At 54.9% G+C, this 54,235-nt stretch overlaps 1 pseudogene; it reads left to right on the top strand.

Annotated features, from left to right (window-relative positions):
* Nucleotides 1-9,929: 9,929 nt before the first annotated feature.
* Nucleotides 9,930-32,356, top strand: LOC140404799 (T-complex protein 1 subunit theta pseudogene; annotated as a pseudogene).
* Nucleotides 32,357-54,235: the final 21,879 nt, after the last annotated feature.

Below are 54,235 nucleotides of genomic sequence, written 5' to 3'. Positions count from 1 at the left end.
GAGGAGGTTACAGAGATAGGGAGGGTTGTAGGGGTGGAGGAGGTTACAGAGATAGGGAGGGTGTGGGGGCTGGAGGAGGTTACAGAGATAGGGAGGGGTGTAGGGGCTGGAGGAGGTTACAGAGATAGGGAGGGGTGTTGGAGCTGGAGGATGTTACAGAGATAGGGAGGGGTGTAGGGACTGGAGGAGGTTACAGAGATAGGGAGGGGTGTAGGGGCTGGAGGATGTTACAGAGATGGGGAGGGTGTGTAGGGGCTGGAGGAGGTTACAGCGATAGGGACGGTGTAGGGGCTGGAGGAGGTTACAGAGATAGGGAGGGTTGTAGGGACTGGAGGGGGTTACAGAGATAGGGAGGGTGTAGGGGCTGGAGGAGGTTACAGAGATAGGGAGGGGTGTAGGGGCTGGAGGAGGTTACAGAGATAGGGAGGGTTGTAGGGACTGGAGGGGGTTACAGAGATAGGGAGGGTTGTAGGGGTGGAGGAGGTTACAGAGATAGGGAGGGTGTAGGGGCTGGAGGAGGTTACAGAGATAGGGAGGGTGTAGGGGCTGGAGGAGGTTACAGAGATAGGGAGGGGTGTAGGGGCTGGAGGAGGTTACAGAGATAGGGAGGGTTGTAGGGACTGGAGGGGGTTACAGAGATAGGGAGGGTTGTAGGGGTGGAGGAGGTTACAGAGATAGGGAGGGTGTAGGGGCTGGAGGAGGTTACAGAGATAGGGAGGGTGTAGGGGCTGGAGGAGGTTACAGAGATAGGGAGGGGTGTAGGGGTGGAGGAGGTTACAGAGATAGGGAGGGTTGTAGGGACTGGAGGGGGTTACAGAGATAGGGAGGGTTGTAGGGGTGGAGGAGGTTACAGAGACAGGGAGGGGTGTAGGGGCTGGAGGAGGTTACAGACATAGGGAGGTTTGTAAGGGCTGGAGGAGGTTACAGAGATAGGGAGGGTTGTAGGGGCTGGAGGAGGTTACAGACATAGGGAGGGTTGTAGGGGCTGGAGGAGGTTACAGAGATAGGGAGGGTTGTAGGGGCTGGAGGAGGTTACAGAGATAGGGAGGGGTGTGGGGGCTGGAGGAGGTTACAGAGATAGGGAGGGGTGTGGGGGCTGGAGGAGGTTACTGAGATAGGGAGGGGGTGTAGGGACTGGAGAAAGTTACAGAGATAGGGAGGGGTGTAGGGGCTGGAGGAGGTTACAGAGATAGGGAGGGGGTGTAGGGACTGGAGAAAGTTACAGAGATAGGGAGGGGTGTAGGGGCTGGAGGAGGTTACAGAGATAGGGAGGGGGTGTAGGGACTGGAGAAAGTTACAGAGATAGGGAGGGGTGTGGGGGCTGGAGGAGGTTACAGAGATAGGGAGGGGTGTCGGGGCTGGAGGAGGTTACAGAGATAGGGAGGGTGTAGGGACTGGAGAAAGTTACAGAGATAGGGAGGGGTGTAGGGGCTGGAGGAGGTTACAGAGATAGGGAGGGTTGTAGGGGCTGGAGGAGGTTACAGAGATAGGGAGGGTTGTAGGGGCTGGAGGAGGTTACAGAGATAGGGAGGGTTGTAGGGGCTGGAGGAGGTTACAGAGATAGGGAGGGGTGTGGGGGCTGGAGGAGGTTACAGAGATAGGGAGGGGTGTGGGGGCTGGAGGAGGTTACTGAGATAGGGAGGGGGTGTAGGGACTGGAGAAAGTTACAGAGATAGGGAGGGGTGTAGGGGCTGGAGGAGGTTACAGAGATAGGGAGGGGGTGTAGGGACTGGAGAAAGTTACAGAGATAGGGAGGGGTGTAGGGGCTGGAGGAGGTTACAGAGATAGGGAGGGGGTGTAGGGACTGGAGAAAGTTACAGAGATAGGGAGGGGTGTAGGGGCTGGAGGAGGTTACAGAGATAGGGAGGGTGTAGGGGCTGGAGGAGGTTACAGAGATAGGGAGGGTGTAGGGGCTGGAGGAGGTTACAGAGATAGGGAGGGGTGTAGGGGTGGAGGAGGTTACAGAGATAGGGAGGGTGTGGGGGCTGGAGGAGGTTACAGAGATAGGGAGGGGTGTAGGGGCTGGAGGAGGTTACAGAGATTGGGAGGCGTGTTGGGGCTGGAGGATGTTACAGAGATAGGGAGGGGTGTAGGGGCTGGAGGAGGTTACAGAGATAGGGAGGGTTGTAGGGGCTGGAGGAGGTTACAGAGATAGGGAGGGGGTGTAGGGGCCGGAGGAGGTTACAGAGATAGGGAGGGTTGTAGGGGTGGAGGAGGTTACAGAGATAGGGAGGGTGTGGGGGCTGGAGGAGGTTACAGAGATAGGGAGGGGTGTAGGGGCTGGAGGAGGTTACAGAGATAGGGAGGGGTGTTGGAGCTGGAGGATGTTACAGAGATAGGGAGGGGTGTAGGGACTGGAGGAGGTTACAGAGATAGGGAGGGGTGTAGGGGCTGGAGGATGTTACAGAGATGGGGAGGGTGTGTAGGGGCTGGAGGAGGTTACAGCGATAGGGACGGTGTAGGGGCTGGAGGAGGTTACAGAGATAGGGAGGGTTGTAGGGACTGGAGGGGGTTACAGAGATAGGGAGGGTGTAGTGGCTGGAGGAGGTTACAGAGATAGGGAGGGGTGTAGGGGCTGGAGGAGGTTACAGAGATAGGGAGGGTTGTAGGGACTGGAGGGGGTTACAGAGATAGGGAGGGTTGTAGGGGTGGAGGAGGTTACAGAGATAGGGAGGGTGTAGGGGCTGGAGGAGGTTACAGAGATAGGGAGGGTGTAGGGGCTGGAGGAGGTTACAGAGATAGGGAGGGGTGTAGGGGCTGGAGGAGGTTACAGAGATAGGGAGGGTTGTAGGGACTGGAGGGGGTTACAGAGATAGGGAGGGTTGTAGGGGTGGAGGAGGTTACAGAGATAGGGAGGGTGTAGGGGCTGGAGGAGGTTACAGAGATAGGGAGGGTGTAGGGGCTGGAGGAGGTTACAGAGATAGGGAGGGGTGTAGGGGCTGGAGGAGGTTACAGAGATAGGGAGGGTTGTAGGGACTGGAGGGGGTTACAGAGATAGGGAGGGTTGTAGGGGTGGAGGAGGTTACAGAGACAGGGAGGGGTGTAGGGGCTGGAGGAGGTTACAGACATAGGGAGGTTTGTAAGGGCTGGAGGAGGTTACAGAGATAGGGAGGGTTGTAGGGGCTGGAGGAGGTTACAGACATAGGGAGGGTTGTAGGGGCTGGAGGAGGTTACAGAGATAGGGAGGGTTGTAGGGGCTGGAGGAGGTTACAGAGATAGGGAGGGTTGTAGGGGCTGGAGGAGGTTACAGAGATAGGGAGGGGTGTGGGGGCTGGAGGAGGTTACAGAGATAGGGAGGGGTGTGGGGGCTGGAGGAGGTTACTGAGATAGGGAGGGGGTGTAGGGACTGGAGAAAGTTACAGAGATAGGGAGGGGTGTAGGGGCTGGAGGAGGTTACAGAGATAGGGAGGGGGTGTAGGGACTGGAGAAAGTTACAGAGATAGGGAGGGGTGTAGGGGCTGGAGGAGGTTACAGAGATAGGGAGGGGGTGTAGGGACTGGAGAAAGTTACAGAGATAGGGAGGGGTGTAGGGGCTGGAGGAGGTTACAGAGATAGGGAGGGGTGTCGGGGCTGGAGGAGGTTACAGAGATAGGGAGGGTGTAGGGACTGGAGAAAGTTACAGAGATAGGGAGGGGTGTAGGGGCTGGAGGAGGTTACAGAGATAGGGAGGGGTGTAGGGTCTGGAGGAGGTTACAGAGATAGGGAGGGGTGTAGGGGCTGGAGGAGGTTACCGAGACACGGAGGGTTGTAGGGGCTGGAGGAGGTTACAGAGATAGGGAGGGGGTGTAGGGGCTGGGGGAGGTTACGAGATAGGGAGAGGTGTAGGGTCTGGAGGAGGTTACAGAGATAGGGAGGGTTGTAGGGGCTGGAGGAGGTTACAGAGATAGGGAGGGGTGTAGGGGCTGGAGGAGGTTACAGAGATAGGGAGGGGTGTAGGGTCTGGAGGAGGTTACAGAGATAGGGAGGGTTGTAGGGGCTGGAGGAGGTTACAGAGATAGGGAGGGGTGTAGGAGCTGGAGGAGGTTACAGAGATAGGGAGGGGTGTAGGGTCTGGAGGAGGTTACAGAGATAGGGAGGGTTGTAGGGGCTGGAGGAGGTTACAGAGATAGGGAGGGGTGTAGGGGCTGGAGGAGGTTACAGAGATAGGGAGGGGTGTAGGGGCTGGAGGAGGTTACAGAGATAGGGAGGGTTGTAGGGGCTGGAGAGGGTTACAGAGATAGGGAGGGGTGTAGGGGCTGGAGGAGGTTACAGAGATAGGGAGGGGTGTAGGGGCTGGAGGAGGTTGCAGAGATAGGGAGGGTTGTAGGGGCTGGAGAGGGTTACAGAGATAGGGAGGGGTGTAGGGGCTGGAGGAGGTTACAGAGATAGGGAGGGTTGGAGGGGCTGGAGGAGGTTACAGAGATAGGGAGGGTTGTAGGGGCTGGAAGAGGTTACAGAGATAGGGAGGGGTGTAGGGACTGGAGGAGGTTACAGAGATAGGGAGGGGTGTAGGGGTGGAGGAGGTTACAGAGATAGGGAGGGGTGTAGGGACTGGAGGAGGTTACAGAGATAGGGAGGGTTGGAGGGGCTGGAGGAGGTTACAGAGATAGGGAGGGTTGTAGGGGCTGGAAGAGGTTACAGAGATAGGGAGGGGTGTAGGGACTGGAGGAGGTTACAGAGATAGGGAGGGGTGTAGGGGTGGAGGAGGTTACAGAGATAGGGAGGGGTGTAGGGACTGGAGGAGGTTACAGAGATAGGGAGGGGTGTAGGGACTGGAGGAGGTTACAGAGATAGGCAGGGGTGTAGGGGCTGGAGGAGGTTACAGAGATAGGGAGGGGTGTAGGGGCTGGAGGAGGTTACAGAGATGGGGAGGGGTGTAGGGGCTGGAGGAGGTTACAGAGATAGGGAGGGGTGTAGGGACTGGAGGAGGTTACAGAGATAGGGAGGGGTGTAGGGGCTGGGGAGGTTACAGAGATAGGGAGGGTGTAGGGACTGGAGGAGGTTACAGAGATAGGGAGGGTGTAGGGACTGGAGGAGGTTACAGAGATAGGGAGGGTTGTAGGGACTGGAGGAGGTTACAGAGATAGGGAGGGTGTAGGGACTGGAGGAGGTTACAGAGATAGGGAGGGTGTAGGGGCTGGAGGAGGTTACAGAGATAGGGAGGGTGGAGGGACTGGAGGAGGTTACAGAGATAGGGAGGGTGTAGGGGCTGGAGGAGGTTATAGAGATAGGGAGGGGTGTAGGGGCTGGAGGAGGTTACAGAGATAGGGAGGGGTGTAGGGGCTGGAGGAGGTTACAGAGATAGGGAGAGTTGTAGGGGCTGGAGGAGGTTACAGAGATAGGGAGGGGTGTAGGGGCTGGAGGAGGTTACAGAGATAGGGAGGGTCGTAGGGGCTGGAGAAAGTTACAGAGATAGGGAGGGGTGTAGGGGCTGGAGGAGGTTACAGAGATAGGGAGGGGTGTAGGGTCTGGAGGAGGTTACAGAGATAGGGAGGGTTGTAGGGGCTGGAGGAGGTTACAGAGATAGGGAGGGGTGTAGGGGCTGGAGGAGGTTACAGAGATAGGGAGGGTCGTAGGGGCTGGAGAAAGTTACAGAGATAGGGAGGGGTGTAGGGGCTGGAGGAGGTTACAGATATAGGGAGGGGTGTAGGGGCTGGAGGAGGTTACAGAGATAGGGAGGGGGTGTAGGGGCTGGAGGAGGTTACAGAGATAGGGAGGGTTGTAGAGGCTGGAGGATGTTACAGAGATAGGGAGGGTTGTAGGGACTGGAGGAGGTTACAGAGATAGGGAGGGTTGTAGGGACTGGGAGGTTACAGAGATAGGGAGGGGTGTAGGGGCTGGAGGAGGTTACAGAGATAGGGAGGGTTGTAGGTGCTGGAGGAGGTTACAGAGATAGGGAGGGGTGTAGGGGCTGGAGGAGGTTACAGAGATAGGGATGGTCGTAGGGGCTGGAGAAAGTTACAGAGATAGGGAGGGGTGTAGGGGCTGGAGGAGGTTACAGAGATAGGGAGGGGTGTAGGGTCTGGAGGAGGTTACAGAGATAGGGAGGGTTGTAGGGGCTGGAGGAGGTTACAGAGATAGGGAGGGGTGTAGGGGCTGGAGGAGGTTACAGAGATAGGGAGGGGTGTAGGGGCTGGAGGAGGTTACAGAGATAGGGAGGGTTGTAGGGGCTGGAGAGGGTTACAGAGATAGGGAGGGGTGTAGGGGCTGTAGGAGGTTACAGAGATAGGGAGGGGTGTAGGGGCTGGAGGAGGTTACAGAGATAGGGAGGGGTGTAGGGGCTGGAGGAGGTTATAGAGATAGGGAGGGGTGTAGGGTATGGAGGAGGTTACAGAGATAGGGTGGGGTGTAGGGGCTGGAGGAGGTTATAGAGATAGGGAGGGGTGTAGGGTATGGAGGAGGTTACAGAGATAGGGAGGGTTGTAGGGGCTGGAGGAGGTTACAGAGATAGGGAGGGGTGTAGGGGCTGGAGGAGGTTACAGAGATAGGGAGGGTTGTAGGGGCTGGAGAGGGTTACAGAGATAGGGAGGGGTGTAGGGGCTGGAGGAGGTTACAGAGATAGGGAGGGGTGTAGGGGCTGAAGGAGGTTAGAGAGATAGGGAGGGGTGTAGGGGCTGGAGGAGGTTACAGAGATAGGGAGGGTTGTGGGGGCTGGAGGAGGTTACAGAGATAGGGAGGGTTGTAGGGGCTGGAGGAGGTTTTGGAAATGGAGGGAGGCGAAGCAATGGAAGATTTTGCAACCACCAACGATTAGAATATCTAAAACCCCGGCGTAGTCAGACCAGGAATGCAGCTGTGCCAGCGGGTGAAGTGTCACCATGACTGGGTGTTTCTCGCCGGGTGGGCCAGTTTTCGTGGAGCTTACAGGGGGTGAGAACGGGAGATGAGCTCTTAGTCTGGAGGATGAAGGGATAACGCTGCCCGACAATGAGGTAGAGGCTGTGTTTGCCCCGGTTATCGATGTGAATCCGGAGTTTATAGACCTTGAGAGCACAGGGATTACAAAATCCCTGGGTTGCGTCTCTGTTCAATCATCGGAGACAATGATTGGATCAGTGCTGTTACATTCGGTGTTCTCTCTGAAACCTCAAAGACATTGAGCACTTTTAATGACAAGACATTTGTTCGGGTTGAATTTGAATTTATGATGGCAGTACATGAGGCTGGAAGGGTGGGGTAGCAGTGCACAGTGGTGTTGTCACTGAAGCAGGTAAGTCAGACGCCCAGGCAGAACGTTCTGTGGACCCCGGTTCAAATCCTACCTGGGCGCATGTTGAAATTTCAATGCAATAAGAATCTGGAATTATTATCGATTGTCGTAAAAACCCGCCTGATTCACTGATGTCCAAATGCAGCAAGACACGCGGGAACAGACTCAAAAACAGCTTCTTCCCCGCTCTTGCCAGACTCCAAATGACTCTCTTACAGACTCTTATTAACACTGTACCCCTGTCTTCTTTATCCGATGCCGGTGTTTATGTAGTTAGATTATGTACCTTGTGTTGCCCTATTATGTATTTTCTTTTATTTCCATTTCATGTACTTAATGATCTGTTGAGCTGCTCGCAGAAAAATACTTTTCACTGTACCTCGGTACACGTGACAATAAACAAATCCAATCCAATATCCAGGCTTGGGCAAGTTACATACGCGCCCCACAAGTGCCAGGCAATGACCATCTCCTACAAGAGAGGATCTACCCACCGCCCCTTGACATTCAATGGTGTTACCATCGCTGAATCCCCCACTATCAACATCCGGGGGGTTACCATTGATCAGAAACTGAACTGGACCCGGCCACATTAATACTGTGGCTACCAGGGCAGGTCAGAGGCTGGGAATCCTGCGGAGGGTAACTCACCTCCTGACTCCCTACAGCCTGTCCGCCATCGACAAGGCACAAGTCAGGAGTGTGATGGAATACTCTCCACCTGCCTGGATGAGCGCAGCCCCAACAACACTCAAGAAGCTCGATACCATCCAGGACAAAGCAGCCCCGCTTGATTGCTCCCCCCTTCCACAAACATTCACTCCCTCCCCCACCGACGCACAGCGGCCGCCGTGTGTACCGTCTACAAGATGCGTCGCGAGAGCTCACCAAGGTGCTGCGAAGCACTTTGGGACAGTGATGCTGTGACCGGATTCTGCTGGGCACAGTCGGATTGGAAGGTGGCTGCTGGCATTGGGGAGGGAAAGGGTGGGGGGGGGACGAGTGCCTGGCTCCTGGCACCATGCCCAGTGGCTGGGTAATTAGTGGTCCATCTGCCACCATGCAGCACGAGCTGACGGCATAATACTGATTAATTCAATTATCACAGCCTTCACCCGCCCCGTCACTGTCTCCCTCGCCCGGTTTCAATGTTAACCTGTCATTTTTATTAATGGGACCTGTGCAGTGTCACCTCCACAACTCTGCTGCCCTTGCAATCCGAAGACAACATAGCAAAGACGATAGAGCTTGGCGCTCCTTTGAATCTCACACTGGGCAAATACCCTGTTCAGCTGTTACCCCTGACACTCCAAGCATCCCCCCCCCCCCCCGCCTCACCCCGACCCTTCACCCTCAGGGAGGCATAGCCTTGATGTGTGAATACATTTCCACTGACCGCCCCATATATGCACAGGCAAGTGTCACATTCTCCCCGTGGGAGCGAGTCCCCCATTCTCCCCACTCCCCGTGGGAGCGAGTCCCACATTCTCCCCGTGGGAGCGAGTCCCACATTCTCCCCACTCCCCGTGGGAGGGAGTCCCACATTCCCCCCACTCCCCGTGGGAGCGAGTCCCACATTCTCCCCACTCCCCGTGGGAGTGAGTCCCACATTCTCCCCACTCCCCGTGGGAGCGAGTCCCACATTCTCCCCACTCCCCGTGGGAGCGAGTCCCACATTCTCCCCACTCCCCGTGGGAGCGAGTCCCACATTCTCCCCACTCCCCGTGGGAGCGAGTCCCACATTCTCCCCACTCCCCGTGGGAGCGAGCCCCACATTCTCCCCACTCCCCGTGGGAGCGAGTCCCACATTCCCCCCACTCCCCGTGGGAGTGAGTCCCACATTCTCCCCACTCCCCGTGGGAGCGAGTCCCACATTCCCCCCACTCCCCGTGGGAGCGAGTCCCACATTCCCCCCACTCCCCGTGGGAGCGAGTCCCACATTCTCCCCACTCCCCGTGGGAGCGAGTCCCACATTCTCCCCACTCCCCGTGGGGAGCGAGTCCCACATTCTCCCCACTCCCCGTGGGAGCGAGTCCCACATTCTCCCCACTCCCCGTGGGAGCGAGTCCCACATTCTCCCCACTCCCCGTGGGAGCGAGTCCCACATTCTCCCCACTCCCCGTGGGAGCGAGTCCCACATTCTCCCCACTCCCCGTGGGAGCGAGTCCCACATTCTCCCCACTCCCCGTGGGAGTGAGTCCCACATTCCCCCCACTCCCTGTGGGAGCAAGTCCCACATTCTCCCCACTCCCCGTGGGAGCGAGTCCCACATTCTCCCCCACTCCCCGTGGGAGCGAGTCCCACATTCTCCCCCACTCCCCGTGGGAGCGAGTCCCACATTCTCCCCACTCCCCGTGGGAGCGAGTCCCACATTCTCCCCACTCCCCGTGGGAGCGAGTCCCACATTCTCCCCACTCCCCGTGGGAGCGAGTCCCACATTCTCCCCACTCTCTGAATGGAGCAATTTCTCCTGAATTCCCTCTCAGGATTGCTCGGAGGGGGGAGGCGGCGACCGTTTCTCCTGACGGCCCTGGTCTCGCCTGCAAGTTGGAACATTTTCTCCACCTGCGCCCCTATCGAACCCTTCGCTGACCTGCGTCACTGGGTCAATGTTCCGTCGGCCTCTGCGTTTGGACATTAGAACCAGCAGCGGCGAGACAATCACCTCCACGACATCACAAAGCAAGTTTGCTTTCAAATTCAAACAAGGCTCCAACAAAGTAACCGAAACATGTAAGGATGCTCCATGGATTCAAAATTCTCACCAAGGTAGCTGCTCCACACACACAGCAGCCCAAAACGCAAAGAAACCACTGGTCCTGGTGTACTTCAATATCCAATAAAATCTTCCCAAGCCAAGGTGAGCAAGGCAGACTTAACGCTTAAGAAGGAGAATATGACGGGGTAATTGTTTGCGAGCGAGAAAAGGGGAAACCTCTTCACTCGAGAACCTTTGGGATTCTCTCCCCGGGGGTCGTCATGGAGTCAGACAGCACGGAAAAGGCCCCTCGGCCCATCGACTCGGTGCCGGTCAGAAACAACAACCGAATTATTCTAATCCCCCAGCACTGGGCCCAGAACCATGTCTGCCCTGGCATCGCGATTAGATATCTTCTCCAATGTTCTGAGGGTCTCTGCCTCCACCCCCCTTTCAGGCAGCGAGTTCCAGACCCCCCCCCTCTGGGTTTTTCCTCACATGCCTCTATACCACCTGCCCCTTCCCTTAAATCTGTGCCCCTAGGGCAGCACGGTGGCACAGTGGGTTAGCACTGCTGCCTCACGGCGCCGAGGTCCCGGGTTCGATCCCGGCCCCGGGCCACTGTCCGTGTGGAGTTTGCACATTCTCCCCCGTGCCTGCGTGGGTCTCGCCCCCACGACCCCAAGATGTGCCGGGTAGGAGGATTGGCCGCGCCAAATTGCCCCTTAATTGGAAAAAATGAATTGGGTACTCTAAATTCATTTTAAAAATGGAAAAACGTCCTGCCTCCTTACCTTAAATCTCTGCGCCCTGGTCATTGATCCCTCTACCAAGGGGAAAGGTTTCTCCCTGTCTACTCTATCTGTGCCCCTCATAATTTTATACATCTCAATCACGTCCCCTCTCAGTCTCCTCTGCTCTGAGTAAAACCACACCAGTCTATCCAATCTCTCTTCATAACTAAAACTCTCCAGCCCAGGCAATGTCCTGAGGGTCTGGTTTAGCTCAGTGGGCTAGACAGCTGGTTTGTGACGCAGAACAAGGCCAGCAGCTGGGGTTCAATTCCCGTACCAGCTGAGAATTCTGAATACTCCGGGTGCTCCGGTTTCCTCCCACAAGTTCCAAAAGACGTGCTGCTGGGGGAACTGGACATTCTGAATTCTCCCTCTGTGTGCCCGAACAGGCGCCGGAATGTGGCGACTAGGGGATTTTCACAGTAACTTCATTGCAGTGTTAATGTAAGCCTGCTTGTGACAATAAAGGTTATTTTAAATCTCCTCCACACCCTTTCCTGTGCTATGACATCCACATAGAACATACAGTGCAGAAGGAGGCCATTCGGCCCATCGAGTCTGCACCGACCCACTTAAGCCCCCACCTCAACCCGACCCCTGCAACCCAATCTCTTTGCACACTAAGGGGCAATTTAGCACAGCCAACCCACCTAACCTGCACGTCTTTGGACTGTGGGAGGAAACCGGAGCACCCGGAGGAAACCCACGCAGACACGGGGAGGATGTGCAGACTCCGCACAGACAGTGACCCAAGCCGGAATCGAACCTGGGACCCTGGAGCTGCGAAGCCACGGTGCTAACCACTGTGCTACCGTGCTGCCCACATGTAACGTGGATTCCAGAAACACTCCAGAGCGAGTTGTGATTGGAACGGAGAAGATCTTCAGAGGCTCAGGGCAATCGAGGCTGGAGGTTTCATCACCCGACGAACCGAAGTCACATGACGAATATGCGAAGCAAATGACGGGGATAAAACCCACCACACTTGCAAGGTCCCAGAACTTCTTCGCCGGGGTTGGTCCATCAGTTTCCCAGAGATTGGCCGTCAACACCTGGGGTTCCCAGAGCAACCCGGGAGAGTTGGGAACGCCGAGACGGGAAGAGGGATTGAAACAGGTGTTTGTCATGATCGCCAGTGAATGGAGGAGGACGTGTCACAAGCCACGTGGCGTCACCTGTCCCCATATCGTTCGATCATATCTTCCCACAGCGAACCCTTTGTGTAACAGCAATTCTTAATCCATGAATAATTCGGTTGAATTGTTATTAAATGATTAATGATAATTGCCTGTCTGTGTCCTTGTCAATGCTCACGGAGCTTCCCACTTATCACAGACTGCAGGTCTGTTTCGCTTTCAATAATTACCCAATCAACAATCTCGTTAGTCCCTGAGTCTGGAACTGGTCTCCGGGAATCACTGACCTGTCCTGGGAATGTTTGATGGGGACAGTGTAGAGGGAGCTTTACTCTGTATCTAACCCCGTGCTGTACCTGTCCTGGGAGGGTTTGATGGGGACAGTGTAGAGGGAGCTTTACTCTGTATCTAACCCCGTGCTGTACCTGTCCTGGAGTGTTTGATGCGGACAGTGTAGAGGGAGGTTTACTCTGTATCTAACCCCATGCTGTACCTGTCCTGGGAGTGTTTGATGGGGACAGTGTAGAGGGAGCTTTACTCTGTATCTAACCCCGTGCTGTACCTGTCCTGGGAGTGTTTGACGGGGACAGTGTAGAGGGAGCTTTACTCTGCATCGAACCCCGTGCTGTACCTGTCCTGGGAGTGTTTGATGGGGACAGTGTAGAGGGAGCTTTACTCTGTATCTAACCCCGTGCTGTACCTGTCCTGGGAGTGTTTGATGGGGACAGTGTAGAGGGTGCTTTACTCTGTATCTAACCCCGTGCTGTACCTGTCCTGGGAGTGTTTGATGGGGACAGTGTAGAGGGAGCTTTACTCTGTATCTAACCCCGTGCTGTACCTGTCCTGGGAGTGTTTGATGGGGACAGTGTAGAGGGAGCTTTACTCTGTATCTCACCCCGTGCTGTACCTGTCCTTGGAGTGTTTGATGGGGACAGTGTAGAGGGAGCTTTCCTCTGTATCTAACCCCGTGCTGTACCTGTCCTGGGAGTGTTTGATGGGGACAGTGTCGAGGGAGCTTTCCTCTGTATCTAGCCCCATGTGTACCTGTCCTGGGAGTGTTTGATGGGGACAGTGTAGAGGGAGCTTTACTCTGTATCGAACCCCCACTGTACCTGTCCTGGGAGTGTTTGATGGGGACAGTGTGGAGGGAGCTTTACTCTGTATCTAACCCCGTGCTGTATCTGTCCTGGGACTGTTTGATGGGGACAGTGTAGAGGGAGCTTTACTCTGTATCTAACCCCGTGCTGTACCTGTCCTGGGAGTGTTTGATGGGTCAGTGTAGAGGGAGTTTTACTCTGTATCTAACCCCGTGCTGTACCTGTCCTGGGAGTGTTTGATGGGGACAGTGTCGAGGGAGCTTTCCTCTGTATCTATCCCCATGTGTACCTGTCCTGGGAGTGTTTGATGGGGACAGTGTAGAGGGAGCTATACTCTGTATCTAACCCCATGCTGTACCTGACCTGGGAGTGTTTGATGGAGACAGTATAGAGGGAGCCTTACTCTGTATCTAACCCCGTGCTGTACCTGTCCTGGGAGGGTTTGATGGGGACAGTGTAGAGGGAGCTTTACTCTGTATCTAACCCCGTGCTGTACCTGTCCTGGAGTGTTTGATGGGGACAGTGTAGAGGGAGGTTTACTCTGTATCTAACCCCATGCTGTACCTGTCCTGGGAGTGTTTGATGGGGACAGTGTAGAGGGAGCTTTACTCTGTATCTAACCCCGTGCTGTACCTGTCCTGGGAGTGTTTGACGGGGACAGTGTAGAGGGAGCTTTACTCTGCATCGAACCCCGTGCTGTACCTGTCCTGGGAGTGTTTGATGGGGACAGTGTAGAGGGAGCTTTACTCTGTATCTAAACCCGTGCTGTACCTGTCCTGGGAGTGTTTGATGGGGACAGTGTAGAGGGTGCTTTACTCTGTATCTAACCCCGTGCTGTACCTGTCCTGGGAGTGTTTGATGGGGACAGTGTAGAGGGAGCTTTACTCTGTATCTAACCCCGTGCTGTACCTGTCCTGGGAGTGTTTGATGGGGACAGTGTAGAGGGAGCTTTACTCTGTATCTCACCCCGTGCTGTACCTGTCCTGGGAGTGTTTGATGGGGACAGTGTAGAGGGAGCTTTCCTCTGTATCTAACCCCGTGCTGTACCTGTCCTGGGAGTGTTTGATGGGGACAGTGTCGAGGGAGCTTTCCTCTGTATCTAGCCCCATGTGTACCTGTCCTGGGAGTGTTTGATGGGGACAGTGTAGAGGGAGCTTTACTCTGTATCGAACCCCCACTGTACCTGTCCTGGGAGTGTTTGATGGGGACAGTGTGGAGGGAGCTTTACTCTGTATCTAACCCCGTGCTGTACCTGTCCTGGGACTGTTTGATGGGGACAGTGTAGAGGGAGCTTTACTCTGTATCTAACCCCGTGCTGTACCTGTCCTGGGAGTGTTTGATGGGTCAGTGTAGAGGGAGTTTTACTCTGTATCTAACCCCGTGCTGTACCTGTCCTGGGAGTGTTTGATGGGGACAGTGTCGAGGGAGCTTTCCTCTGTATCTAACCCCATGTGTACCTGTCCTGGGAGTGTTTGATGGGGACAGTGTAGAGGGAGCTATACTCTGTATCTAACCCCATGCTGTACCTGACCTGGGAGTGTTTGATGGGGACAGTATAGAGGGAGCCTTACTCTGTATCTAACCCCGTACTGTACCTGTCCTAGGAGTGTTTGATGGGGAGAGTGTAGAGGGAGCTTTACTCTGTATCTAACCCCGTGCTGTACCTGTCCTGGGAGTGTTTGATGGGGACAGTGTAGAAGGAGCTTTACTCTGTATCTAACCCCGTGCTGTACCTGTCCTGGGAGTGTTTGCTGGGACAGTGTCGAGGGAGCTTTACTCTGTATCGAACCCCGTGCTGTACCTGTCCTGGGATTGTTTGATGGGGACAGTGTAGAGGGAGCTTTACTCTGTATCTAACCCCGTGCTGTACCTGTCCTGGGAGTGTTTGATGGGGACAGTGTAGAGGGAGCTTTACTCTGTATCTAACCCCGTGCTGTACCTGCCCTGGGAGTGTTTGATGGGGACAGTGTAGAGGGAGCTTTACTCTGTATCTAACCCCGTGCTATACCTGTCCTGGGAGTGTTTGATGCGGACAGTGTAGAGGGAGCTTTACTCTGTTTCTAACCCCGTGGTGCACGTGTCCTGGGAGTGTTTGATGGGGACAGTGTAGAAGGAGCTTTACTCTGTATCGAATCCCGTGCTGTACCTGTCCTGGGAGTGTTTGATGGGGACAGTGTCGAGGGAGCTTTCCTCTGTATCTAACCGCATGTGTACCTGTCCTGGGAGTGTTTGATGGGGACAGTGTAGAGGGAGCTATACTCTGTATCTAACCCCATGCTGTATCTGACCTGGAGTGTTTGATGGGGACAGTATAGAGGGAGCCTTACTCTGTATCTAACCCCGTACTGTACCTGTCCTGGGAGTGTTTGATGGGGAGAGTGTAGAGGGAGCTTTACTCTGTATCTAACCCCGTGCTGTACCTGTCCTGGGAGTGTTTGCTGGGACAGTGTTGAGGGAGCTTTACTCTGTATCGAACCCCGTGCTGCACCTGTCCTGGGAGTGTTTGATGGGGAGAGTGTAGAGGGAGCTTTACTCTGTATCTAACCCCGTGCTGTACCTGTCCTGGGAGTGTTTGCTGGGACAGTGTCGAGGGAGCTTTACTCTGTATCGAACCCCGTGCTGTACCTGTCCTGGGATTGTTTGATGGGGACAGTGTAGAGGGAGCTTTACTCTGTATCTCACCCCGTGCTGTACCTGTCCTGGGAGTGTTTGATGGGGACAGTGTAGAGGGAGCTTTACTCTGTATCTAACCCCGTGCTGTACCTGTCCTGGGAGTGTTTGATGGGGACAGTGTAGAGGGAGCTTTACTCTGTATATAACCCCGTGCTGTACCTGTCCTGGGAGTGTTTGATGGGGACAGTGTAGAGGGAGCTTTACTCTGTATCTAACCCCGTGCTGTACCTGTCCTGGGAGTGTTTGATGGGGACAGTGTAGAGGGAGCTTTACTCTGTATCTAACCCCGTGCTGTACCTGTCCTGGGAGTGTTTGATGGGGACAGTGTAGAGGGTGCTTTACCCTGTATCTAACCCCGTGCTGTACCTGTCCTGGGAGTGTTTGATGGGGACAGTGTAGAGGGAGCTTTACTCTGTATCTAACCCCGTGCTGTACCTGTCCTGGGAGTGTTTGATGGGGACAGTGTAGAGGGAGCTTTACTCTGTATCTCACCCCGTGCTGTACCTGTCCTGGGAGTGTTTGATGGGGACAGTGTAGAGGGAGCTTTCCTCTGTATCTAACCCCGTGCTGTACCTGTCCTGGGAGTGTTTGATGGGGACAGTGTCGAGGGAGCTTTCCTCTGTATCTAGCCCCATGTGTACCTGTCCTGGGAGTGTTTGATGGGGACAGTGTAGAGGGAGCTTTACTCTGTATCGAACCCCCACTGTACCTGTCCTGGGAGTGTTTGATGGGGACAGTGTGGAGGGAGCTTTACTCTGTATCTAACCCCGTGCTGTACCTGTCCTGGGACTGTTTGATGGGGACAGTGTAGAGGGAGCTTTACTCTGTATCTAACCCCGTGCTGTACCTGTCCTGGGAGTGTTTGATGGGTCAGTGTAGAGGGAGTTTTACTCTGTATCTAACCCCGTGCTGTACCTGTCCTGGGAGTGTTTGATGGGGACAGTGTCGAGGGAGCTTTCCTCTGTATCTAACCCCATGTGTACCTGTCCTGGGAGTGTTTGATGGGGACAGTGTAGAGGGAGCTATACTCTGTATCTAACCCCATGCTGTACCTGACCTGGGAGTGTTTGATGGGGACAGTATAGAGGGAGCCTTACTCTGTATCTAACCCCGTACTGTACCTGTCCTAGGAGTGTTTGATGGGGAGAGTGTAGAGGGAGCTTTACTCTGTATCTAACCCCGTGCTGTACCTGTCCTGGGAGTGTTTGATGGGGACAGTGTAGAAGGAGCTTTACTCTGTATCTAACCCCGTGCTGTACCTGTCCTGGGAGTGTTTGATGGGGACAGTGTAGAAGGAGCTTTACTCTGTATCTAACCCCGTGCTGTACCTGTCCTGGGAGTGTTTGCTGGGACAGTGTAGAGGGAGCTTTACTCTGTATCGAACCCCGTGCTGTACCTGTCCTGGGATTGTTTGATGGGGACAGTGTAGAGGGAGCTTTACTCTGTATCTAACCCCGTGCTGTACCTGTCCTGGGAGTGTTTGATGGGGACAGTGTAGAGGGAGCTTTACTCTGTATCTAACCCCGTGCTGTACCTGCCCTGGGAGTGTTTGATGGGGACAGTGTAGAGGGAGCTTTACTCTGTATCTAACCCCGTGCTATACCTGTCCTGGGAGTGTTTGATGCGGACAGTGTAGAGGGAGCTTTACTCTGTTTCTAACCCCGTGGTGCACGTGTCCTGGGAGTGTTTGATGGGGACAGTGTAGAAGGAGCTTTACTCTGTATCGAATCCCGTGCTGTACCTGTCCTGGGAGTGTTTGATGGGGACAGTGTCGAGGGAGCTTTCCTCTGTATCTAACCGCATGTGTACCTGTCCTGGGAGTGTTTGATGGGGACAGTGTAGAGGGAGCTATACTCTGTATCTAACCCCATGCTGTATCTGACCTGGGAGTGTTTGATGGGGACAGTATAGAGGGAGCCTTACTCTGTATCTAACCCCGTACTGTACCTGTCCTGGGAGTGTTTGATGGGGAGAGTGTAGAGGGAGCTTTACTCTGTATCTAACCCCGTGCTGTACCTGTCCTGGGAGTGTTTGCTGGGACAGTGTAGAGGGAGCTTTACTCTGTATCGAACCCCGTGCTGCACCTGTCCTGGGAGTGTTTGATGGGGACAGTGTAGAGGGAGCTTTACTCTATATCTAACCCCGTGCTGTACCTGTCCTGGGAGTGTTTGATGGGGACAGTGTAGAGGGAGCTTTACTCTGTATCTCACCCCGTGCTGTACCTGTCCTGGGAGTGTTTGATGGGGACAGTGTAGAGGGAGCTTTCCTCTGTATCTAACCCCGTGCTGTACCTGTCCTGGGAGTGTTTGATGGGGACAGTGTCGAGGGAGCTTTCCTCTGTATCTAGCCCCATGTGTACCTGTCCTGGGAGTGTTTGATGGGGACAGTGTAGAGGGAGCTTTACTCTGTATCGAACCCCCACTGTACCTGTCCTGGGAGTGTTTGATGGGGACAGTGTGGAGGGAGCTTTACTCTGTATCTAACCCCGTGCTGTACCTGTCCTGGGACTGTTTGATGGGGACAGTGTAGAGGGAGCTTTACTCTGTATCTAACCCCGTGCTGTACCTGTCCTGGGAGTGTTTGATGGGTCAGTGTAGAGGGAGTTTTACTCTGTATCTAACCCCGTGCTGTACCTGTCCTGGGAGTGTTTGATGGGGACAGTGTCGAGGGAGCTTTCCTCTGTATCTAACCCCATGTGTACCTGTCCTGGGAGTGTTTGATGGGGACAGTGTAGAGGGAGCTATACTCTGTATCTAACCCCATGCTGTACCTGACCTGGGAGTGTTTGATGGGGACAGTATAGAGGGAGCCTTACTCTGTATCTAACCCCGTACTGTACCTGTCCTAGGAGTGGTTGATGGGGAGAGTGTAGAGGGAGCTTTACTCTGTATCTAACCCCGTGCTGTACCTGTCCTGGGAGTGTTTGATGGGGACAGTGTAGAAGGAGCTTTACTCTGTATCTAACCCCGTGCTGTACCTGTCCTGGGAGTGTTTGCTGGGACAGTGTCGAGGGAGCTTTACTCTGTATCGAACCCCGTGCTGTACCTGTCCTGGGATTGTTTGATGGGGACAGTGTAGAGGGAGCTTTACTCTGTATCTAACCCCGTGCTGTACCTGTCCTGGGAGTGTTTGATGGGGACAGTGTAGAGGGAGCTTTACTCTGTATCTAACCCCGTGCTGTACCTGCCCTGGGAGTGTTTGATGGGGACAGTGTAGAGGGAGCTTTACTCTGTATCTAACCCCGTGCTATACCTGTCCTGGGAGTGTTTGATGCGGACAGTGTAGAGGGAGCTTTACTCTGTTTCTAACCCCGTGGTGCACGTGTCCTGGGAGTGTTTGATGGGGACAGTGTAGAAGGAGCTTTACTCTGTATCGAATCCCGTGCTGTACCTGTCCTGGGAGTGTTTGATGGGGACAGTGTCGAGGGAGCTTTCCTCTGTATCTAACCGCATGTGTACCTGTCCTGGGAGTGTTTGATGGGGACAGTGTAGAGGGAGCTATACTCTGTATCTAACCCCATGCTGTATCTGACCTGGGAGTGTTTGATGGGGACAGTATAGAGGGAGCCTTACTCTGTATCTAACCCCGTACTGTACCTGTCCTGGGAGTGTTTGATGGGGAGAGTGTAGAGGGAGCTTTACTCTGTATCTAACCCCGTGCTGTACCTGTCCTGGGAGTGTTTGCTGGGACAGTGTTGAGGGAGCTTTACTCTGTATCGAACCCCGTGCTGCACCTGTCCTGGGAGTGTTTGATGGGGAGAGTGTAGAGGGAGCTTTACTCTGTATCTAACCCCGTGCTGTACCTGTCCTGGGAGTGTTTGCTGGGACAGTGTCGAGGGAGCTTTACTCTGTATCGAACCCCGTGCTGTACCTGTCCTGGGATTGTTTGATGGGGACAGTGTAGAGGGAGCTTTACTCTGTATCTCACCCCGTGCTGTACCTGTCCTGGGAGTGTTTGATGGGGACAGTGTAGAGGGAGCTTTACTCTGTATCTAACCCCGTGCTGTACCTGTCCTGGGAGTGTTTGATGGGGACAGTGTAGAGGGAGCTTTACTCTGTATATAACCCCGTGCTGTACCTGTCCTGGGAGTGTTTGATGGGGACAGTGTAGAGGGAGCTTTACTCTGTATCTAACCCCGTGCTGTACCTGTCCTGGGAGTGTTTGATGGGGACAGTGTCGAGGGAGCTTTACTCTGTATCTAACCCCGTGCTGTACCTGTCCTGGGAGTGTTTGATGGGGACAGTGTAGAGGGAGCTTTACTCTGTATCTAACCCCGTGCTGTACCTGCCCTGGGAGTGTTTGATGGGGACAGTGTAGAGGGAGCTTTACTCTGTCTCTAACCCCGTGCTGTACCTGTCCTGGGAGTGTTTGATGGGGACAGTGTCGAGGGAGCTTTCCTCTGTATCTAACCCCATGCTGTACCTGACCTGGTAGTGTTTGATGGGGACAGTATAGAGGGAGCCTTACTCTGTATCTAACCCCGTACTGTACCTGTCCTGGGAGTGTTTGATGGGGACAGTGTAGAAGGAGCTTTACTCTGTATCTAACCCCGTGCTGTACCTGTCCTGGGAGTGTTTGCTGGGACAGTGTCGAGGGAGCTTTACTCTGTATCGAACCCCGTGCTGCACCTGTCCTGGGAGTGTTTGATGGGGAGAGTATAGAGGGAGCTTTACTCTGTATCTAACCCCGTGCTGTACCTGTCCTGGGAGTGTTTGCTGGGACAGTGTCGAGGGAGCTTTACTCTGTATCGAACCCCGTGCTGTACCTGTCCTGGGATTGTTTGATGGGGACAGTGTAGAGGGAGCTTTACTCTGTATCTCACCCCGTGCTGTACCTGTCCTGGGAGTGTTTGATGGGGACAGTGTAGAGGGAGCTTTACTCTGTATCTAACCCCGTGCTGTACCTGTCCTGGGAGTGTTTGATGGGGACAGTGTAGAGGGAGCTTTACTCTGTATATAACCCCGTGCTGTACCTGTCCTGGGAGTGTTTGATGGGGACAGTGTAGAGGGAGCTTTACTCTGTATCTAACCCCGTGCTTTACCTGTCCTGGGAGTGTTTGATGGGGACAGTGTCGAGGGAGCTTTACTCTGTATCTAACCCCGTGCTGTACCTGACCTGGGAGTGTTTGATGGGGACAGTGTAGAGGGAGCTTTACTCTGTATCTAACCCCATGCTGTACCTGCCCTGGGAGTGTTTGATGGGGACAGTGTCGAGGGAGCTTTCCTCTGTATCTAACCCCATGTGTACCTGTCCTGGGAGTGTTTGATGGGGACAGTATAGAGGGAGCCTTACTCTGTATCTAACCCCGTACTGTACCTGTCCTGGGAGTGTTTGATGGGGAGAGTGTAGAGGGAGCTTTACTCTGTTTCTAACCCCGTGCTGTACCTGTCCTGGGAGTGTTTGATGGGAACAGTGTAGAGGGAGCTTTACTCTGTATCTAACACCGTGCTGTACCTGTCCTGGGAGTGTTTGCTGGGACAGTGTCGAGGGAGCTTTACTCTGTATCGAACCCCGTGTGTACCTGTCCTGGGATTGTTTGATGGGGACAGTGTAGAGGGAGCTTTACTCTGTATCTAACCCCGTGCTGTACCTGTCCTGGGAGTGTTTGATGGGGACAGTGTAGAGGGAGCTTTACTCTGTATCTAACCCCGTGCTGTACCTGCCCTGGGAGTGTTTGATGGGGACAGTGTAGAGGGAGCTTTACTCTGTATCTAACCCCGTGCTATACCTGTCCTGGGAGTGTTTGATGCGGACAGTGTAGAGGGAGCTTTACTCTGTTTCTAACCCCGTGGTGCACGTGTCCTGGGAGTGTTTGATGGGGACAGTGTAGAAGGAGCTTTACTCTGTATCGAATCCCGTGCTGTACCTGTCCTGGGAGTGTTTGATGGGGACAGTGTCGAGGGAGCTTTCCTCTGTATCTAACCGCATGTGTACCTGTCCTGGGAGTGTTTGATGGGGACAGTGTAGAGGGAGCTATACTCTGTATCTAACCCCATGCTGTATCTGACCTGGGAGTGTTTGATGGGGACAGTATAGAGGGAGCCTTACTCTGTATCTAACCCCGTACTGTACCTGTCCTGGGAGTGTTTGATGGGGAGAGTGTAGAGGGAGCTTTACTCTGTATCTAACCCCGTGCTGTACCTGTCCTGGGAGTGTTTGCTGGGACAGTGTTGAGGGAGCTTTACTCTGTATCGAACCCCGTGCTGCACCTGTCCTGGGAGTGTTTGATGGGGAGAGTGTAGAGGGAGCTTTACTCTGTATCTAACCCCGTGCTGCACCTGTCCTGGGAGTGTTTGATGGGGACAGTGTCGAGGGAGCTTTCCTCTGTATCTAGCCCCATGTGTACCTGTCCTGGGAGTGTTTGATGGGGACAGTGTAGAGGGAGCTTTACTCTGTATCGAACCCCCACTGTACCTGTCCTGGGAGTGTTTGATGGGGACAGTGTGGAGGGAGCTTTACTCTGTATCTAACCCCGTGCTGTACCTGTCCTGGGACTGTTTGATGGGGACAGTGTAGAGGGAGCTTTACTCTGTATCTAACCCCGTGCTGTACCTGTCCTGGGAGTGTTTGATGGGTCAGTGTAGAGGGAGTTTTACTCTGTATCTAACCCCGTGCTGTACCTGTCCTGGGAGTGTTTGATGGGGACAGTGTCGAGGGAGCTTTCCTCTGTATCTAACCCCATGTGTACCTGTCCTGGGAGTGTTTGATGGGGACAGTGTAGAGGGAGCTATACTCTGTATCTAACCCCATGCTGTACCTGACCTGGGAGTGTTTGATGGGGACAGTATAGAGGGAGCCTTACTCTGTATCTAACCCCGTACTGTACCTGTCCTAGGAGTGGTTGATGGGGAGAGTGTAGAGGGAGCTTTACTCTGTATCTAACCCCGTGCTGTACCTGTCCTGGGAGTGTTTGATGGGGACAGTGTAGAAGGAGCTTTACTCTGTATCTAACCCCGTGCTGTACCTGTCCTGGGAGTGTTTGCTGGGACAGTGTCGAGGGAGCTTTACTCTGTATCGAACCCCGTGCTGTACCTGTCCTGGGATTGTTTGATGGGGACAGTGTAGAGGGAGCTTTACTCTGTATCTAACCCCGTGCTGTACCTGTCCTGGGAGTGTTTGATGGGGACAGTGTAGAGGGAGCTTTACTCTGTATCTAACCCCGTGCTGTACCTGCCCTGGGAGTGTTTGATGGGGACAGTGTAGAGGGAGCTTTACTCTGTATCTAACCCCGTGCTATACCTGTCCTGGGAGTGTTTGATGCGGACAGTGTAGAGGGAGCTTTACTCTGTTTCTAACCCCGTGGTGCACGTGTCCTGGGAGTGTTTGATGGGGACAGTGTAGAAGGAGCTTTACTCTGTATCGAATCCCGTGCTGTACCTGTCCTGGGAGTGTTTGATGGGGACAGTGTCGAGGGAGCTTTCCTCTGTATCTAACCGCATGTGTACCTGTCCTGGGAGTGTTTGATGGGGACAGTGTAGAGGGAGCTATACTCTGTATCTAACCCCATGCTGTATCTGACCTGGGAGTGTTTGATGGGGACAGTATAGAGGGAGCCTTACTCTGTATCTAACCCCGTACTGTACCTGTCCTGGGAGTGTTTGATGGGGAGAGTGTAGAGGGAGCTTTACTCTGTATCTAACCCCGTGCTGTACCTGTCCTGGGAGTGTTTGCTGGGACAGTGTTGAGGGAGCTTTACTCTGTATCGAACCCCGTGCTGCACCTGTCCTGGGAGTGTTTGATGGGGAGAGTGTAGAGGGAGCTTTACTCTGTATCTAACCCCGTGCTGTACCTGTCCTGGGAGTGTTTGCTGGGACAGTGTCGAGGGAGCTTTACTCTGTATCGAACCCCGTGCTGTACCTGTCCTGGGATTGTTTGATGGGGACAGTGTAGAGGGAGCTTTACTCTGTATCTCACCCCGTGCTGTACCTGTCCTGGGAGTGTTTGATGGGGACAGTGTAGAGGGAGCTTTACTCTGTATCTAACCCCGTGCTGTACCTGTCCTGGGAGTGTTTGATGGGGACAGTGTAGAGGGAGCTTTACTCTGTATATAACCCCGTGCTGTACCTGTCCTGGGAGTGTTTGATGGGGACAGTGTAGAGGGAGCTTTACTCTGTATCTAACCCCGTGCTGTACCTGTCCTGGGAGTGTTTGATGGGGACAGTGTCGAGGGAGCTTTACTCTGTATCTAACCCCGTGCTGTACCTGTCCTGGGAGTGTTTGATGGGGACAGTGTAGAGGGAGCTTTACTCTGTATCTAACCCCGTGCTGTACCTGCCCTGGGAGTGTTTGATGGGGACAGTGTAGAGGGAGCTTTACTCTGTCTCTAACCCCGTGCTGTACCTGTCCTGGGAGTGTTTGATGGGGACAGTGTCGAGGGAGCTTTCCTCTGTATCTAACCCCATGCTGTACCTGACCTGGTAGTGTTTGATGGGGACAGTATAGAGGGAGCCTTACTCTGTGTCTAACCCCGTACTGTACCTGTCCTGGGAGTGTTTGATGGGGACAGTGTAGAAGGAGCTTTACTCTGTATCTAACCCCGTGCTGTACCTGTCCTGGGAGTGTTTGCTGGGACAGTGTCGAGGGAGCTTTACTCTGTATCGAACCCCGTGCTGCACCTGTCCTGGGAGTGTTTGATGGGGAGAGTATAGAGGGAGCTTTACTCTGTATCTAACCCCGTGCTGTACCTGTCCTGGGAGTGTTTGCTGGGACAGTGTCGAGGGAGCTTTACTCTGTATCGAACCCCGTGCTGTACCTGTCCTGGGATTGTTTGATGGGGACAGTGTAGAGGGAGCTTTACTCTGTATCTCACCCCGTGCTGTACCTGTCCTGGGAGTGTTTGATGGGGACAGTGTAGAGGGAGCTTTACTCTGTATCTAACCCCGTGCTGTACCTGTCCTGGGAGTGTTTGATGGGGACAGTGTAGAGGGAGCTTTACTCTGTATATAACCCCGTGCTGTACCTGTCCTGGGAGTGTTTGATGGGGACAGTGTAGAGGGAGCTTTACTCTGTATCTAACCCCGTGCTTTACCTGTCCTGGGAGTGTTTGATGGGGACAGTGTCGAGGGAGCTTTACTCTGTATCTAACCCCGTGCTGTACCTGACCTGGGAGTGTTTGATGGGGACAGTGTAGAGGGAGCTTTACTCTGTATCTAACCCCATGCTGTACCTGCCCTGGGAGTGTTTGATGGGGACAGTGTCGAGGGAGCTTTCCTCTGTATCTAACCCCATGTGTACCTGTCCTGGGAGTGTTTGATGGGGACAGTATAGAGGGAGCCTTACTCTGTATCTAACCCCGTACTGTACCTGTCCTGGGAGTGTTTGATGGGGAGAGTGTAGAGGGAGCTTTACTCTGTTTCTAACCCCGTGCTGTACCTGTCCTGGGAGTGTTTGATGGGAACAGTGTAGAGGGAGCTTTACTCTGTATCTAACACCGTGCTGTACCTGTCCTGGGAGTGTTTGCTGGGACAGTGTCGAGGGAGCTTTACTCTGTATCGAACCCCGTGTGTACCTGTCCTGGGATTGTTTGATGGGGACAGTGTAGAGGGAGCTTTACTCTGTATCTAACCCCGTGCTGTACCTGTCCTGGGAGTGTTTGATGGGGACAGTGTAGAGGGAGCTTTACTCTGTATCTAACCCCGTGCTGTACCTGCCCTGGGAGTGTTTGATGGGGACAGTGTAGAGGGAGCTTTACTCTGTATCTAACCCCGTGCTATACCTGTCCTGGGAGTGTTTGATGCGGACAGTGTAGAGGGAGCTTTACTCTGTTTCTAACCCCGTGGTGCACGTGTCCTGGGAGTGTTTGATGGGGACAGTGTAGAAGGAGCTTTACTCTGTATCGAATCCCGTGCTGTACCTGTCCTGGGAGTGTTTGATGGGGACAGTGTCGAGGGAGCTTTCCTCTGTATCTAACCGCATGTGTACCTGTCCTGGGAGTGTTTGATGGGGACAGTGTAGAGGGAGCTATACTCTGTATCTAACCCCATGCTGTATCTGACCTGGGAGTGTTTGATGGGGCCAGTATAGAGGGAGCCTTACTCTGTATCTAACCCCGTACTGTACCTGTCCTGGGAGTGTTTGATGGGGAGAGTGTAGAGGGAGCTTTACTCTGTATCTAACCCCGTGCTGTACCTGTCCTGGGAGTGTTTGCTGGGACAGTGTTGAGGGAGCTTTACTCTGTATCGAACCCCGTGCTGCACCTGTCCTGGGAGTGTTTGATGGGGAGAGTGTAGAGGGAGCTTTACTCTGTATCTAACCCCGTGCTGCACCTGTCCTGGGAGTGTTTGCTGGGACAGTGTCGAGGGAGCTTTACTCTGTATCGAACCCCGTGCTGTACCTGTCCTGGGATTGTTTGATGGGGACAGTGTAGAGGGAGCTTTACTCTGTATATAACCCCGTGCTGTACCTGTCCTGGGAGTGTTTGATGGGGACAGTGTAGAGGGAGCTTTACTCTGTATCTAACCCCGTGCTGTACCTGTCCTGGGAGTGTTTGATGGGGACAGTGTCGAGGGAGCTTTACTCTGTATCTAACCCCGTGCTGTACCTGTCCTGGGAGTGTTTGATGGGGACAGTGTAGAGGGAGCTTTACTCTGTATCTAACCCCGTGCTGTACCTGCCCTGGGAGTGTTTGATGGGGACAGTGTAGAGGGAGCTTTACTCTGTCTCTAACCCCGTGCTGTACCTGTCCTGGGAGTGTTTGATGGGGACAGTGTCGAGGGAGCTTTCCTCTGTATCTAACCCCATGCTGTACCTGACCTGGTAGTGTTTGATGGGGACAGTATAGAGGGAGCCTTACTCTGTATCTAACCCCGTACTGTACCTGTCCGGGGAGTGTTTGATGGGGACAGTGTAGAAGGAGCTTTACTCTGTATCTAACCCCGTGCTGTACCTGTCCTGGGAGTGTTTGCTGGGACAGTGTCGAGGGAGCTTTACTCTGTATCGAACCCCGTGCTGCACCTGTCCTGGGAGTGTTTGATGGGGAGAGTGTAGAGGGAGCTTTACTCTGTATCTAACCCCGTGCTGTACCTGTCCTGGGAGTGTTTGCTGGGACAGTGTTGAGGGAGCTTTACTCTGTATCGAACCCCGTGCTGTACCTGTCCTGGGATTGTTTGATGGGGACAGTGTAGAGGGAGCTTTACTCTGTATCTCACCCCGTGCTGTACCTGTCCTGGGAGTGTTTGCTGGGACAGTGTCGAGGGAGCTTTACTCTGTATCGAATCCCGTGCTGTACCTGTCCTGGGAGTGTTTGATGGGGACAGTGTCGAGGGAGCTTTCCTCTGTATCTAACCGCATGTGTACCTGTCCTGGGAGTGTTTGATGGGGACAGTGTAGAGGGAGCTATACTCTGTATCTAACCCCATGCTGTATCTGACCTGGGAGTGTTTGATGGGGACAGTATAGAGGGAGCCTTACTCTGTATCTAACCCCGTACTGTACCTGTCCTGGGAGTGTTTGATGGGGAGAGTGTAGAGGGAGCTTTACTCTGTATCTAACCCCGTGCTGTACCTGTCCTGGAAGTGTTTGATGGGGAGAGTGTAGAGGGAGCTTTACTCTGTTTCTAACCCCGTGCTGTACCTGTCCTGGGAGTGTTTGATGGGAACAGTGTAGAGGGAGCTTTACTCTGTATCTAACACCGTGCTGTACCTGTCCTGGGAGTGTTTGCTGGGACAGTGTCGAGGGAGCTTTACTCTGTATCGAACCCCGTGTGTACCTGTCCTGGGATTGTTTGATGGGGACAGTGTAGAGGGAGCTTTACTCTGTATCTAACCCCGTGCTGTACCTGTCCTGGGAGTGTTTGATGGGGACAGTGTAGAGGGAGCTTTACTCTGTATCTAACCCCGTGCTGTACCTGCCCTGGGAGTGTTTGATGGGGACAGTGTAGAGGGAGCTTTACTCTGTATCTAACCCCGTGCTATACCTGTCCTGGGAGTGTTTGATGCGGACAGTGTAGAGGGAGCTTTACTCTGTTTCTAACCCCGTGGTGCACGTGTCCTGGGAGTGTGTGATGGGGACAGTGTAGAAGGAGCTTTACTCTGTATCGAATCCCGTGCTGTACCTGTCCTGGGAGTGTTTGATGGGGACAGTGTCGAGGGAGCTTTCCTCTGTATCTAACCGCATGTGTACCTGTCCTGGGAGTGTTTGATGGGGACAGTGTAGAGGGAGCTATACTCTGTATCTAACCCCATGCTGTATCTGACCTGGGAGTGTTTGATGGGGACAGTATAGAGGGAGCCTTACTCTGTATCTAACCCCGTACTGTACCTGTCCTGGGAGTGTTTGATGGGGAGAGTGTAGAGGGAGCTTTACTCTGTATCTAACCCCGTGCTGTACCTGTCCTGGGAGTGTTTGCTGGGACAGTGTTGAGGGAGCTTTACTCTGTATCGAACCCCGTGCTGCACCTGTCCTGGGAGTGTTTGATGGGGAGAGTGTAGAGGGAGCTTTACTCTGTATCTAACCCCGTGCTGCACCTGTCCTGGGAGTGTTTGCTGGGACAGTGTCGAGGGAGCTTTACTCTGTATCGAACCCCGTGCTGTACCTGTCCTGGGATTGTTTGATGGGGACAGTGTAGAGGGAGCTTTACTCTGTATCTCACCCCGTGCTGTACCTGTCCTGGGAGTGTTTGATGGGGACAGTGTAGAGGGAGCTTTACTCTGTATCTAACCCCGTGCTGTACCTGTCCTGGGAGTGTTTGATGGGGACAGTGTAGAGGGAGCTTTACTCTGTATATAACCCCGTGCTGTACCTGTCCTGGGAGTGTTTGATGGGGACAGTGTAGAGGGAGCTTTACTCTGTATCTAACCCCGTGCTGTACCTGTCCTGGGAGTGTTTGATGGGGACAGTGTCGAGGGAGCTTTACTCTGTATCTAACCCCGTGCTGTACCTGTCCTGGGAGTGTTTGATGGGGACAGTGTAGAGGGAGCTTTACTCTGTATCTAACCCCGTGCTGTACCTGCCCTGGGAGTGTTTGATGGGGACAGTGTAGAGGGAGCTTTACTCTGTCTCTAACCCCGTGCTGTACCTGTCCTGGGAGTGTTTGATGGGGACAGTGTCGAGGGAGCTTTCCTCTGTATCTAACCCCATGCTGTACCTGACCTGGTAGTGTTTGATGGGGACAGTATAGAGGGAGTCTTACTCTGTATCTAACCCCGTACTGTACCTGTCCTGGGAGTGTTTGATGGGGACAGTGTAGAAGGAGCTTTACTCTGTATCTAACCCCGTGCTGTACCTGTCCTGGGAGTGTTTGCTGGGACAGTGTCGAGGGAGCTTTACTCTGTATCGAACCCCGTGCTGCACCTGTCCTGGGAGTGTTTGATGGGGAGAGTGTAGAGGGAGCTTTACTCTGTATCTAACCCCGTGCTGTACCTGTCCTGGGAGTGTTTGCTGGGACAGTGTCGAGGGAGCTTTAATCTGTATCGAACCCCGTGCTGTACCTGTCCTGGGATTGTTTGATGGGGACAGTGTAGAGGGAGCTTTACTCTGTATCTCACCCCGTGCTGTACCTGTCCTGGGAGTGTTTGATGGGGACAGTGTAGAGGGAGCTTTACTCTGTATCTAACCCCGTGCTGTACCTGTCCTGGGAGTGTTTGATGGGGACAGTGTAGAGGGAGCTTTACTCTGTATATAACCCCGTGCTGTACCTGTCCTGGGAGTGTTTGATGGGGACAGTGTAGAGGGAGCTTTACTCTGTATCTAACCCCTTGCTTTACCTGTCCTGGGAGTGTTTGATGGGGACAGTGTCGAGGGAGCTTTACTCTGTATCTAACCCCGTGCTGTACCTGACCTGGGAGTGTTTGATGGGGACAGTGTAGAGGGAGCTTTACTCTGTATCTAACCCCATGCTGTACCTGCCCTGGGAGTGTTTGATGGGGACAGTGTCGAGGGAGCTTTCCTCTGTATCTAACCCCATGTGTACCTGTCCTGGGAGTGTTTGATGGGGACAGTGTAGAGGGAGCTATACTCTGTATCTAACCCCATGCTGTACCTGACCTGGGAGTGTTTGATGGGGACTGTATAGAGGGAGCCTTACTCTGTATCTAACCCCGTACTGTACCTGTCCTGGGAGTGTTTGATGGGGAGAGTGTAGAGGGAGCTTTACTCTGTATCTAACCCCGTGCTGTACCTGTCCTGGGAGTGTTTGATGGGAACAGTGTAGAGGGAGCTTTACTCTGTATCTAACACCGTGCTGTACCTGTCCTGGGAGTGTTTGCTGGGACAGTGTCGAGGGAGCTTTACTCTGTATCGAACCCCGTGTGTACCTGTCCTGGGAGTCTTTGATGGGGACAGTGTAGAGGGAGCTATACTCCGTATCTAACCCCATGCTGTACCTGTCCTGGGAGTGTTTGATGGGGACAGTATAGAGGGAGCCTTATTCTGTATCTAACCCCGTACTGTACCTGTCCTGGGAGTGTTTGATGGGGAGAGTGTAGAGGGAGCTTTACTCTGTATCTAACCCCGTGCTGTACCTGTCCTGGGAGTGTTTGATGGGGACAGTGTAGAAGGAGCTTTACTCTGTATCTAACCCCGTGCTGTACCTGTCCTGGGAGTGTTTGCTGGGACAGTGTCGAGGGAGCTTTACTCTGTATCTAACCCCGTGCTGTACCTGTCCTGGGAGTGTTTGATGGGGACAGTGTAGAGGGAGCTTTACTCTGTATCGAACCCCGTGCTGTACCTGTCCTGGGAGTGTTTGATGGGGACAGTGTCGAGGGAGCTTTCCTCTGTATCTAACCCCGTGCTGTACCTGTCCTGGGAGTGTTTGATGGGGACAGTGTAGAGGGAGCTTTACTCTGTATCGAACCCCGTGCTGTACCTGTCCTGGGAGTGTTTGATGGGGACAGTGTCGAGGGAGCTTTCCTCTGTATCTAACCCCGTGCTGTACCTGTCCTGGGAGTGTTTGATGGGGACAGTGTAGAGGGAGCTATACTCCGTATCTAACCCCGTGGTGCAGTGCTGTATGAGGGACAGAGCGAGCTGGGGAGAGGCAGATTGAGGAACAGAGAGAATGACTCCAATTTGACTGTTGATTCTTTGTCCCTGAACAGGTGATGGCGAGCCATGTCCCCAAGGCGCCTGGCTACCTGCAGATGTTGACCAGCGGAGCACGGTATTTCAGTGGATTGGAGGAGGTAGTGTTTCGCAACATCGCAGCCTGCAAGGAGCTGGCACAGTCGCTTCGCGCCACGTACGGGCCGAGTGGCCTCAACAAGCTGGTGATCAATCACCTGCAGAAGATCCTGGTGACGGGGGACAGCACCACGGTGCTGCGCGAGTTCCAGATCGAGCACCCGGCCGCCAACATGATGGTGCTGGCCATGAAGACGCAGGAGGAGGAGGTGGGCGACGGGCGGACGCTGGTGCTCATCCTGGCGGGCTCGCTGCTGGAGAGGGCGGGGGGCCTGCTGCAGAGCGGCCTGTCCGTGCCCGAGGTGATCAGGGGCTTCCGCAAGGGCTGCCGGCGCGCCCTGGAGGTGCTGGAGACCCTCTGCTGTGCCGCCCTGGAGAACCCGTGGGACCTGAAGGAGGTGGGCCCGGCGCTGCGGACCCCCATCATGAGCAAACAGTGCGGCTATGAGGACTTCCTGTGCAGGCTGGTCGCCGGGAGCTGTGTCTCCGTCATGTCCGACTCCGGGGTCTTCGATGCTGACCTGGTCCGGGTCTGCAAGCTGCTGGGCGCCGGGGTGACCGACTCCCTGGCGCTGGGGGGCATGGCCTTCAAGAAGGAGACCGAAAGTCTGGTCACCGCGGTGAGGGACGCCCGCGTGGTCATCTACAGCTGCCCTTTCGAGCTGTCCAAGACCGAAACCAAGGGCACCGTCCTCATGCAGGGGGCAGCGGACATGCTGGGATTCGGAGACGGCGAGGAGAGGCTGATGGAGGCCCAGGTCCGCGAGTTGGTGGAGGCCGGGGTGAAGGTGCTGGTGGTGGGTGGCAAGGTGGGCGACCTGGCCCTGCACTATGCCGACAAGCACCAGCTGATGGTGGTGAGGCTACACTCGCGCTACGACCTCATGAGGCTGGGCAAGACGGTGGAGGCCACGCCCCTGCTGAAGCTGGGAGTCCCGGCCCCCGAGGAGGTGGGCCACTGCGACCACGTGTACCTGAAGGAGATTGGCGACACCCAGGTGGTGATCTTCGAGCAGGAGAAGAAGGCCTGCGCCGTCTCCACCATCCTGCTTCGAGGCTCCACCCAGAGCCTGCAGGACAACGTCGAGGAGGCCATCCAGGACGGGATCAACACCTACAAGACGCTGAGCCAGGACAGGCGCATGCTCCCAGGGGCCGGGGCCACGGAGATAGAATTGGCCGTCCAGGTGGCCTCCTACGGGGCCACATGCCCGGGGCTGGACCAATACGCCATCCAGGAGTTCGCCCGCTCCTTTGAGTCTGTGGCCACGGCGCTGGTGCAGAACACCGGCAACCAGGAGCGCCAGGTCATCGCCAAACTCTACGCCATTCACCAGGAGGGGGGCCGCAACATGGGCTTCGACATCGAGGCGGGGGGGTCGGGGGTGCTGGACGCGGCACAGGCTGGAATCTGGGACCCCTTCCTGGTCAAGCAGTCGGCCATCAAGCTGGCGACCAACGCGGCCATCACGGTGCTGAGCGTCGACCAAATCATCATGGCCAAGAAATCGGGGGGGCCCAAACCCCGTGGCGACAACCCCAACTGGGATGAGCCGTCCGACCAGATCGACTGAGAGGGACCCGCCTCGCGGAGATCCAACATCAACAAACAGACCCTCTGAACAAATAAAACTATCTCTGTCTCCACCGCCTTTCTCTCTCACTCGATTCACTTCATTTCGCAGAGTTGGACGTCCCACACACAGAGCAGAGCAGGCTTGTTTTCCCTGGAGTACAGAAGACTGAGGGGGGGATCTAATCGAGGGGTTGGAGATGGTTAAAGGATTCGATCGGGTCGAGAGAGGGAAGCGATTCCCTCTGGTGGAGTGAGAAGGTTCAGAGGCAGCAAACCCGGGCCCAGGATCCGAGTGGTGAGGTCAGGAAGGCCAGTCAACCCATCCAGACTGGCCCACCATTAAATAGATCGTGGATAACCTAATACACCCAAATACGATTCCAGAACCTTTAATCCCGTTGCCCAGCACAAATTTCTACACTACCCCCATCGAACTCTCCCAGGACAGGTACAGCACGGGGTTAGATACAGAGTAAAGCTCCCTCTATACTGTCCCCATCAAACACTCCCAGGACAGGTACAGCACGGGGTTAGATACAGAGTAAAGCTCCCTCTACACTGCCCCAATCAAACACTCCCAGGACAGGTACAGCACGGGGTTAGATACAGAGTAAAGCTCCCTCTACACTGTCCCCATCAAACACTCCCAGGACAGGTACAGCACGGGGTTACATACAGAGTAAAGCTCCCTCGACATTGTCCCCATCAAACACTCCCAGATCAGGTACAGCACGGGGTTAGATACAGAGTAAAGCTCCCTCTACACTGTCCCCATCAAACACTCCCAGGACAGGTACAGCACGGAGTTAGATACAGAGTAAAGCTCCCTCTACACTGTCCCCATCAAACACTCCCAGGACAGGTACAGCACGGGGTTAGATACAGAGTAAAGCTCCCTCGACACTGTCCCCATCAAACACTCCCAGGACAGGTACAGCACGGGGTGAGATACAGAGTAAAGCTCTCTCTACACTGTCCCCATCAAACACTCCCAGGACAGGTACAGCACGGGGTTAGATACAGAGTAAAGCTCCCTCTACACTGTCCCCATCAAACACTCCCAGGACAGGTACAGCACGGGGTTAGATACAGAGTAAAGCTCCCTCGACACTGTCCCCATCAAACACTCCCAGGAAAGGTACAGCACGGGGTTCGTACAGAGTAAAGCTCCCTCTACGCTGTCCCCATCAAACACTCCAAGGACAGGTACAACACGGGGTGAGATACAGAGTAAAGCTCCCTCTACACTGTCCCCATCAACACTCCCAGGACAGGTACAGCACGGGGTTCGATACAGAGTAAAGCTCCCTCTACGCTGTCCCCATCAAACACTCCAAGGACAGGTACAACACGGGGTGAGATACAGAGTAAAGCTCCCTCTACACTGTCCCCATCAAACACTCCCAGGACAGGTACAGCACGGGGTTAGAGACAGAGTAAAGCTCCCTCTACACTGTCCCCATCAAACACTCCCAGGACAGGTACAGCACGGGGTTAGATACAGAGTAAAGCTCCCTCTACACTGTCCCCATCAAACACTCCCAGGACAGGTACAGCACGGGGTTAGAGACAGAGTAAAGCTCCCTCTACACTGTCCCCATCAGACACTCCCAGGACAGGTACAGCACGGGGTTAGAGACAGAGTAAAGCTCCCTCTACACTGTCCCCATCAAACACTCCCAGGACAGGTACAGCACGGGGTTAGAGACAGAGTAAAGCTCCCTCTACACTGTCCCCATCAGACACTCCCAGGACAGGTACAGCACGGAGTTAGATACAGAGTAAAGCTCCCTCTACACTGTCCCCATCAAACACTCCCAGGACAGGTACAGCACGGGGTTAGATACAGAGTAAAGCTCCCTCGACACTGTCCCCATCAAACACTCCCAGGACAGGTACAGCACGGGGTTCGATACAGAGTAAAGCTCCCTCTACGCTGTCCCCATCAAACACTCCAAGGACAGGTACAACACGGGGTGAGATACAGAGTAAAGCTCCCTCTACACTGTCCCCATCAAACACTCCCAGGACAGGTACAGCACGGGGTGAGAGACAGAGTAAAGCTCCCTCTCCACTGTCCCCATCAAACACTCCCAGGACAGGTACAGCACGGGGTTAGACACAGAGTAAAGCTCCCCCTACACTGTCCCCATCAACACTCCCAGGACAGGTACAGCACGGGGTTCGATACAGAGTGAAGCTCCCTCTATGCTGTCCCCATCAAACACTCCAAGGACAGGTACAACACGGGGTGAGATACAGAGTAAAGCTCCCTCTACACTGTCCCCATCAAACACTCCCAGGACAGGTACAGCACGGGGTTAGAGACAGAGTAAAGCTCCCTCTACACTGTCCCCATCAAACACTCCCAGGACAGGTACAGCACGGGGTTAGATACAGTGTAAAGCTCCCTCGACACTGTCCCCATCAAACACTCCCAGGACAGGTACAGCTCGGGGTTCGATACAGAGTAAAGCTCCCTCTACGCTGTCCCCATCAAACACTCCAAGGACAGGTACAACACGGGGTGAGATACAGAGTAAAGCTCCCTCGACACTGTCCCCATCAAACACTCCCAGGACAGGTACAGCACGGGGTTAGATACAGAGTAAAGCTCCCTCGACACTGTCCCCATCAAATACTCCCAGGACAGGTACAGCACGAGGTTCGATACAGAGTAAAGCTCCCTCTACGCTGTCCCCATCAAACACTCCAAGGACAGGTACAACACGGGGTGAGATACAGAGTAAATCTCCCTCTACACTGTCCCCATCAAACACTCCCAGGACAGGTACAGCACGGGGTTAGAGACAGAGTAAAGCTCCCTCTACACTGTCCCCATCAAACACTCCCAGGACAGGTACAGCACGAGGTTAGATACAGAGTAAAGCTCCCTCTACACTGTCCCCATCAAACACTCCCAGGACAGGTACAGCACGGGGTTAGATACAGAGTAAAGCTCCCTCTACACTGTCCCCATCAAACACTCCCAGGACAGGTACAGCACGGGGTTAGATACAGAGTAAAGCTCCCTCGACACTGTCCCCATCAAACACTCCCAGGAATGGTACAGCACGGGGTTCGTACAGAGTAAAGCTCCCTCTACGCTGTCCCCATCAAACACTCCAAGGACAGGTACAACACGGGGTGAGATACAGAGTAAAGCTCCCTCTACACTGTCCCCATCAACACTCCCAGGACAGGTACAGCACGGGGTTCGATACAGAGTAAAGCTCCCTCTACGCTGTCCCCATCAAACACTCCCAGGACAGGTACAACACGGGGTGAAATACAGAGTAAAGCTCCCTCTACACTGTCCCCATCAAACACTCCCAGGACAGGTACAGCACGGGGTTAGAAACAGAGTAAAGCTCCCTCTACACTGTCCCCATCAAACACTCCCAGGACAGGTACAGCACGGGGTTAGAGACAGAGTAAAGCTCCCTCTACACTGTCCCCATCAGACACTCCCAGGACAGGTACAGCACGGAGTTAGATACAGAGTAAAGCTCCCTCTACACTGTCCCCATCAAACACTCCCAGGACAGGTACAGCACGGGGTTAGATACAGAGTAAAGCTCCCTCGACACTGTCCCCATCAAACACTCCCAGGACAGGTACAGCACGGGGTTCGATACAGAGTAAAGCTCCCTCTACGCTGTCCCCATCAAACACTCCAAGGACAGGTACAGCACGGGGTTAGATACAGAGTAAAGCTCCCTCGGCAATGTCCCCATCAAACACTCCCAGGACAGGTACAGCACGGGGTTAGATACAGAGTAAAGCTCCCTCGACATTGTCCCCATCAAACACTCCCAGATCAGGTACAGCACGGGGTTAGATACAGAGTAAAGCTCCCTCTACACTGTCCCCATCAAACACTCCCAGGACAGGTACAGCACGGAGTTAGATACAGAGTAAAGCTCCCTCTACACTGTCCCCATCAAACACTCCCAGGACAGGTACAGCACGGGGTTAGATACAGAGTAAAGCTCCCTCGACACTGTCCCCATCAAACACTCCCAGGACAGGTACAGCACGGGGTGAGATACAGAGTAAAGCTCTCTCTACACTGTCCCCATCAAACACTCCCAGGACAGGTACAGCACGGGGTTAGATACAGAGTAAAGCTCCCTCTACACTGTCCCCATCAAACACTCCCAGGACAGGTACAGCACGGGGTTAGATACAGAGTAAAGCTCCCTCGACACTGTCCCCATCAAACACTCCCAGGAAAGGTACAGCACGGGGTTCGTACAGAGTAAAGCTCCCTCTACGCTGTCCCCATCAAACACTCCAAGGACAGGTACAACACGGGGTGAGATACAGAGTAAAGCTCCCTCTACACTGTCCCCATCAACACTCCCAGGACAGGTACAGCACGGGGTTCGATACAGAGTAAAGCTCCCTCTACGCTGTCCCCATCAAACACTCCAAGGACAGGTACAACACGGGGTGAGATACAGAGTAAAGCTCCCTCTACACTGTCCCCATCAAACACTCCCAGGACAGGTACAGCACGGGGTTAGAGACAGAGTAAAGCTCCCTCTACACTGTCCCCATCAAACACTCCCAGGACAGGTACAGCACGGGGTTAGATACAGAGTAAAGCTCCCTCTACACTGTCCCCATCAAACACTCCCAGGACAGGTACAGCACGGGGTTAGAGACAGAGTAAAGCTCCCTCTACACTGTCCCCATCAGACACTCCCAGGACAGGTACAGCACGGAGTTAGATACAGAGTAAAGCTCCCTCTACACTGTCCCCATCAAACACTCCCAGGACAGGTACAGCACGGGGTTAGATACAGAGTAAAGCTCCCTCGACACTGTCCCCATCAAACACTCCCAGGACAGGTACAGCACGGGGTTCGATACAGAGTAAAGCTCCCTCTACGCTGTCCCCATCAAACACTCCAAGGACAGGTACAACACGGGGTGAGATACAGAGTAAAGCTCCCTCTACACTGTCCCCATCAGACACTCCCAGGACAGGTACAGCACGGGGTGAGAGACAGAGTAAAGCTCCCTCTCCACTGTCCCCATCAAACACTCCCAGGACAGGTACAGCACGGGGTTAGACACAGAGTAAAGCTCCCCCTACACTGTCCCCATCAACACTCCCAGGACAGGTACAGCACGGGGTTCGATACAGAGTGAAGCTCCCTCTATGCTGTCCCCATCAAACACTCCAAGGACAGGTACAACACGGGGTGAGATACAGAGTAAAGCTCCCTCTACACTGTCCCCATCAAACACTCCCAGGACAGGTACAGCACGGGGTTAGAGACAGAGTAAAGCTCCCTCTACACTGTCCCCATCAAACACTCCCAGGACAGGTACAGCACGGGGTTAGATACAGAGTAAAGCTCCCTCGACACTGTCCCCATCAAACACTCCCAGGAATGGTACAGCACGGGGTTCGTACAGAGTAAAGCTCCCTCTACGCTGTCCCCATCAAACACTCCAAGGACAGGTACAACACGGGGTGAGATACAGAGTAAAGCTCCCTCTACACTGTCCCCATCAACACTCCCAGGACAGGTACAGCACGGGGTTCGATACAGAGTAAAGCTCCCTCTACGCTGTCCCCATCAAACACTCCAAGGACAGGTACAACACGGGGTGAGATACAGAGTAAAGCTCCCTCTACACTGTCCCCATCAAACACTCCCAGGACAGGTACAACACGGGGTTAGAGACAGAGTAAAGCTCCCTCTACACTGTCCCCATCAAACACTCCCAGGACAGGTACAGCACGGGGTTAGAAACAGAGTAAAGCTCCCTCTACACTGTCCCCATCAAACACTCCCAGGACAGGTACAGCACGGGGTTAGAGACAGAGTAAAGCTCCCTCTACACTGTCCCCATCAGACACTCCCAGGACAGGTACAGCACGGAGTTAGATACAGAGTAAAGCTCCCTCTACACTGTCCCCATCAAACACTCCCAGGACAGGTACAGCACGGGGTTAGATACAGAGTAAAGCTCCCTCGACACTGTCCCCATCAAACACTCCCAGGACAGGTACAGCACGGGGTTCGATACAGAGTAAAGCTCCCTCTACGCTGTCCCCATCAAACACTCCAAGGACAGGTACAGCACGGGGTTAGATACAGAGTAAAGCTCCCTCGGCAATGTCCCCATCAAACACTCCCAGGACAGGTACAGCACGGGGTTAGATACAGAGTAAAGCTCCCTCGACATTGTCCCCATCAAACACTCCCAGATCAGGTACAGCACGGGGTTAGATACAGAGTAAAGCTCCCTCTACACTGTCCCCATCAAACACTCCCAGGACAGGTACAGCACGGAGTTAGATACAGAGTAAAGCTCCCTCTACACTGTCCCCATCAAACACTCCCAGGACAGGTACAGCACGGGGTTAGATACAGAGTAAAGCTCCCTCGACACTGTCCCCATCAAACACTCCCAGGACAGGTACAGCACGGGGTGAGATACAGAGTAAAGCTCTCTCTACACTGTCCCCATCAAACACTCCCAGGACAGGTACAGCACGGGGTTAGATACAGAGTAAAGCTCCCTCTACACTGTCCCCATCAAACACTCCCAGGACAGGTACAGCACGGGGTTAGATACAGAGTAAAGCTCCCTCGACACTGTCCCCATCAAACACTCCCAGGAAAGGTACAGCACGGGGTTCGTACAGAGTAAAGCTCCCTCTACGCTGTCCCCATCAAACACTCCAAGGACAGGTACAACACGGGGTGAGATACAGAGTAAAGCTCCCTCTACACTGTCCCCATCAACACTCCCAGGACAGGTACAGCACGGGGTTCGATACAGAGTAAAGCTCCCTCTACGCTGTCCCCATCAAACACTCCAAGGACAGGTACAACACGGGGTGAGATACAGAGTAAAGCTCCCTCTACACTGTCCCCATCAAACACTCCCAGGACAGGTACAGCACGGGGTTAGAGACAGAGTAAAGCTCCCTCTACACTGTCCCCATCAAACACTCCCAGGACAGGTACAGCACGGGGTTAGATACAGAGTAAAGCTCCCTCTACACTGTCCCCATCAAACACTCCCAGGACAGGTACAGCACGGGGTTAGAGACAGAGTAAAGCTCCCTCTACACTGTCCCCATCAGACACTCCCAGGACAGGTACAGCACGGAGTTAGATACAGAGTAAAGCTCCCTCTACACTGTCCCCATCAAACACTCCCAGGACAGGTACAGCACGGGGTTAGATACAGAGTAAAGCTCCCTCGACACTGTCCCCATCAAACACTCCCAGGACAGGTACAGCACGGGGTTCGATACAGAGTAAAGCTCCCTCTACGCTGTCCCCATCAAACACTCCAAGGACAGGTACAACACGGGGTGAGATACAGAGTAAAGCTCCCTCTACACTGTCCCCATCAGACACTCCCAGGACAGGTACAGCACGGGGTGAGAGACAGAGTAAAGCTCCCTCTCCACTGTCCCCATCAAACACTCCCAGGACAGGTACAGCACGGGGTTAGACACAGAGTAAAGCTCCCCCTACACTGTCCCCATCAACACTCCCAGGACAGGTACAGCACGGGGTTCGATACAGAGTGAAGCTCCCTCTATGCTGTCCCCATCAAACACTCCAAGGACAGGTACAACACGGGGTGAGATACAGAGTAAAGCTCCCTCTACACTGTCCCCATCAAACACTCCCAGGACAGGTACAGCACGGGGTTAGAGACAGAGTAAAGCTCCCTCTACACTGTCCCCATCAAACACTCCCAGGACAGGTACAGCACGGGGTTAGATACAGAGTAAAGCTCCCTCGACACTGTCCCCATCAAACACTCCCAGGAATGGTACAGCACGGGGTTCGTACAGAGTAAAGCTCCCTCTACGCTGTCCCCATCAAACACTCCAAGGACAGGTACAACACGGGGTGAGATACAGAGTAAAGCTCCCTCTACACTGTCCCCATCAACACTCCCAGGACAGGTACAGCACGGGGTTCGATACAGAGTAAAGCTCCCTCTACGCTGTCCCCATCAAACACTCCAAGGACAGGTACAACACGGGGTGAGATACAGAGTAAAGCTCCCTCTACACTGTCCCCATCAAACACTCCCAGGACAGGTACAACACGGGGTTAGAGACAGAGTAAAGCTCCCTCTACACTGTCCCCATCAAACACTCCCAGGACAGGTACAGCACGGGGTTAGAAACAGAGTAAAGCTCCCTCTACACTGTCCCCATCAAACACTCCCAGGACAGGTACAGCACGGGGTTAGAGACAGAGTAAAGCTCCCTCTACACTGTCCCCATCAGACACTCCCAGGACAGGTACAGCACGGAGTTAGATACAGAGTAAAGCTCCCTCTACACTGTCCCCATCAAACACTCCCAGGACAGGTACAGCACGGGGTTAGATACAGAGTAAAGCTCCCTCGACACTGTCCCCATCAAACACTCCCAGGACAGGTACAGCACGGGGTTCGATACAGAGTAAAGCTCCCTCTACGCTGTCCCCATCAAACACTCCAAGGACAGGTACAGCACGGGGTTAGATACAGAGTAAAGCTCCCTCGGCAATGTCCCCATCAAACACTCCCAGGACAGGTACAGCACGGGGTTAGATACAGAGTAAAGCTCCCTCGACATTGTCCCCATCAAACACTCCCAGATCAGGTACAGCACGGGGTTAGATACAGAGTAAAGCTCCCTCTACACTGTCCCCATCAAACACTCCCAGGACAGGTACAGCACGGAGTTAGATACAGAGTAAAGCTCCCTCTACACTGTCCCCATCAAACACTCCCAGGACAGGTACAGCACGGGGTTAGATACAGAGTAAAGCTCCCTCGACACTGTCCCCATCAAACACTCCCAGGACAGGTACAGCACGGGGTGAGATACAGAGTAAAGCTCTCTCTACACTGTCCCCATCAAACACTCCCAGGACAGGTACAGCACGGGGTTAGATACAGAGTAAAGCTCCCTCTACACTGTCCCCATCAAACACTCCCAGGACAGGTACAGCACGGGGTTAGATACAGAGTAAAGCTCCCTCGACACTGTCCCCATCAAACACTCCCAGGAAAGGTACAGCACGGGGTTCGTACAGAGTAAAGCTCCCTCTACGCTGTCCCCATCAAACACTCCAAGGACAGGTACAACACGGGGTGAGATACAGAGTAAAGCTCCCTCTACACTGTCCCCATCAACACTCCCAGGACAGGTACAGCAAGGGGTTCGATACAGAGTAAAGCTCCCTCTACGCTGTCCCCATCAAACACTCCAAGGACAGGTACAACACGGGGTGAGATACAGAGTAAAGCTCCCTCTACACTGTCCCCATCAAACACTCCCAGGACAGGTACAGCACGGGGTTAGAGACAGAGTAAAGCTCCCTCTACACTGTCCCCATCAAACACTCCCAGGACAGGTACAGCACGGGGTTAGATACAGAGTAAAGCTCCCTCTACACTGTCCCCATCAAACACTCCCAGGACAGGTACAGCACGGGGTTAGAGACAGAGTAAAGCTCCCTCTACACTGTCCCCATCAGACACTCCCAGGACAGGTACAGCACGGAGTTAGATACAGAGTAAAGCTCCCTCTACACTGTCCCCATCAAACACTCCCAGGACAGGTACAGCACGGGGTTAGATACAGAGTAAAGCTCCCTCGACACTGTCCCCATCAAACACTCCCAGGACAGGTACAGCACGGGGTTCGATACAGAGTAAAGCTCCCTCTACGCTGTCCCCATCAAACACTCCAAGGACAGGTACAACACGGGGTGAGATACAGAGTAAAGCTCCCTCTACACTGTCCCCATCAGACACTCCCAGGACAGGTACAGCACGGGGTGAGAGACAGAGTAAAGCTCCCTCTCCACTGTCCCCATCAAACACTCCCAGGACAGGTACAGCACGGGGTTAGACACAGAGTAAAGCTCCCCCTACACTGTCCACATCAACACTCCCAGGACAGGTACAGCACGGGGTTCGATACAGAGTGAAGCTCCCTCTATGCTGTCCCCATCAAACACTCCAAGGACAGGTACAACACGGGGTGAGATACAGAGTAAAGCTCCCTCTACACTGTCCCCATCAAACACTCCCAGGACAGGTACAGCACGGGGTTAGAGACAGAGTAAAGCTCCCTCTACACTGTCCCCATCAAACACTCCCAGGACAGGTACAGCACGGGGTTAGATACAGTGTAAAGCTCCCTCGACACTGTCCCCATCAAACACTCCCAGGACAGGTACAGCTCGGGGTTCGATACAGAGTAAAGCTCCCTCTACGCTGTCCCCATCAAACACTCCAAGGACAGGTACAACACGGGGTGAGATACAGAGTAAAGCTCCCTCGACACTGTCCCCATCAAACACTCCCAGGACAGGTACAGCACGGGGTTAGATACAGAGTAAAGCTCCCTCGACACTGTCCCCATCAAATACTCCCAGGACAGGTACAGCACGAGGTTCGATACAGAGTAAAGCTCCCTCTACGCTGTCCCCATCAAACACTCCAAGGACAGGTACAACACGGGGTGAGATACAGAGTAAATCTCCCTCTACACTGTCCCCATCAAACACTCCCAGGACAGGTACAGCACGGGGTTAGAGACAGAGTAAAGCTCCCTCTACACTGTCCCCATCAAACACTCCCAGGACAGGTACAGCACGAGGTTAGATACAGAGTAAAGCTCCCTCTACACTGTCCCCATCAAACACTCCCAGGACAGGTACAGCACGGGGTTAGATACAGAGTAAAGCTCCCTCTACACTGTCCCCATCAAACACTCCCAGGACAGGTACAGCACGGGGTTAGATACAGAGTAAAGCTCCCTCGACACTGTCCCCATCAAACACTCCCAGGAAAGGTACAGCACGGGGTTCGTACAGAGTAAAGCTCCCTCTACGCTGTCCCCATCAAACACTCCAAGGACAGGTACAACACGGGGTGAGATACAGAGTAAAGCTCCCTCGACACTGTCCCCATCAACACTCCCAGGACAGGTACAGCACGGGGTTCGATACAGAGTAAAGCTCCCTCTACGCTGTCCCCATCAAACACTCCAAGGACAGGTACAACACGGGGTGAGATACAGAGTAAAGCTCCCTCTACACTGTCCCCATCAAACACTCCCAGGACAGGTACAGCACGGAGTTAGAGACAGAGTAAAGCTCCCTCTACACTGTCCCCATCAAACACTCCCAGGACAGGTACAGCACGGGGTTAGATACAGAGTAAAGCTCCCTCTACACTGTCCCCATCAAACACTCCCAGGACAGGTACAGCACGGGGTTAGAGACAGAGTAAAGCTCCCTCTACACTGTCCCCATCAGACACTCCCAGGACAGGTACAGCACGGAGTTAGATACAGTGTAAAGCTCCCTCTACACTGTCCCCATCAAACACTCCCAGGACAGGTACAGCACGGGGTTAGATACAGAGTAAAGCTCCCTCGACACTGTCCCCATCAAACACTCCCAGGACAGGTACAGCACGGGGTTCGATACAGAGTAAAGCTCCCTCTACGCTGTCCCCATCAAACACTCCAAGGACAGGTACAACACGGGGTGAGATACAGAGTAAAGCTCCCTCTACACTGTCCCCATCAAACACTCCCAGGACAGGTACAGCACGGGGTTAGAGACAGAGTAAAGCTCCCTCTCCACTGTCCCCATCAAACACTCCCAGGACAGGTACAGCACGGGTTTAGACACAGAGTAAAGCTCCCCCTACACTGTCCCCATCAACACTCCCAGGACAGGTACAGCACGGGGTTCGATACAGAGTGAAGCTCCCTCTGCGCTGTCCCCATCAAACACTCCAAGGACAGGTACAACACGGGGTGAGATACAGAGTAAAGCTCCCTCTACACTGTCCCCATCAAACACTCCCAGGACAGGTACAGCACGGGGTTAGAGACAGAGTAAAGCTCCCTCTACACTGTCCCCATCAAACACTCCCAGGACAGGTACAGCACGGGGTTAGATACAGTGTAAAGCTCCCTCGACACTGTCCCCATCAAACATTCCCAGGACAGGTACAGCACGGCGTTCGATACAGAGTAAAGCTCCCTCTACGCTGTCCCCATCAAACACTCCAAGGACAGGTACAACACGGGGTGAGATACAGAGTAAAGCTCCCTCTACACTGTCCCCATCAAACACTCCCAGGACAGGTACAGCACGGGGTTAGATACAGAGTAAAGCTCCCTCTACACTGTCCCCATCAAACACTCCCAGGACAGGTACAGCACGGGGTTAGATACAGAGTAAAGCTCCCTCGACACTGTCCCCATCAAATACTCCCAGGACAGGTACAGCACGAGGTTCGATACAGAGTAAAGCTCCCTCTACGCTGTCCCCATCAAACACTCCAAGGACAGGTACAACACGGGGTGAGATACAGAGTAAATCTCCCTCTACACTGTCCCCATCAAACACTCCCAGGACAGGTACAGCACGGGGTTAGCGACAGAGTAAAGCTCCCTCTACACTGTCCCCATCAAACACTCCCAGGACAGGTACAGCACGGGGTTAGATACAGAGTAAAGCTCCCTCTACACTGTCCCCATCAAACACTCCCAGGACAGGTACAGCACGGGGTTAGACACAGAGTAAAGCTCCCTCTACACTGTCCCCATCAACACTCCCAGGACAGGTACAGCACGGGGTTCGATACAGAGTAAAGCTCCCTCTACGCTGTCCCCATCAAACACTCCAAGGACAGGTACAACACGGGGTGAGATACAGAGTAAAGCTCCCTCTACACTGTCCCCATCAAACACTCCCAGGACAGGTACAGCACGGGGTTAGAGACAGAGTAAAGCTCCCTCTACACTGTCCCCATCAAACACTCCCAGGACAGGTACAGCACGGGGTTAGATACAGAGTAAAGCTCCCTCGACACTGTCCCCATCAAACACTCCCAGGACAGGTACAGCACGGGGTTCGATACAGAGTAAAGCTCCCTCTACGCTGTCCCCATCAAACACTCCAAGGACAGGTACAACACGGGGTGAGATACAGAGTAAAGCTCCCTCTACACTGTCCCCATCAAACACTCCCAGGACAGGTACAGCACGGGGTTAGAGACAGAGTAAAGCTCCCTCTACACTGTCCCCATCAAACACTCCCAGGACAGGTACAGCACGGGATTAGATACAGAGTAAAGCTCCCTCTACACTGTCCCCATCAAACACTCCCAGGACAGGTACAGCACGGGGTTAGATACAGAGTAAAGCTCCCTCGGCAATGTCCCCATCAAACACTCCCAGGACAGGTACAGCACGGGGTTAGATACAGAGTAAAGCTCCCTCGACATTGTCCCCATCAAACACTCCCAGGACAGGTACAGCACGGGGTTAGATACAGAGTAAAGCTCCCTCTACACTGTCCCCATCAAACACTCCCAGGACAGGTACAGCACGGAGTTAGATACAGAGTAAAGCTCCCTCTACACTGTCCCCATCAAACACTCCCAGGACAGGTACAGCACGGGGTTAGATACAGAGTAAAGCTCCCTCTACACTGACCCCATCAAACACTCCCACGTCAGGTACAGCACGGGGTTAGATACAGAGTAAAGCTCCCTCCACACTGTCCCCATCAAACACTCCCAGGACAGGTACAGCACGGGGTGAGATACAGAGTAAAACTCCCTTTACACTGTCCCCATCAAACAATCCCAGGACAGGTACAGCACGGGGTTAGATACAGAGTAAAGCTCCCTCTACACTGTCCCCATCAAACACTCCCAGGACAGGTACAGCACGGGGTGAGATACAGAGTAAAACTCGCTCTACACTGTCCCCATCAAACACTCCCAGGACAGGTACAGCACGGGGTTAGATACAGAGTAAAGCTCCCTCTACACTGTCCCCATCTAATCCTCCCTCCCTCATGTGTTTATCCAGCTTCTCCCTAAATTTCTCAATACTATTCACCTCGTCCACTCCCCAAGGGAGCGAGTCCCACATTCTCCCCACTCCCCATGGGGGCGTGTCCCACATTCTCCCCATTACCTGTGGGAGCGAGTCCCACATTCTCCCCACTCCCCGTGGGAGCGAGTCCCACATTCCCCCCACTCCCCGTGGGAGCGAGTCCCACATTCACCCCACTCCTAGCGGGAGCGAGTCCCACATTCTCCCCACTCCCCATGGGAGCGAGCCCCACATTCTCCCCACTCCCCGTGGGAGCGAGTCCCACATTCTCCCCACTCCCCGTGGGGAGCGGGTCCCACATTCTCCCCACTCCCCGTGGGAGCGAGTCCCACATTCACCCCACTCCCCGTGGGAACGAGTCCCACATTCTCCCCCACTCCTCGTGGGAGCGAGTCCCACATTCTCCCCACTCCTCGTGGGAGCGAGTCCCACATTCTCCCCACTCCCCGAGGGAGCAAGTCCCACATTTTCCCCACTCCCCTGTGGGAGCGTGTCCCACATTCTCCCCTCTCCCTGTGGGAGCGAGTCCCACATTCTCCCCACTCCCTGTGGGAGCGTGTCCGACATTCTCCCCACTCCCCGTGGGAGCGAGTCCCACATTCTCCCCACTCCCCGTGGTATCGAGTCCCACATTCTCCCCACTCCCCGTGAGAGCGAGTCCCACATTCACCCCACTCCCTGTGGGAGCGAGTCCCACATTCGCCCCACTCCCTGTGGGAGCGAGTCCCACTCCCCGTGGGAGCGAGTCCCCCATTCTCCCCATTCTCCCCACTCCCTGTGGGAGCGAGTCCCACATTCTCCCCATTCTCCCCACTCCCTGTGGGAGTGAGTCCCACATTCTCCTCACTCCCTGTGGGAGCGAGTCCCACATTCGCCCCACTCCCTGTGGGAGCGAGTCCCACTCCCCGTGGGAGCGAGTCCCACATTCTCCCCATTCTCCCCACTCCCTGTGGGAGTGAGTCCCACATTCTCCTCACTCCCTGTGGGAGCGAGTCCCACATTCTCCCCACTCCCTGTGGGTTAAGAGATTTCTCCTGAATTCCCCATCGGATTTATTTGTGTCCGTTTGATTTTTCCTGCTTCTGAGCTCTTCCCAATGAAGGAAGAAATTTTGGGAAGGGTTGAGGATTGGAGAGTGGTTGAGACCTGGCTGAATGCTCCTTTTGTGAGTGAGATGCACTGTTGAGTAACACAGTCTCATCGCTCATGGACCCCGGTGGGGGCTAGCTTTAAACATACTTCCAGAGTGCATTTTTTTGCTGTTCATTGCTTCTAAACCTCGTGTCCTTCTCCCGAATGTAACTACCCCTTGATTGATGTCAAAGAATCACAGAATGGAAGGGGCAATTTAACCCATTGTGCATGTACTAGCCCTTTTGTCAGAGCCATTCCATTCGGCCCACTCTCTGCTCCCGCTCTTTTACCCCACATCGCTGAAAATGTTTCACTCTTCAAATATTTTCACAATTCCCCCCTTTTGAAAGTTCCTATTGAATCTGCTCCCACCGCCGTTTCAGGCAGCACCTTCCTGATCACAACTCAGCCCGACCGCAGGAGTCCTCCGAGAACTGGGAGGGCCTCAGGTGTCCTCCGAGAACTGGGAGGGCCTCAGGTGTCCTCCGAGAACTGGGAGGGCCTCAGGTGTCCTCCGAGAACTGGGAGGACCTCAGGAGTCCTCCGAGAACCGGGAGGGCCTCAGGTGTCCTCCGAGAACTGGGAGGGCCTCAGGTGTCCTCCGAGAACTGGGAGGACCTCAGGAGTCCTCCGAGAACTGGGAGGGCCTCAGGTGTCCTCCGAGAACTGGGAGGGCCTCAGGTGTCCTCCGAGAACTGGGAGGGCCTCAGGTGTCCTCCGAGAACTGGGAGGACCTCAGGAGTCCTCCGAGAACCGGGAGGGCCTCAGGTGTCCTCCGAGAACTGGGAGGGCCTCAGGAGTCCTCCGAGAACTGGGAGGGCCTCAGGTGTCCTCCGAGAACTGGGAGGACCTCAGGAGTCCTCCGAGAACTGGGAGGGCCTCAGGAGTCCTCCGAGAACTGGGAGGGCCTCAGGTGTCCTCTGAGAACTGGGAGGACATCATGAGTCCTCCGAGAACTGGGAGGGCCTCAGGTGTCCTCCGAGAACTGGGAGGACCTCAGGAGTCCTCCGAGAACTGGGAGGGCCTCAGGTGTCCTCCGAGAACTGGGAGGACCTCAGGAGTCATCTGAGAACTGGGAGGGCCTCAGGAGTCCACCGAGAACCGGGAGGACCTCAGGTGTCCTCCGAGAACTGGGAGGACCTCAGGTGTCCTCCGAGAACCGGGAGGACCTCAGGTGTCCTCCGAGAACTGGGAGGACCTCAGGAGTCCTCCGACAACTGGGAGGGCCTCAGGTGTCATCCGAGAACTGGGGAGACCTCAGGAATCATCTGAGAACTGGGAGGGCCTCAGGAGTCCTCCGAGAACCGGGAGGACCTCAGGTGTCCTCCGAGAACTGGGAGGACCTCAGGTGTCCTCCGAGCACCGGGAGGGCCTCAGGTATCATCCGAGAACTGGGAGGACCTCAGGAGTCCTCCGAAAACTGGCGGGGGGGGCCTCAGGTGTCCTCCAAGAACTGGGAGGACCTCAGGTGTCCTCCGAGAACTGGGAGGACCTCAGGAGTCCTCCGAAAACTGGGAGGGCCTCAGTCGTCCTCCGAGAACCGGGAGGACCTCAGGAGTCCTCCGAAAACTGGTGGGGGGGGCCTCAGGTGTCCTCCGAGAACTGGGAGGACCTCAGGAGTCCTCCGAAAACTGGGAGGGCCTCAGGCGTCCTCCGAGAATTGGGAGGTCCTCAGGTGTCCTCCGAAAACTGGGAGAGCCTCAGGTGTCCTCCGAAAACTGGGAGGACCTCAGGAGTCCTCCGAAAACTGGGAGGGCCTCAGTCGTCCTCCGAGAACCGGGAGGACCTCAGGAGTCCTCCGAAAACTGGTGGGGGGGGCCTCAGGTGTCCTCCGAGAACTGGGAGGACCTCAGGAGTCCTCCGAAAACTGGGAGGGCCTCAGGCGTCCTCCGAGAATTGGGAGGTCCTCAGGTGTCCTCCGAAAACTGGGAGAGCCTCAGGTGTCCTCCGAAAACTGGGAGGACCTCAGGAGTCCTCCGAGAACTGGGAGGACCTCATGTGTCCTGTGAGAACTGGGAGGACCTCAGGCGTCCTCTGGGAGTTGGGAGGCCCTCAGGTATCTTTTGGGAGCTAGGAAGACCACAGGATTCCTCTGGGAGTTGGGAGGTCCTCAGGAGACCTCTGGGAGCTGGGCATACCTTAGGAAACCTCTGGGAGCTGGAAGGACCTCAGAAAACCTCCGGGAGCTGGAAGGACCTCAGGAGACCTCTGGGGGCTGGGAGGACCTCAGGAGACCTCTGGGGTTGGGAGGACCTCTGGAGACCTGTGGGAGCTGGGCGTAACTTAGGAAACCTCTCGGAGCTGGCAGGACCTCAGGAGACCTCCAGGGGCTGGGAGGACCTCAGGAGACCTCCAGGGGCTGGGAGAACCTCAGGAGACCTCGGGGGGCTGGAAGGACCTCAGGAGACCTCCGGGAGCTGGAAGGACCTCAGGAGACCTCCAGGGGCTGGGAGGACCTCAGGAGACCTCGGGGGGCTGGAAGGACCTCAGGAGACCTCCGGGAGCTGGAAGGACCTCAGGAGACCTCTGGGGGCTGGGAGGACCACAGCAGTCCTCCGAGACAGTAGCAAAACATTCTCCAAATCTCCCCCCTCCCTGGTCCTTTTCCTGAACCTCTTCGACCTGTGTCCCTTTGGTGACCGAGCCTCCGACACTCCGTCCAAAACCCCATTTAATTTTGAACGCTTCTCAAAGCGCCTCCTCTCCAGGTTGAATAACCCCGGCATGCCACAGGCCCCCCTCCCCCCCCACACTCCTCCCCATGCTGGGGGGAGCACCCTCGGTGTCCCCCCTCACTGGGATGTCGGCCTGTGGATGAGCCTCTCTGCCCCCTGTCTGCGATGTCGGAGGTGACGTCCCCACGCACAGACCTGTCCCGGGGCTGATCTCCAGCAGTAGGCAGCACAAATGGGGATTGATGAGAGAGAACTCCCTCGCAAATGGCCGGGGTCGATTGAAACGGTGACGGAAAGCAGAACCCCGACAAGAATTGACTGCTCCATTATATCCGGTTATTGCTCTTAATGACTCTTTAATATCCCCTGTGCTTCACCTGAGCGAGCGCCTTGCACACAAATCATTATGATCCGTATTTGTAGCAATATGGAGTGGCGGGGGGGGCGGAATGGAGAAAAGCAATTAACCTTTTAAAACCATAACATCTGATTAACTCCCTGGCCCTGAATCGATAGACTGAGCTTTATCCCAATGCCAGTTAACTTCCGCGTTTAATCCCTCTTCCTGCCACTTCTGCGTCAATCAATCTTCCTCTGTTGTTATCACCTGTCCAAATCTGATGCTAATCTGAGCCTCCGTGTGTGCAAATCCTTCCCCCGCCTCCCGGGGACAGGGGTTTGGCAAAGATAAGCTAACTGGCGGTCCCGTCTGTCGTTTAATTCAACCAACCCAATCCCTCCCTCCTCTGGGTTCCGCCTGCCTAACCACTCCTAACCTTTTCGCATACTAAGGGGCAATTTATCACGGCCAATCCACCTCACCTGCACGTCTTTGGACTGTGGGAGGAAACCGGAGCCCCCGGAGGAAACCCACGCAGACACGGGGAGGACGTGCAGACTCCGCACAGACAGTGACCCAAGCCGGGAATCGAACCCGGGACCCTGGAGCTGTGAGGCAGCAGTGCTAACCGCTGTGCTACCGTGGGCTAATCTTTATCTTCCCGATCCTGTGTCGATCGAGGGCTGCGCACAATTATCTGACGGGACAGCGAGGAGAGGGAGGGGCTGGGGGAGGTGTAGGGGGGCGGGGAGGGGTCTGAGAGGAGAGGGGAGAACGAATTAGGGAAGGAGAGGGGTGTGGGTTGGGGGGAGACATGTGCAGGGGAGGGTTCGGGAGGGGGGGGGTGGAGATTCTGAAAGGGGGGGTGGGGCAAAGGGAAGGTTTGGGAAGCATTAAGGAGGTTCAGGAGGGGTTGGATGGAAGGGAGGATGTAGTATAAGGGACTGGCACACACACGGTTAATATGAGACTGAGTCTAGTACCCGCCCACACAGTGATGACCCGGGCATGGGTGAACCTAATTTGGGATGCCTCTGAACTTTAACCCCGCACTGGATGGGAATAAACATTTCAACAGACCTACATAAACGTACAGGTGACCTAAAGAAGAACGTGGAGACTCACTGGTCCTCGGGCGACATGGTGGCGCAGTGGTTAGCACTGCTGCCTCACAGCGCCCAGGATTCGATCCCGGCTCCGATTGGGCAGCCAGGTTCTGGGTATCCCCTCCAGACCGCTGCCTGGACATCCTGCCTGCCAGGCGAATCTCCACATTAGCGAAATGATCGCGTTTCTGGAGAGAGGCCTCTTTCTCCCTCACTGACTCCGTGCACTGGACCTCTGACCTTTAACCCGCTCCGAATAATGATTCTTCATCAGTTTAGGCCGAATGCATCACCACAGACCTGGGAGTCTGGAGATGGCTGAATGCACCTCTGATTAATAATTAAAAAGTGGGTGAGAGTTTGATGTACCTTCCTTTGCTTTGCGATCGAAGGTGGACAACATTCTTAAGCAAATATGTGCACTTATAAAATGCATTTATCTGGAGAGTATTTAGTCCCTTTGCACACACTGTTCCAACTCCTCAGTCTTTGTCTCTCTCTCTCTCTCTCTCTCACACACACTCCCTCCCTCTCTCCCTCTCCCTCTCCTCTCTCACTCTCTCTCTGTTTCTCCCTCTCCCTATGTCTCTCTCTCTTCTCATCCTCCCAATCGCAAAGGAAATCACTTGGGCCTTCCAAGGCTACGGCCAGTAGATTCATAGAATTTCATAGACTTTACAGTGCAGAAGGAGGCCATTCGGCCCATCGAGTCTGCACCGTCTCTTGGAAAGAGCACCCTACTTAAGCCCACACATCCCTGTAACCCAGTAACCCCACCTAACCTAATTGATCATTGCCAATTCACCTAACAGCGCGTCTTTCGGGGTTTGTGGGAGGAAACCGGAGCCCCCGGAGGAAACCCACGCAGACACGGGGAGAACGTGCGGACTGCACAGACAGTGACCCAAGCTGGAATCGAACCTGGGTCCCTGGAGCTGTGAAGCAACAGTGCTAACCACTGCGCTGCCGTGCCACCCTTAGATTAGTGTTGGGGTAAAGGCTCTGAGCGATTGGAGTCAAATGGAACTGTGGTGGGCTAGGATCTTATTGGATGGGCCGAGCAGGCTCCAGGTGCGGGATGGCCATCTCCCCTCGCCGTCCCGAAATTCCTTCCTCCCACTTGAACGAGTTCCTTTCGTCGCCGTTCTGGATGGTGCAATAGTTCACCCCCGGCCTCAGCCCGTTACCAGTGCCAGAGCCCAAGGCTCCCCGGGATCTCTGCGCTCCTCCAAATCCGGCCTCTCGAGCGGCTCCCTGGCTTCCCCCATTCCCATTCCCCTCGCTCCTCCAAATCCGGCCTCTCGAGCGGCTCCCCACTTCCCCCATTCCCATTCCCCTCGCTCCTCCAAATCCGGCCTCTCGAGCGGCTCCCCGCTTCCCCCATTCCCATTCCCATCGCTCCTCCAAATCCGGCCTCTCGAGCGGCTCCCCGGCTTCCCCCATTCCCATTCCCCTCGCTCCTCCAAATCCGGCCTCTCGAGCGGCTCCCCGGCTTCCCCCATTCCCCTCGCTCCTCCAAATCCGGCCTCTCGAGCGGCTCCCCGGCTTCCCCCATTCCCCTCGCTCCTCCAAATCCGGCATCTCGAGCGGCTCCCCGGCTTCCCCCATTCCCATTCCCCTCGCTCCTCCAAATCCGGCCTCTCGAGCGGCTCCCTGGCTTCCCCCATTCCCATTCCCCCCGCTCCTCCAAATCCGGCCTCTCGAGCGGCTCCCCGCTTCCCCCATTCCCATTCCCATCGCTCCTCCAAATCCGGCCTCTCGAGCGGCTCCCCGCTTCCCCCATTCCCATTCCCATCGCTCCTCCAAATCCGGCCTCTCGAGCGGCTCCCCGCTTCCCCCATTCCCATTCCCCTCGCTCCTCCAAATCCGGCCTCTCGAGCGTGTCCCTGGCTTCCCCCATTCCCATTCCCCTCGCTCCTCCAAATCCGGCCTCTCGAGCGGCTCCCCGGCTTCCCCCATTCCCCTCGCTCCTCCAAATCCGGCCTCTCGAGCGGCTCCCCGGCTTCCCCCATTCCCATTCCCCTCGCTCCTCCAAATCCGGCCTCTCGAGCGGCTCCCCGGCTTCCCCCATTCCCATTCCCCTCGCTCCTCCAAATCCGGCCTCTCGAGCGGCTCCCCACTTCCCCCATTCCCATTCCCCTCGCTCCTCCAAATCCGGCCTCTCGAGCGGCTCCCCACTTCCCCCATTCCCATCCCCCTCGCTCCTCCAAATCCGGCCTCTCGAGCGGCTCCCCGGCTTCCCCCATTCCCATTCCCCTCGCTCCTCCAAATCCGGCCTCTCGAGCGGCTCCCCACTTCCCCCATTCCCATTCCCCTCGCTCCTCCAAATCCGGCCTCTCGAGCGGCTCCCCCGGCTTCCCCCATTCCCATTCCCCTCGCTCCTCCAAATCCGGCCTCTCGAGCGGCTCCCCGCTTCCCCCATTCCCATTCCCATCGCTCCTCCAAATCCGGCCTCTCGAGCGGCTCCCCGCTTCCCCCATTCCCATTCCCATCGCTCCTCCAAATCCGGCCTCTCGAGCGGCTCCCCGCTTCCCCCATTCCCATTCCCCTCGCTCCTCCAAATCCGGCCTCTCGAGCGTGTCCCTGGCTTCCCCCATTCCCATTCCCCTCGCTCCTCCAAATCCGGCCTCTCGAGCGGCTCCCCGGCTTCCCCCATTCCCCTCGCTCCCTCCAAATCCGGCCTCTCGAGCGGCTCCCCGGCTTCCCCCATTCCCATTCCCCTCGCTCCTCCAAATCCGGCCTCTCGAGCGGCTCCCCGGCTTCCCCCATTCCCATTCCC

This window comes from Scyliorhinus torazame, chromosome 31, assembly GCF_047496885.1.
Source record: "Scyliorhinus torazame isolate Kashiwa2021f chromosome 31, sScyTor2.1, whole genome shotgun sequence".
Lineage (NCBI taxonomy): Eukaryota > Metazoa > Chordata > Chondrichthyes > Carcharhiniformes > Scyliorhinidae > Scyliorhinus > Scyliorhinus torazame.
Note: the sequence above shows the minus strand (reverse complement) of the source record. Positions and strands in the feature narration are given on the sequence as shown.